This window comes from Leptodactylus fuscus, chromosome 7 (genome assembly GCF_031893055.1).
Source record: "Leptodactylus fuscus isolate aLepFus1 chromosome 7, aLepFus1.hap2, whole genome shotgun sequence".
Classification (NCBI taxonomy): domain Eukaryota; kingdom Metazoa; phylum Chordata; class Amphibia; order Anura; family Leptodactylidae; genus Leptodactylus; species Leptodactylus fuscus.
In genome coordinates this window covers 85,723,266-85,795,354 of record NC_134271.1, presented here as the reverse complement: position 1 = coordinate 85,795,354, position 72,089 = coordinate 85,723,266, and the positions used below count along the sequence as shown (strand labels likewise).

General features: G+C 43.1%; 2 protein-coding genes across 2 annotated transcripts; one reads left to right on the top strand and one right to left on the bottom strand.

Moving 5' to 3' along the window:
- Positions 1–15,208: 15,208 nt before the first annotated feature.
- ASB2 (ankyrin repeat and SOCS box containing 2) lies at positions 15,209–61,423 on the top strand. Its single transcript, XM_075282426.1, has 10 exons — positions 15,209–15,363; positions 20,250–20,508; positions 25,503–25,601; positions 46,103–46,269; positions 46,967–47,122; positions 47,309–47,554; positions 49,566–49,740; positions 51,531–52,092; positions 55,920–56,073; positions 56,919–61,423. The coding sequence occupies exons 2-10, from the start codon at positions 20,252–20,254 to the stop codon at positions 57,059–57,061; spliced, it is 1,959 nt and encodes a 652-aa protein (XP_075138527.1). The 5' UTR covers positions 15,209–15,363; positions 20,250–20,251; the 3' UTR covers positions 57,062–61,423.
- Positions 61,424–65,154: 3,731 nt separating this feature from the next.
- Positions 65,155–67,005, bottom strand: FAM181A (family with sequence similarity 181 member A). The gene is made up of 2 exons (XM_075282427.1): positions 66,941–67,005; positions 65,155–66,081 (listed from the first exon to the last, which is right to left on the bottom strand). Exon 2 carries the CDS (start codon positions 66,013–66,015, stop codon positions 65,155–65,157), a length of 861 nt encoding a protein of 286 aa, XP_075138528.1. The 5' UTR covers positions 66,016–66,081; positions 66,941–67,005.
- Positions 67,006–72,089: the final 5,084 nt, after the last annotated feature.

Genomic DNA, 72,089 nt, shown 5'->3' with positions numbered 1-72,089 from the left:
CAGGCACAGTCTTGTAGACTAGAATGGAATTCTACATCAGTCAGGAACTGCTGTAAACTTTTTTTAAGCCAGAGTCCCACGTAACGTAAACGATGCAGGGTGTTTTACAGTACCAGCAAAGTGGAATGGATTCTGGCTAATCCTGGCTGTTATGTGTCGGGTGCAGCAGCCTCCTCCGTCCGCGAAGTCTGTAGCTGGCCTGGGATAGCTGCGGTACCAGGGCCATGTGGGCTGCCGCCATCTTGCTCACTGTGTCCCTGCTGAATCGGCACGCCCACCTTCAGCCCCCAACCTATGGTGCCACAGCCCTGGCTCCAGAGCCCAACCACAGCCTGTCATGCACCAATAGGAGGTGCGTGCACAGACCAGTGCTGGCGGAATGCCAGCTGCTACAGCCGTGCCGGAGGGTTGTTTGGAGGGTCACGGTGGCGATTTGGGGTGAGTGACCCACATTTAAAGTAGCCTATTACCTTTTCCTGGGAAGTGTGTGTGTGTGTGTGTGTGTGTGTGTGTGTGTGTGTGTGTGTGAAATTTCCCCAAAATCCATTCAGCCGTTTGGCTGTGATTGAGGAACAAACATCCAAACACACAAACCCACAAACATCCAAAATCACAAACTTTCACCTTTATAATATTAATAGTAGTTTCCGATATGAACATTTTCATTATCTGCTACCATTAGTATTATTATTACTAGTAGTAGCAGTTGTTATTGTTGTTGTATTACATCCTCTTGTAGTGACCTTCTAAGCCTTGTGCTGAGTAACCGTGACATGGAAGGTCAGATACAATAGAAAAGATGGATCTATATTTAGCAGGTTGGAGGCTTCTGTTTAATATAACTTTTATAACAGACATATATTTGGCCATGTGATATCTGACATTCCCTCATGCTAAACTTAGATACTGTTGCTGACATGGAAGCATCTGAAATGTCATATCTGTGGAGCTGAGCCTTGTAGATTGTACATTTTGTAAACCTGACATTGGGTATTTTGGTCACTTTGCCACATCTACTATCAGGATGTACATAGTGGAGAAAGCACCCAAAGATGAAGACATGGCCTCCTAATGCTTGGTCTTATTTATTGATCATAAGACGGGAGAGCCTGGTTCTCAGGGGTACAGGTATACGGTGTGCAGAGTAAGAAACCACACTGAGGCCCAAAGACCCTTCTGCCTCATAAGAATACATGAGTATTTTAAACAGCAATTAGTAAGTGAGTAATGGGGGCGTGGGTCTGATACAGATTTTGCCCTGGGGCCCATACCTATACTCCTTTGCTTTGTTTGTTCATCCCTCAATATGTCTCGGAAAGAATAGATTGAGGTTGCCTCAGCTCATCACTTCAGCTCCACTTAAGCCTGTGTTGTAGTACCAGTGAATGACTGTCCTTAACCATATATCATCCATGGGGATGCACTCTTCATCGCTATAGAAGATACTCTGTCTGTTGTTTTGCTACTACTAAGTCTGGCCATCCAAGGAGAATTACTGGGAAGCAGTAATGTCTACAGCAGTTTTTTTTGAAAGTTTACATCTGTTTGTTCAGACAGGGGATGACATGCTATAGACCCAGGTAGAGTAGTATATACCTGTAGTGGATCTTCTCCAGTGGAGAAACGTAAAGTCCTGGACCCAGCACTTTTAAACTGTGCTGCTGATGGATTTTCCAGAAGGTAAGAGTTATTTTGACTCTTCCTGCCTTCATGTAAAGAACTGCATTGCTCACTGTTGAACTTGACCTCTGGTTGTAGCTCTTATAGGATTAAGGAATGCTGTCCAGTGTCTTCTTACACCACCACATTCTGGACTGACCCTGCAGCAAATCCTGAACAGTCCACATAATTACCTTAATATGGTGCCATATAGTCCACAAGAGCCAACATTGCATTGAGTTCACGTTATGCTCCAAATCATGAGGCACATTAATCTAGTGACTATATAAGAAGTGATACAAGATTAGTACATAAAGTAACTAAATGTCACAAATAAAATATTTTTTTATCTCCTCTCTCCCTCTCTCTCTCACTTGTATTTATCAGGGGTTGAAACCTTATGTAATCTTCTCCACTTGTAGTATCCTCAGACTGTTACTATGGGTTAATGTTGCACAAGTTATGTTACTACTACCTACATATGTGCAGCTTTATATTGTTTGTATTACCCAGTACTGTGTATGGTGTATTGCCGAATTGTACTGTATCTATACCCGTTATGCAGGTGTAACTCATCACCAATGCTGGTGGAGGACACAGTGTGCAAAGTTTCCAGGGGTAAATTCAACCAAGGGTGTATCGAGCTTGACAGTTGGTGTGCAGATGGCAAGGACAGCAGTAGAGAAGCTTCACCTAGAAGGCCAATCTTGATAGACTAACCCAGCATTAACATGATCAAGATTCAGCCATGAGGACTGGTGTCACTTCACTGGCAGAAACCAAGAATACTCTGAATAAGGAAATAACATTTGCCAAGTGTGGGCTTCTAAAATTATAATTATCCATGATGTTAGGAGTCTTTGCCTCTCAGCAACATACTGACCCATACTATAATCGGTATGGAACATTATGTCGCTTGGAACAGGGACTCCTAGCAGCCTAAATAACTATAATTCTAGAAGTCCCTCTCCCAGGACACACTGTGTAGGACTGTACATCCGGCCAACACAAAGATTCCATGTTTGATTTGTTGCTGATGCCCTGGGATGGGCCCAATATTTTTTCATGCTCGATCTGGCTAACAGCCACTGGCAGGTGTACATTGCTGCACAGGATCAAGTGAAGACTGATGGGGCTGTATTATTTATTTATTATGCTTACTTATATAGCGCCATCATTCCGCAGCGCTTTACAGATATTGTCAGTCAGTGTCCCATTTAGGGCTCACAATCTACATTCCCTATCAGTATGTCTTTGGTGTTTGGGAGGATACCGGAGTACCCGGAGGAAAACCACACAAACACGGGGAGAACATACAAACTCCTTGCAGATGTTGCCCTTGGCAGGATTTGAACCGAGGACTCCAGTGCTGCAAGACTGCAGTGCTGACCACTGAGCCACCGTGCTGCCCCTGTATGAGCTCATGCAGTTGTCGGCCAGTCTGAACATTGTGCTGGCCATGTTCCATAGGTTAATGAACCTTAGCTTGTGGTTTCTGAACCAAAAATGCTTGGTTATTTATCAGGCATCATTATTTTCTGTACCCCATGGAGAGACGGGACAGGGTACTGTCTGGCTGTAGGAGCATAAGTTGAAATTGAAACCTTGGAAATGCCACTTCCACGAAGGCATTGAGTATCTGGGATATGTGATGTTGAAAGAGGGTGTGAGATCATCCAACGGTGACATGCGCCCTGTGGTCCGAATGAGCTCTGCTTATTCCTAGGGCTGATAAACTACTACAGGCTCTTTATCAAGGACAAAATTGCAACCCCACTATACGATTTATTGACCATAATGACTTCTGGGGAGATCAAGAAGAAGACTTTGGCCTAGATGGAGGAAGAGGGTAACACTTTCAGATAGCTGAACTGTTCACCAGTGCTGCAATACTGGTTTAGATGAACTTGATCAAGCCTTTGTACTCTGGCAGACAGGAAGCTAAAAGGCTTTGTGATGACTTAGATTCAAAATGGGCAAGAGAGGGTAATAGCGTATACTTGCTGGGGCCTCCATGAGAAGCAGAAAAACCTTGATAACTGCAGCTTGTTCAAGCTGAACCTGCTGCTATTGGTATAGGTGGTGACCAAGAGATTTATAAACATCAGGCACTCTCTGGTACATCTCAAAGCTGCCAAGCTACAGTGGTGGTGGTGGGGGGGGGAGCAATGCTGGAGATTCCAACTGATAATCCTGCTGTGAGAGAGGGACACACTGAATAAGACTGCTACTCCACAGGTTGGACTGTGTGCTACCAGACATGTTCTGTTTTATAAAACTGTGTTACTCTGTAAGGAATAAAACCATCTAGAATTGTGCCTTTTGGAACATGTATCACTGCTAAGCCTGTGTCCTTTTCGAGAAAAAGCTTGTAACCACCACGCTAATTGCCTCATGTGAGATTGTTGTAGCCACTTAGCCTGTTGCCTCTTAAAAGAGCCATGTTGGTATATAATAGTGGGCACTGTGGGTATCATGTACGGGTTATATTACAGGTATTGTTAGCTACAATACATAGAAACTTTAGACGTGCTTGTACATGCCCTGCCCTGACACTCCAGCTTTGCAAGGCACTGTCAGTACTGTTGATACTCTGTAGTGGCATTACTAGCACAAAAGAGAGTATGCCGAGGTAGCATTATTGTTATTGGGGCACTACGCTTACGGGCATGCTGGACGAGCATTACTAATATGTGGGACATTATTATTGGATCATTATTGGGGGAATTATAACTAATGGGGCACACTCTGGGTACAACTTTACAGTTGGGGCACTCTAGGGGAGAATTATTACAATGTAGGCACTGTTACCATCATAGACACTATTTGCTGGGGATGTTTACTTCTGAGGGCCCATTCACACTACGGATATGCTGACTGATTCTGAACGTTAAAACACGTTCAGAATCAGCGCGTATAAAGCCGATCCCATTCATTTCAATGGGAGCCGGCATACGAGCGCTTCCCATTTAAATGAATGGGCTTCTTTTTTCTCTACGAGCGCTCCCATTGAAGTGAATGGGAAGTGCTCGCATGTACAGCTCGGGATGAGCCAAGTGAGCCGTTCACTTCAATGGGAGCGCTCGTAGAGAAAAAAAGCAGCCCATTCATTTCAATGGGGAGCGCTCGTATGCTGGCTCCCATTGAAATTAATGGGATCGGCTTTATACATGCTGATTCTGAACGTGTTTTAACGTTCAGAATCAGTCAGGGTATCTGTAGTGTGAATGGGCCCTCGGGAATTTTTATGTTACAGTAGTTACTATAGACGGCACCATTGGTATGGTACTAGTATTTGCAGGGGGCTGTCTGCCATAAGTCAGTATTCTGCAGCACACTATTTCTGGGACACTGAGCAGCACAGCATGCACAGTAATAGAAATTGCATTGTTGCAGAACTAGGATGGAGGCAATGATGGAAAATGAGGAACCTTAAATGTTTTTGTGCCAAACTGCAGAGCTGGAAGAAGCATTAGTCTGGGGCAAATTGAGAAAATGAGGATAGTTTTGATTGGCTGAACAATGAGCCAATCGCATTCAGGTTAGACGGAAGAAGTTCCCTCTAGCTTGGTGACAATTTTTGAATGATTTCTGGGGCTTAATAGAGGCTGACTTTATGTCCAAGCAACCATCATTTTATTGGTTAAGAGGGATGGGGGGGTCAATTATCCTTTAAATATCCAAGTAGCACTGGGGTCTTGGTTAGTTAGGAAGCTGTGCTGTGATATCCTATCTCAGAAGACAACAAAAAGAGAGGAAAAAGACACCGAGCGCTCTAAGCGTAGTAGATCTGTTAAAATGGTGGTAGACAATATTCATTAATATTAATTCAGACCAGTTGGCCTCTCACCTGAAGGGTTGTGGGATATCACAACCCCAATGTGGATTTAAGTTAGTAAACAATCCAGGTGAGAGTGGCAGCAGAATCCACGATGTACCGGAATCCCGGAGAGAAGACAGTGGAAGGCAAGAACCAGAGGTTCAAGATGAAGTGGAAAAACTGCGCTCCCTGGTTGTTGATAGATAGTGACACAAAGACCAATTGTCCACGTATGGATTTATTAAGAAACAAAAGCACGACGCGTTTCGGACCTTCAAGGGTCCTTCTTCAAGTGCAAGAACAAAGCTAAAAGAGAATACATACATATACACAAGTAAAACCTCATGGAGAGGGATGCATCTTGCCTAGTTAGCTAAAAAAGTATGAAATACTGAACATATAATATAGTTCAAATAAAAAAACATATAGCATTGAAATAAATAAACAATAGCAGGAAGAATTACAGTTTAAAAAATAGTGAGTCAAGCTCAAAGCAATACTTCCGATTAAAAAATAGGAGAGACTCAATCCTTCATCATAAGTATTGTGACCCCCTTGGGTGAACATACCTTAGCAGAAGCTCATTTAATATACAGCCTTAAGCTTCAGGCATAGTCATAAAAATATATTGGTATAGATGTAAAATACACTTCCAAGATAACATATTGAGGGGTCAAGACCTCTAGAGATAGAACTATATCGCTATTGGGGAGATGTTATGGCGATATCGGGGTACTCTATGTCAAAAATACACTTTCGGTTTGCCTCTTTGAATTGCCTGTCCCTTTAAAATTAAAGACCATCAAAAACAGACCTCAAAAACAGATATAAAAGAGCCAATGGCTCTTTACTGCTGGGAGAGAAAGTTCTCTCATCTACATATTCGTAGAGCATTACCATAAATAAACATAAATGATGTCTTACCTTGACACGTCAGGCTAGATGCATAGCTGTCTGGATCGTGTCACTGTCTTATAAAGCCGGGTATTTCCCGCACGCGCCCTTTTGCTTATGGAGCCGCATGGAGCTCCAGTGGCGTCCCGGAGGTTGTGGTGCGCATGCGTCAAACTAAAAAGGTGCGCATGCGCACCAGCTGCGGGATCGGACTATGCAATTCTGGTGTATATCCACCCCGAGTAACGGGGAAGCACCGCTTCAATATCAGACACATGGAGCATGTCTGTCTCCCATGTGACGCTCTCATGTGCTTCATTGAAAAGGAAACTGATATATTACAACAGACAAACATCAACCATATGTAAAGGTTCAATATCAATATCTGAAAAGAAACTGTTGCAAGTTGATCACTTGATAAGTCAAAACAATGAATTAAAGAGTACATTGTGATGATTGAATGAAAGAATGGAGTGGCTGTGTTAATGTGAGAGGTTATAACAGGTCATGGCTTGTGCATATCCAATGAACCCTTATAGGAAGAGAAATCTAAATAAATAGTAGACGGAAGAGGACTGTATAACTGATGTTGAAAGTGTAGTAGATAAACTGGGGGAAAAAAATGACATATGGAGAATAGAGGGGGAGGAGGGGAAAAGGGAAAAACAGGGTACTGTGGAAAAAGTGTGTAGAACCTAATTTTTGGTCACATCCTCGGATGCTATATTTAGACCAGCTGGTTGGAGGGTGTTGAGTCTAAACATCCAAAACATTTCTTTCCTATTGAGAGTGTGTAATCTATCTTTTACTGATGGAGGTACTGTATCTATTGGTGTGACTCGAAAATTAGAAAAATCTTTCTGGTGATATTGAGTGGCATGACGTGAAACACTATGTTTGGTGAAGCCGTTAGTGACATTGCATCTATGCTGGCTGATGCGTTGTCTGAGAGGTCTGGTTGTCCTGCCCACGTATTGGAGGCCACACGGGCACTCCAATACGTAGATGACCCATGAGGATGAACAGTCCAAACGATGCTGTAGTTCAAAAGTGTCGCCTGTGGTGAAGCTTTGAACATGGACTAATCCATGTTGGATGGAGACACAACACTTGCACCGTCGCCCTCCGCAGGAAAAACTACCCCTGGAGGGCTTACTATCTATAGTGTTGCTGTTATCATATGGTTTGAGGCGGCTAGGTGCTAGTACATTTTTGAGTGACCTCGCTCTCCTGTAAGTTATTCCCGGTAATACGGGCAGAATACCCTTCAGGAATGGGTCATTTAGGACCACGTGCCAATGTTTATTGAGAATATCTCGAATATGATTATGCATTGAACTGTATGTAGTTATGAAATTGCAATGAAAATCTTTTTCTTCAGGCTTGGATTTGGGTTTTAAACAATCTACCTGAGACAGTGTGCCTGCTTTTTGTTGTGCAGCCTGTATAATTTGTGAAGGATAACCTTTCTCCAAAAAGCGGTTCGTAAGAGTAACGCTTTGGGCATTATAATCAGCATCCCTCGAGCAGTTCCGACGAATCCGGCGGAACTGTCTAAAGGGAACGTTTTGCTTCCACTTATTGTAATGTAAGCTATCAAAATGTAGCAAACTATTACAGTCTACCGTTTTAAAGTAGGTTTTGGTGTAAATATGATTATTCTCGGAGGTCAAAAGGAGGTCAAGGTACTCAATATATTTTGCATCAGATTTACCTGACAATTTAATCCCAAAGTTATTCTCATTCAAAAACGTGCAGTAAGAGTTGAATGACTCCTCCGTTCCTTCCCATATAAATATGAGATCATCAATGTATCTCTTATAATACTTGATGCAACCTGACCAGGGATGGTTGGACTGTATGAGTGATTTTTCGAAAATGCCCATAAAACGGTTAGCGTAGCTGGGGGCCATACGGGTCCCCATTGCTGTGCCTTTTTTTCTGTAAATAAATCTGGGAATTAAACTCAAAAGTGTTGTGATGTAAAATAAATGAAATAGCTTTAAGTAAAAATTTAAGTTGTTTAGTGGGAAGCAAAGGGTCTTGTTTCAAGAATTGTTCGACAGCATTGATAACCAAGTCATGTATGATGTTGCTATATAAGGCATTCACATCAAGGGTAGCCCATCTACACTCACCAGCCACTTTATTAGGTACACCTGTCCAACTGCTCGTTAACACTTAATTTCTAATCAGCCAATCACATGGCGGCAACTCAGTGCATTTAGGCATGTAGACATGGTCAAGACAATCTCCTGCAGTTCAAACCGAGCATCAGTATGGGGAAGAAAGGTGATTTGAGTGCCTTTGAACGTGGCATGGTTGTTGGTGCCAGAAGGGCTGGTCTGAGTATTTCAGAAACTGCTGATCTACTGGGATTTTCACGCACAACCATCTCTAGGGTTTACAGAGAATGGTCCGAAAAAGAAAAAACATCCAGTGAGTGGCAGTTCTGTGGGCGGAAATGCGTTGTTGATGCCAGAGGTCAGAGGAGAATGGCCAGACTGGTTCGAGCTGATAGAAAGGCAACAGTGACTCAAATAGCCACCCGTTACAACCAAGGTAGCCAGAAGAGCATCTCTGAACGCACAGTACGTCGAACTTTGAGGCAGATGGGCTACAGCAGCAGAAGACCACACCGGGTGCCACTCCTTTCAGCTAAGAACAGAAAACTGAGGCTACAATTTGCACAAGCTCATCGAAATTGGACAATTGAAGATTGGAAAAACGTTGCCTGGTCTGATGAGTCTCGATTTCTGCTGCGACATTCGGATGGTAGGGTCAGAATTTGGCGTCAACAACATGAAAGCATGGATCCATCCTGCCTTGTATCAACGGTTCAGGCTGGTGGTGGTGGTGTCATGGTGTGGGGAATATTTTCTTGGCACTCTTTGGGCCCCTTGGTACCAATTGAGCATCGTTGCAACGCCAAAGCCTACCTGAGTATTGTTGCTGACCATGTCCATCCCTTTATGACCACAATGTACCCAACATCTGATGGCTACTTTCAGCAGGATAATGCGCCATGTCATAAAGCTGGAATCATCTCAGACTGGTTTCTTGAACATGACAATGAGTTCACTGTACTCCAATGGCCTCCACAGTCACCAGATCTCAATCCAATAGAGCATCTTTGGGATGTGGTGGAACGGGAGATTCGCATCATGGATGTGCAGCCGACAAATCTGCGGCAACTGTGTGATGCCATCATGTCAATATGGACCAAAATCTCTGAGGAATGCTTCCAGCACCTTGTTGAATCTATGCCACGAAGAATTGAGGCAGTTCTGAAGGCAAAAGGGGGTCCAACCCGTTACTAGCATGGTGTACCTAATAAAGTGGCCGGTGAGTGTATATCCAGGCTCCCAAGTAAATGGCAGAAGGTCCTCAATTAAACTAGTGGAATCTCGAAGGTAGGATGGTAACTTTGTGACGTATTTTTGCAATATAATATCAACATATTGTGACAAATTCCTTGTAATAGAATTAAGACCAGAGATTATGGGTCTTCCAGGGGGTTGGACAGATCTTTATGTAGTTTTGGTAAATGGTAGAATATTGCCATAGTTGGATCTTTAATGTTGAGGAATGCATATTCCTTTTCTGATAGGATGCCATCAATATGGGCATCTGTAATTAGAGTCTTATATTCCTCCAGATGTTCCTTAGAGGGATCTGTATTAAGGGTAACATAATATTCCTTGTCAGATAAAATGCGTAGCGCTTCATTAATATAGGTTTGACGGTCTTGAACCACCACTCCCTCCCCCTTATCCGCGTTCCTTATTACAATATTCCTGTTGTCTCTAAGGCTTTTTAGCGCATTCCTTTCATTGGTTGTGAGATTATGATGCCCCTCAAGTTGATGACTGTTCAGGTGTATAAGGTCAGAAGCTACCAAGGAATAAAAAGTCTCAACATTGCTGCCACGATGATGGGTAGGGTAAAAGTTAGATTTCGGCTTAAGTGTAGTTTTGATTGGTGGAATCTCAATGTGAGATGGTAAGGGATCAGTCGAAACAATATTAGTAGTGGGGATTGTTGATGTGTCAATATTATTACAGGAATTGTAAGAGGGAAACGAGGGTTCAGGTGCCTCCATAGGGCTGCTTCTGTTTTTATTTGAAGGTATCTCACCCATTATTGCAAAATGCCTTTTTAGAGTGAGGCGTCTAATAAAGGTGTTTAAGTCAACGAATAAGTCAATTTGGTTGGGCTTCTGCGAGGGACATAAAGATAGCCCTCTTGACAGGACCCCAATCTGTGCAGCATTTAATTTGTACTGGGACAGATTGTAGACACAGTTGGCTCCTCTCTGTTCTTTGTTTTCTTTCTGTTTGGACTTGTTACTAGTACTAGATTTGGTCCTTCTTCCTCCTCTACAGCCTCTAACATGTTTTTTTGTATTTCGGGGTGAGAGGGGTTTTCCAATCTCCGTTTCCGGGAGATGGGAACGAAGTAGTCCGTGATTTTGTGGAGGAGGGGGGCTTCTTGAGTGTGGAGAGTAGCAGGGGGAGATTTCGGTTTTATGATTGTAGAAGTTCCTATTAGTCCTTGGGGTAGGGCTAAAAAAGATACCGTAGCATTGGCATTGAATGAGCACTGTGGTATGTTTTCCGCAATGGCTAGGGAATAATTGATCTGTGTATTTGACAGAGGTGAATTGGTACTGGTGCCTTCTGAGCAGCCATTAAGGAGTCTTCCCATTCATCTACTAGGGAATCGTCGTTGAAAACGGGATGTATTGTTATATTGAGATCATCTTCCGGTATGGTATGTCTAATGACCGGTGTGTGGTGGGACTTAATTGTGGTCCCAGGAGACATTCCAGAAGCTGTTGTAGGAGTGATGGTGGGTAGCCCTGAGGGAAAGGTTGTAGTGGGTAATTGTAATGAAGTGGATTCTCTGGCATTGGGATATTTGGTTCTCAACGAATCTACTGGGTCTACTTGTTTGGAATTGATGGACGGATTCGTAAATGTAGTCTTTTTGTTGAGTGGTACAACCCTTGTGACATTTGGAGAATTGAGTTTGGTAGACGGGATTCTGGATCTAATCCAGGTAGTTCTACTGTTTTGAGTTTCAGGTTTTGGGTTTTTTGGATTGGTAATTTTGATCTGGGGTCCGGGGGTACTGGCTAGACTATTATTGGCCTGGACCCTAGATCTATTCCAAGTGAATCTATCACACTGAGCGTGATTTGAAGGAGTTTTAGGTTTGGTTCGTGGTCTAGAAGTGGTGATTGAACTAATTGAAGTAATATGGCCCCCTTGATGAGAATACGAACTAACGTTTGGGGGTTGTCTAACCCATTTCTGTGGATAGTTAGTCAAAGTGGATTTTTGGACCAATCCAGGTGAGGGGTTGGATACTTTATTACTGTTTTTATTTTTATTTTTGCGTGTCCAGAATCTAATGTTGTTATTTTCATAATCTAATCTATCTCTATTAAGTTTACGCGCCTTTAGTTCTATCATGTTTTTCTCAATATCCACAAGGCGAGAGTTTAGAAAATTATTCATACGAGTATAGTTAGGATGTCTGGTATGTGACTCGACAACGGCTGTGAGTTCCGAAATTTGAGTGTCCAGCGTAGTGGCCAATTGTTGGCGTTTGGCAACCAACAATCTCAGTAGCATTCTGCTGCATTCGTCTAGTTGGTCATCCCATTCTTTTACAAAAACCGGATCATTATCAAAAGGTGGATCCAACTTCACTCGTAAGCCCCTTGGGACCAGGTCTTCTTTCAAATAAATGGAGAGAAACTGGTGATCCAAGGAATGTCTAGTTTCATCCGTTAGTAGTTTCTCTAACCTCCAAAACATACCACTGAGGTCGACTTTCTCGGGGATCAGATGAGTTGAATTGCTAAGGATGTCCTCCTTAGGGTCTGTGGTTGGTTTCGATTTCGTGTAGCTTGATATCAAGCTTTCTCTTTTCTCATTTCTTTGCTTGATAAATTCCATAGTTGGAACTAATGTAGGCAGCTTCTAGGTGTCGATACAGAAGACAACAAAAGTCATTGAACCTATAAAACCAGTTGAGTACTCTGTGCCACAGTATTGTTAACATGTTATGAGTCATGTTAACCTTTGCTACATCTGTACGTATTGGGACCCAAACCCCAGATCTTTTAAGATCCTAGCAACACCCACTACCCTATTTCTACCTGTTGCATCTTACTCTTTTCTCAAATGATCTAATCCATTGCGGATGGCTCATATATCAGATATTACCTATACCATCATTCAGGGATAAATATAGAAATAAGGGCTACTGGATGGGTACCCCAAACTGCTCTCCTAGGCTGGGGCCCCACCCCGCAGAAAAAAAATGCAGCTTTTTGCAGTCACTACAAAGTGGATGGGACTCTAGCGAATCCCAGTGGACACTGCAGAAAAATAAGCGTAGCGGACACGCTGTGATTTCCAAAACTGTTGCATGTTAATTAAATCTACGGAAACGCTGTTGGTTTCCCTATAGGTATAATACAAGAAGAAAGTCCACAGAGTAAATCTGTGCAGACTTTCTTTGAAAAGCACTGCAGGAAAAACTGCAAGGTGTTGCCACCGTGTTTTTTTCCAAAGCACTTTTTTTGCTGCATGGGGCCTTAGCTTTAACAAGTACCAGGCTTGTAGACTACTGACCTAGTTTATATTCATAACCTTTTCTACAAGGACAATGTATTTCCTACCACTTCCAACTATAAAACACTCCACCATTCCTTTGTTATATTTGGTTACATTGCGTTAAACAATGTGTGGTGTTTCCGGCATTGGCTCTTTGTGTCTCCAGGAGCAGCTGCCATAGATCATCTGTCCACACAGGAATCAGGTTGCTCAAACAATAGATATTATCACTGGTACAGAATGATGTTTAGCAGCCAGGACTAATACACACAATAATAGACCCAAGTTTTAATTACCCTGAATGATAATGTCTGTATTATAAAGTAGAGAAGAATATAAGGGCTATAATACTGTCCTTATTTATAAGAATATATACCTATTAAATTTCAGGAATATAACTGCTATATAAAAGTATATTCAAACATAGGAACTTGGCGCTAATTTTAATGCCGATTCTGTCTGTTTATTGGGAAGCAGAGGTCGAAGGCGGATGCTGAAAAGTTAGCACCCTCCTCAAATAGAACCTGCAGTGTGCAAGACTTAGCTGATCTACTAGAATTCCTACTCTTACAGTACTGAGCAAAAGTTTTAAACGGGTGTAGAAAAACTGCTGTAAAGTAAGGAGAAGTGTTGATAGTTTATTTTTCGTCAATTAACAAAATACAAAGTGAATGAACAAAAGAAAAATCTAATACCAGGTTTACAACTGCATCAGGCGTTCCATTGTCCAGACACCGGACAACCGCGGACCCCAATGGTATCTGTGGAGTTTCTGTTATTTTTATGCTGAAACCCGCAACGATAAAAGTCCTCCGTGCAGGACTTTTCTCTCTGCCAATTTTCAGAGGACTCTGTATCGTAGTTGGAGACTCCGACACAGATGTGAACCTAGCCTTATTCATAGCAATATCTGCTGTGACCTGCCGTTGTCTTTAAAACATCATCAATTCTTCAAGGTACACTTGCACACAGATTTTGAAGGCACTTGGCAAAGAGGTTGTTCCAAAAATTTTCAAGAATATAATAACACTCCCACACCAGTGTCATTTATTATAATTCAGCCCCTCTATATACAATGAAACTAAACCAGTCTTAGGCCGGGGCCCCACGGGCCGGAAACGCCGCGATTTGCCTGCAGCGGAGATGCTGCGGGAAAAATCGCGGCATTGTACAGTGCTAGCAAAGTGGATGGGATTCATGCGAATCCCATCCCCACTTTGCGGAAAAGATCGCAGCGCGGTCTCGCTTCGATTTGCAAAGCCGTTGCGGCTTTGTAAATTGCAGCATGTCAATTATATCTACGGAAACGCCAGCGGCTTTCCCGTAGATATAATTTTAAGAGAAAGTCCACAGAGGAAAACTACGTGAGCTTAATGTTAAAAGCGCTGCGGAAAGAACCGCAATGCGATCAAGCAGCGGTTCTTCTCACAGCGCTTTATCACTGCGTTTACGGCTCGTGGGGCCTTAGCCTTAAGTTGGGGCCCCACGTGGTGTAAATGAAAAAAAAAGTGGTGTTTTACAGTCACTGCAAGGTGGATGGGATTCTAGCGAATCCCATTCACACCTTGCATAAAAATACACGCAGTGGACGCACTGCAATTTCCAAAACCACTGCGTTTTTCAAAATCGTAGCATGTCAATTATATGTATGGAAACACCAGCAGTTTCCCTATACAGTAGGCATAATAGAAGCATAAAATCCACAGAGGAAACCTCTACAGACTGTCTGTGAAAAGCTTGACAGGAAAAAACATGATGCGTTGCCGCCATGATTTTTGCCACAGGGCTTTTTTTGCTGCGTCTCACTATGTGGGGCTTTGGCCTTAATAAAGGCATAGATTGGTGCAGGTTTTATATTGTGCCCTAGATCCTTTTGTGGTGATTTATCTGTTATTAGAATTGGTGGGAATGTTTGCGCAGAGTTTTGTTTTTGGTAATGACATCTTCCTCCAGGTTTCTGTATTTGGGGAATACACCGGGTTATTAGTTCTACTTTCCTAGTAACTTGTCCATATAAGGGCTCCTTCTCAGGGCGGATAAACAATGATGCAATTGCAGGTTTAACCCCTGTGCCAGTCTGTGGAGCTGCATGCCTGCCGACCTCTCTCTACAAACTGATGTAACAAGCGCAGATATGACCGGTAATCGCCACTCTGGAAATCTGAGATACAGGGCTGAGTAACTCTTTGGCTTGTCACTTGTGATCATGTGCTGCTCCAGAAATACACTGAAACTTCCAGACACAGGTTCCTAAGAGTCACACAGAAGACCTGCAGAAGTGGGATCTGGAGGGGTGCACTGCGTGGGAAGTTTATGAACCCCAGAGTTAGATCACTCCTTGTACAATTTTGACAGATTAAGGTAATGCATGGATAGATTTTTAGAATATTGTAACTATAAATCATGTATAACAGATACTACATAACAACAATGGGATTATTTACTGATACAGAGCATGGATGCTGTAACCCATAGTAACATTAATACAATTGATGAATGCTGATAGATTGCACATAGTCTCTGCACTCCTGTTTCTGAGTCACTGATATTGATCTTGTTATCTTGATTTATTATTGACAATATTATGTGTTGTCTGACAATCCATTTTGGGGTAAATTAATGCAAGATGGTAACATTGTTACTGATAATAATCACAAATTGTATCTTCTTTACTGTTGTCATATTTTCTGTATCTTACCATAATTTAGTGCACAGCATTCTTCTACCAACCCATAGCTTTGTTCATCCTGAGCCTCCTGGTTCATGAATATAAAGTTGGAATTACAGAGCTGTTACATAAAAATGGAGATTTAAATGTCAGTCTGTAAAGCTGGGTGACAGCCCATATGAAAACAAGGTCATAGGAGGAGGAGGAACACAGTCTTTTTCACTTAGAGGTGTGGGTGCATGATTTCTTTGGAAGAAGCTGTCCAAGACATAAACAAATGCCAGTGCAGTGTTGTATGTGGGTAAATGTGGGTATGATGAGGTCAAGATAACCAGATGGCGACGCTTATGTTGTGTCGGGGATTTATTAATGTGTTGATATTTCACAAGTGTTTCCTTCATATGTCAGGCTGACCCATGATTGATTGGGGCGTCCGGTGAAGCAGATGGGATGGCAGAGTAGAAGGGGGGGGGGGGGCTGTTTATGTAGAGAGATGTGCTGCTAGATTGGGAATCATGATGCTTGGATATAAAATTATCTGACCTATGAGGAGTGCTGCTGATCCAGAAACAGATTAACCTGCTAGGGCTAGGCTGATAGTCAATGGGTGAAAATTAGGGAAATAGAAGAGCTGGATGAGTGCTCCAAGACTATGCTCGCACATCACTATTACCTTCAGGATATATGTCTGCAGCAAAAATCTTTGAGTATATTCACACAGTGCAGTTTGACCTAGATAAAATTGTATTAAACCAAATGCACACCGGCTTTAGGCTAAGGCCAATGTTGAGGAAATGCAGCTTTTTTTGTTGCAGTTTTTGAGCCAAAGCCAGGAGAGGATTGAGCAGAAGGTAGAAATATACGTACTTTATATATACAGTACAGTACCATTCCTCTTGTAGCCATACTTGGCTTTGGCTCAAAAAAACTCAACAAAACCTGCAACAAAAAAAGCTGGGTTTCCGCAACGTGGGGCCTCAGCCTAAGGGTCCATTCACACGGAGTTTTGTGGCGCTGATTCGGCCACAAAACTTATGTAAAAAAGAAGAGCTGTAAAACTGAATCCCTTTGAGTTCAATGGGTTCGGTGTTACGCGCGCTGCCCATTGAACTCAATGGTAAGCTTATTTAACAAGAATCATATGTGGGGCCCTTAGCTGTCAATAGCTCATTATAAATTGGAAATATATGTGAGGTAGAATATACAGTCATGGTTGGAAGCATTAGCACCCCTGATATTCTTCCAGAAAACACATGTTTGTTTCCTTTATGTTTACTGGAACAACACAAAAAAATTGAGAAAAAAAAATGCAAATTGCACATAATTTCACAAAATTGTTTTAAAAAATTTTGTTTCAAGCATGTGATGCTCATTCAAACTCACCTGTGGCAAGTAACAGGTGTGGGCAATATAAAAATCACTCCTGAAATCAGATAAAAAGGAGAAAAATTGACTCAATTTCTGCATAGATAACAGAAAGAGGAGAAAAGATCTGTCTGAGGACTTACGACCAAAATTGTGGAAAAATATCAATAAATCCTTCTCCAGAGATGTTGTTGTTCCTTTGTCCACAGTGCGCAACATAATCCAGAAGTTTACAATCCATGGTGCTGTAGCTAATCTCCCTGGACATGGACAGAAGAAAAAATTGATGTAAATTTGCAATGCAGGATAGTCCGGATGGTGAATAAGCAGCCCCAATCAAATTCCCAAGAAATTCAAGCTGTCCTGGGCTCAGGGTGCATCTGTGTCAGTGCCAACCATCTATTAACATTTGAATGAAATGAAACACTATGGCAGAAGAGCCAGGAGGACCCCACTGCTGACACAGAGACATAAAAAAGCTGGACTGCAGTTTTCCAAAATGAACGTGAGTAAACCAAAATCCTTCTGGGAAGACATCTTGTGAAGAGCTAGAGCTTTTTGGTAGAGCACATCATTCTACTGTCTACTGAAAATGGAACGAGGTCTACAAAGAAAAGAGCACAATGCCAACAATCAAATATGGTGGAGGTTCAAAGATGTTTTGGGGTTGTTTTGCCTCTGGCACTGGGTTCCTTCACTTTGCGCAAGGTTTCATAAAATCTGAAGATTACCAAAGAATTTTGGGTCTCAATGTATGGCTCAGTGTCAGAAAGCTGGGTTTGCGTCTTAGGTCATGGGTCTTCCAACAAGACAATGACCCCAAACATACTTCCAAAAGCACCCAGAAGTAGGGGCAACACGGTGTCTCAGTGGTTAGCACTGCAGCCTTTCAGCGCTGGAGTCCTGGGTTTGAATCCCACCATGAACAACATCTACAAGGAGTTTGTATGTTTTCCCCATGTTTGCGTGGATTTCCTCCCATTCTACAAACACATACTTAAATGAAAAAAAAAAAGTACAATGGGATCCCTAGATGGGGCTCACAATCTACATAAAAAAGCACCTAGAAGTGGGTGGAAATAAAGTGCTTGAGTGTATGAAATTATATAGTTTTTGGCGCTTTTTTTTCCCTTTGTTTTTCTGTGTTGTTCCAATAAACCTGCAGAAATAAATATGTATATAGCAAAATGTGTGATTGCAATAATTTTGTGGTAGAAATACTTCATTTTATGGAAAAAAATTCAAGGATGCCAACACTTATGGCCATGACTATAAATACATTAGCTCATGCAAGAAGGATGCTGCTTGCTGTTTCATGCTGAGGGTGGACACTTACCAACTGGTCCCTCATTTGCACCAATGATATGTACTTCCCAAGCCAGAATGCATCCATTTTCACCTTCTAGAAGGCTAACTTAAATGTCTTTACCGTATAAAGGTCAATGAATCACAGGTGCAGGTGAGTTAAAGGGGTTGTCCAGGCAAAAATGGACTAATAGTTTATTTTCTAAATCAGCCGGGGCCAATGAAAAATAAAAAAAATCATACTCACCCTTCCACTGTGCTCCAGTGCCTCCCAGTGCAATCTGGTCCTCTCGATCCATTGTTATCTTCCAGCACAAATCCCAGCCACACGTGACCGCCATTCAGTAGATTCGGTGGAAGGGATCCTGGACATCACAGTCACTGAGTAGTTTCACTTTGAGAAGATGCCAGAGCAGAAGGACCGGATCGTGCTGGGAGGACTTTGGAGCATTGGGGACAAATAAGTATGATTTTTCAAAAAAAATGTTATACCTCCCCGGCCTTTGAAAAGTATAAAACTGTGCCTGGACAACCTCTTTAATGGCACAGACTGCTATTCAAAATGGGTGCCACATGGTGTTTCCAGCCACAGGAAAATTGTACTGTAAGAGCAAAATCATGTGGCAAATGAGAAATAGCCCATAACTAAGTAGTATATCACTCACTTACAAGTGGACACGCAACCCCAGCTATGGTGTAACTGAGAACACCATGTGGCGACATCCTTAACGTGTTTACTGGTAAACAACAGTATCATTGGGTACAGATGGTAGTGTACACAACCTTCTCCACAGATACACAACAAAACCTTCTCCGCAGATAGACACAATTCTTTAATAGTCATGACCCTTGATCTGAGGGGTCACTCCACCAATTTACAACAGCTCAGTCTGTCCACGGGGACTACCTTATAATATAAATGAATGTTACTTTCTATGCTAAATACAAATCCTATACAGAATGATGTCATGAAATACAAGGCCATGTGACTGCCAGCCTCTGGGGCCCAGAGACAATCTGGAATAGATATTATGTGTTAACTACATTTGCTCAAAGTCTTTTCCTTCAAATCAATGTTGTTTCTCTACTTACAAAACTACTGAGTCTTGAGATACATGGAAGTTGTCACACAGCACCCCCTAGTGACCTGCCTGTCATTGATCCTACACATCATGCCTAGAGGTCCTGACAGTGTGGAATGAAAACTGTGCAAGGATGGCAGCAATGAGTAACAATCTGCCATGTGATAGCACTTAGGAAACCAGTTCAGTGGGGCGAGGGCTTCTAATATCTGTGTTTATAGTATTATAATTCTCCACATTCCACTGACTGCATGGAAAATTTGATTCTTGCTGTCAAATGTGCTCTGCGTGGCGTGCTACTTATGTCAACAATAATAGTAACATAAGCTGAAGGATCTGCTCCCACCCACTCACTGCCAATGGCCAGGGCCACTTCTAAGTACTGGGACATTACTTATTAACATAACAAGAAAGACTTAATACGGGATTAGGCTAGGGTACACAGTGATTTTGCCTGCAACTCCCGTTGCGCGGCCAAAGATCACCGGGTCACATTGTGAATCCTTCATTTATGTTAGTGAATGGAGTTGCATTGTGACCATGAGAGTGCCACGACCATGACTTCAAGTTGAATTTTGCTCAACTTTTTTGCAACATGAAATTGCACTTGCAGCATACTCAGGGTTGCAATTGAACTCCATTCAGTAACATCAGTGAAGGAGTTGCAAGGCAAAATTTGCAGTGTAGCCTTGGACTGAACAATGACTATGCTCCTTTCCCTATGTAACTTCATGTCTTTCCACTCATCCCCAAACGCTCCTCCCCTACTATGTCTGCACTCTGAAAATATTTTGACTTTTATAATATTTCTCTCCCTCTACTTTCAGACATGGCGATGCAGGTTTCCACCACAAGGCCTCCTCAGCGCACCTTAGGCTCTGAGGAATACAGCCTTTACAGCAGCATGAGTGAAGAAGAACTCATACAAATGGCCATTGAACAGAGTCTCGCAGACAACAATACCGACCAGCCAAATACCCAGCACCATCAAAAGCAACGCCAATGCAACAGTGTCAATTCCGATCCCACAGGTGTCTCTAACAGGGTTGCCAGGCCTTCTCATCGGCCGCCACAGCCCAACAACAGGTGGGAGACAACAAAAAAAAACTAGACCATAAAAAATTAGACTATAAAAATATTAGGCAAAAAACACATATGCGGCTTTATTTATTTATTTTACTTACTTAAGTAGTGCCATTATATTCTGCAGTACCTTACAGATATTGTATGTATTGTATGTAGCCCTAGGCTTAAAGGGATTGGCTACTTTCAGACCAATATTTGAAAGGGCTCTATCAGCAAAATCATGCTGATAGAGCCCCACATATGCGTGCATAGCCTTTAAAAAGGCTATTCAGGCACCGTAAATGTTATATTAAACTACCCCCCAGTTTTAAAATAATACCCTAAAAAGAATGTGATCTACTTACGCATCGTGCACGGTGGGCGGGCATTCAGGGTGCGCCGTCTTCTTCATCCACGCCTCTCCTTCCTCCGATGTCCTCGGGTCCCGTCCTCCTCCGGCGCTCGCGAACTGACATTGATAAAAAAAATGCCCTGGGCGCATGCACAGTAGCATGCGGCTTCTACTACGGCTACTGCGCATGCACCCAGGCCATTTTTTTTATAAATGTCAGTTCGCGAGCGCCGGAGGAAGACGGGACCCGAGGACATCGGTGGAAGAGGCGGCGTTGATGAAGTAGAAGACACACCCTGAATGCCCGCCCACCGTGCACGATGCGTAAGTAGATCACATTCTTTTTTAGGGTTTTATTTTAAAACGGGGGGGGGATAGTTTAATATAACATTTACGGTGCCTGAATAGCCTTTTTAAAGGCTATGCACGCATATGTGGGGCTCTATCAGCATGATTTTGCTGATAGAGCCCCTTTAAGGAGTTGTCCAGGATAACCTTTGCTTAGTCCCTTGTCCTTTGTTGAGGCTGCTGATTGGCCTCAGTGGTCACATGTGGTGGGGTCTTCTACTGGAAGAAAACACTGAAGCTGCAGGACCTGACCATGCTGGGAGACATTGGAGCCCTGGGTGAGTATAGTATAATTTTTTTTTTATTATTTTCACCTTCCCTGGCCTCATATAAAAAATGTTATCGTGGACAACCCCTTTAAGTGACAAATGTTATTGTTTGTATAATAAAAAGTGGTACAATTTTCCAACATACTTTCTGCATCAATTTCTCATGGTTTTCTAGATCTCTGTTTTCTGTCATTCATTCTGCTTAATACCAGTGGATAAAAATCAGTCCATGGTCATGTGATATACATTGAAAGCAATAGGGGAAAAAAGCAGCCCATTCATTTCTATGGGGAGCACACGTATGCCGGCTCCCATAGAAAGCAATGGGATCTGTTTTAACGCCACTGATTCGGAACGTGTTACACGTTCAGAATCAGCGAGTGTATACTCCGTGTGAAGGGGCTCTTAGGGAGCCTTCACACGGAGTTACACTCTGCTCATTCTGAACGTAAAACTCGTTCAGAATGAGCGCGTAAAAACCAGCTCCCATTGACTTGAATGGGTGCCGGCATACGAGCGCTTCCCATTGAAATCAATGGGAGGCTTTTTTCCCTATTGCTTTCAATGTTGCATGAAAATAGTGGATTGGCCATTTACTGTAAGTAGTTGAATGGTTTAGTTACATCATATTATGTTAGATGAACTAGTGCACATAGCATTTATCAACCTATGCACAGCATTTCTCTAGCATAGATAGGTATTAATGTTGTACATGTTTGATGCACAGCTATTTTTTGAGACATGCCTTGTAGCAGTTGGGAACTATATTAAGCCTGGCATAGGAAATCCCATTGACTGTATGTAATAATTATGCCTCAGCAAAAACATTGGAACCTGAGACAGCCGTGACACTTAATCATGTATATAGAAATGTATCAGTGTGCAGTGGTCTCTCCTACAGTCCTGGACCGTGCAGTCTATCGCCTCCTGCTGCTGGACGCTGTGATGCCTTTAGCCTCCCAGGTTTATTATAATATACCTAGAAGAAAAACAATAGTGCAGGTCTCTCATGATTTATTCATGGGCCTCCACATTTATCATTATGCATGTAATTTTTACGATGAGAAATTGCACAATGGCTGCCTTATACAGAGAATCCCCCAAAGGAAAACTCCCTTTAAAATTTGATGACCCCATTATAGTCTATGGGGATCCATGTGCTTTTACTGCACAGCACCTGCAATTGCGTTTTATTCCATTCGGGGGAGTCCCCATGCGGACTCCCCCGGATGGAATACCAACGCAGATGTGAACCAACCCTAAGGACGGGACCCCACAGGACGTAAACGCTGCGATTTGCCCGCAGCGGAAACGCTGCGGGAAAAATTGTGGCGTTGTACAGTGCAGGCAAAGTGGATGGGATTCATGCGAATCCCATCCCCACTTTGCGGAAAAGATCGCAGCATGTCAATTATATCTACGGAAACGCCGTCGGCCTTCCTGCAGATATAATGGGAAGAGAAAAGAAAAGGAAAGAACCGCAATGCGATCACGCAGAGGTTCTTCCTGCAGCACTTTATCACTGCGATTACATCCCATGGGACCACTGCCTAAAACAGCTTTTATTGTTGCCGATTTTGCTGTGTTTTTTGAACCAAAGCCATGAATTGGCTTAATTTTTGCAGATACTCCTGGGTTTGGCTTAAAAAAAAAAAAAGAAACACAGCAAAATCTATAGTAGCAGCAAAGTAGGTAGTGAAGGATTATAAATCTACTGCATGTCAATTGTACTCTAAAAACTTGTTGGCAAGGATTTCGGCTTTTGTAACACAATGGACAAAGTCTACACACTTGGCACACTGGGGAACTCCATGTGACACACTTGGTAGGTTTTATTCTGCTGTAGATTTTTTGCTGCAGAAATTCTGCTGCTGAATTTGCAGTCCTGTGAGAACATAGCCTAAGTTTTTATTTACACATCAGTATTTGTAAGTGTTTCTTATCAGTTTTTAAAAACTAAAACCAGGAGTAGAGACTACTTAGAGATAAGGTATAGTAGATAGATTTGTGTCTGTTCTGTATTTTCTCTTACAAACACTGACTCAAAACAGTTATATATGACACTAGGGGACGCACATAGTAAACACACTGATGAATTTCCTTCAGGAATATGTTCCCCTGAAAACTGCATTGGCAAAACCTCCACAATCTATGAAATAATGGATACGAACAATTGTTTTTACATATCAGGAACAACGGGTCACTATGCAGCCTTTGGCAGATTTTTCCCACTCAGTGCAGTGACAGTAGACTGCAATGGATGCACCTACCTAGTTGAGCATCTCACCACATGATGACATAATCACATCCTGCATTAGTATGAGTGAAGGCTGCCAGTGTCTTTGTCCATACACCCCACCCCCAATCCTAATACAAGAAGATGGCTTATTACATATGCTATTAGATTATACAGACAGAACCCAACCCTTCCCTCCCCCATCTCCTCAATCCACCCTGATAACAATGTCTTCTACACCATATAAGAGAGTCGACAATGGATTCATCGGTCATTGTCCCTTGGATCTTCCCAGCAATGCCATTAGTTTACCTGGAGAAACATGAAGGAATATAATGTTAATACAGATGTATGTGGATGGTCAGTGTAAGGATGAGTTATCTGATGTTCATGTTAAATATTACATCAGAGACAGTAGATGATTGCTTTTCTGGCTTGTCATGTTAGATACTATTTTGTGTATCTAATTCAATCATATACTATACAACTGATGTATCTAAGACTACTATACACATCATAACATTCAGTATAGGAAATGACCAGTAATACACATGTATGACCAATTCATTACCAACATGGGATGACATGCTACAGAAATTGATATGATGAAGACAGATAGATTGTAAGCCCTCGCGGGCAGGGCCCTCTACCCCACTGTGCCAGTCAATCATTGTTAGTATTATATCTACCTGTATATTTTGTGTACTGTATGTAACCCCCAAATGTAAAGCACCATGGAATTAATGGTGCTATATAAATAAACAACAACAATAATAATAATAATAATAATAATTCCAAACTTGAAATCCCACTTTATCAGAATTTCATAGGCTGCAGTGCAAAGAATGGGGGGTTTAATTCTGTTTTTAATGGATATGTCATATATCCTCACACCTATAGTCTAATGTATATGTACATCAGTATAGCTAGTAAAGAGTGAAAAATAAGGTATATTTCCATGCATACATGGATACATTATCTGACATAACTCTGAGAACCATCACATGACCATGGACTGATTTTTATCCATTAAGCAGAGATCTAGAAAACCGTGAGGAAATGATCCAGTAAGCTGTACAACTTTTCATTATACAAACAATAGCCTTTGTCTGAAAATGGACAAAAATACAACATGTCTCTAGACCATTGGTCTGTGGAAAAAAATGGAGGTCTACACAAATGGATGTGTGAATAAGGCCTAGCAATTTGAGCATTTTCCGCCAGGTGTAATGACACCTGCTAACTGGCGGCCGGTCTGTCGTCCATGGTTGATCCGTTATTCATGTCCATGAAAACAGATTAACTTTTTAAAAATAATTTCATACACTTTACAATGTCTGTGGGTCTTTGAAAAGCAGGCAGCACATGGATGGCATCCATGATGTTCACGGATCTATTAGTCGGACATGTATAGAACTATTATACTGTGCTCAGTGACACTCTTCCAGCAGGGGGAGGGGGTAAATCTCAGTGACGTCCAGTGCCACATGTGCTGGAGGTGAACCCCGGCCCTTGGACCTATAGATCCTGAGAGTGTGAGTGCTGTTTTTATTTCATTGTTGTCTTATATGGTCATTCAAATCCCTTGACGTTTCCTCCCAGGGCCAAAAATAATCAAGAGCTCTTAGCAGCTGATTCCAGAGCCCGCACCATCTGCTTCCATTCAGCCTGCAGGAGGTTTTATCTGTCACAGCCTCCTTCTCCCCTCTGTGTGAGGCTTTTCTCTCTCCTCACAAGGTGTAGTGGATATGATTTGCTTCTCCTACTCAGAGTATTTCTCATTGTTTCACACATGTCGCCACAAATCCAGGTCCCTCCAGGGTGCAGCACAGACCTCAAACCCAGACTTCGGCACAGGAATCTTGAGGAAGAGATACGATGGGAGCTATTTTCGCATCCCCAAGTCTGTGTAAGTGACATCTATTATCTATTGTCTGCAGGGGCTGCACATGAATGAATGTGATGAGGAAATTCTATTATCTGAGAGGTTTGGAGCTGCTATACAGAATTACGCATATTACCTGCTAAAATGTTAAATTTTTCATATTTGCCCTGGTTTGTTTGTGACCTTCTAATATTCCATTAAGTTGTTTCAGTTGTCATGGTACCTAGTATAGGTTACAGATGTTGGGTGACTTACAATAGCCACATTGACTGTAAGTTGTAATTATGCATTTAAGGGAACCGAAATTAAATTGAAATCTAACATGCTATGATGAGTGACAACCACGTAGAAATCTGTGGTCCTGCCTGTGTGTCAGTCTTCACTGTAGTTCTTGTTTTACATTCATAAATAAAGAAGCTGTGGAAAAATGGAGTGATAGGTCCTCTTCCATGGGGACCCTTTATACAAGTTATCCGTCTGAACCCCCCATCCTTCCTGTGACTTAGACTGGGTAATACATGGACCCATGAAACTCGGTCACGTGCAGCTAGCCTATTGCACAGCAGAGAATACGGAGATAACCTCTGCAGAGTGTAATTGTTGTCCGGCTTGTCTCTGGATTGTTGTTGTGCCACCGTAATCTATAGATCAGGGGTAGGGAACCTTCGGCTCTCCAGCTGCTGTGAAACTACAACTCCCAGCATGCTCCATTCACTTCCATGGGAGTTCCAAGAACAGCAGAGCAAGTATGCATGCTGGGAGTTGTAGTTTTGCAACAGCTGGAGAGCCGTACGTTCCCTACCCCTGTTATAGATGATGTCTCAACCCTGCCGGCTGTTTGGGCCAGAATGCTGTGATCTGTAGTAAACATTCTCATTAGCCAATCAACAGTGACCAGTGCTGAATACTGTCATGTGATTGGTTACGGGGAGGTACAACCTTGTGATAAATGTAGCAGTTGTTATATAGAAAAACCTGACGTGTTTTTCTTCCTTTCAGTTTATGGGTCTCTTACAGTGTGCGAATATAAATATCCATTCCTGGCCAATTTGTCATGTAAAAATGACCAGTGATCGAACAACAAGCGATAAGTGATCTATCATTGATCATTTATTTTACAATGACATAAAATTCATTTTGTCAGTAGCACATTCTCTCATGTGAACAAGTGATAAAGGATGCTGTATGGACAAAATGATTGAACAAGAAAAACCTTGTGCTCAAGGACATAGCTAAAGGTTCATGGGCCCTGACACAAGAGTTCAGCTTGGGCTCCCCTCATCTTTACTGCACCCCAATGCCCACCTGCCTCACCCTGCTCAATGACAAAGCAGTCAGTGACCTCTGCACACAGTAAAATGTTTCATAGTGGCCCCTCCACAAAGTATAATGAACCACAGTGGCCCCTTCACACAGAATTATATCCGATCGTGGCCCCTAAGGTGTTCTTTAGAGATATTGCAAAAAATTTTTAGTTCAGCAGAACGTAAAATTTTTGGGGTACACCACACAAAAACTATTATTATACCCTGGGGTCTTTTGTGGCAGTGGTTTCACCTACGTGACATCACTATAGAGGCCTGAAGACAGCAGGGATTCCTGCTGGAACCCAGGAGAGGTAAGTAACAGTGTTTTTTTATGTTACGTTTTTAATGTCCCGGGCCCTACTATGGCTGCTACGGCCGTTGTTGCGCCACTAACCTAGAGCAGCGTTATTAAACATGGGAGCTCCTCTGGGTAATCCAGTCTTCATGGATTAGAGACAAGAAGATATATTACTAGGATTGAATAACTTCCCACTTATATACACTTATTATAGTCTGTACTTCTGTACTGTAGCTGAGTAATAACAGACAGAAGACATAGTGGAAACAAGCAGATGAGAGCAGGCAGGGCTCTACTCATTCTCCACCTTCACATGTAGGTTAGAGCTACTTATTGACCTCTATGAAGGTTGATCAAGTTAGTAAATAGCACATAGCTCCCCCTTCTCCCCCCAGCAAGTGGTGAGAGGACTTTCTACTGAGCTTTCCGTTACACAATACATAATATTCTCAATAAGCAGGGCTGAAGGGCAAATCATAAGGAACACACATAGCGGCAAACTCAGGCTGGCCATACACTTTAGGCAGTGGCACCCATTTGTAAATTGTTTCTGCCCTGGGGTCCTGTCAGTTGCCTGTTTTTTGCCTTGAAGTAGAGCCCTCTTTGATCTATGAGCGAGGGCAGCAGAAAGACTCTGTAAGATGATTGATGACTGTGAAGATGGAGCCAACGGAGGAAGAATATTGGTTGGTCTGACTCTTCTCCTAATTGTTATTTCATTATCCCCAATGTGTCTACAGCATATAACAATAAACCGGGTAGTTTGTTTCACAATCTATCCAGTATATCATACCATTGCATAGCCTGGTTGGGATGCATATGAGTAGGTGTATTATTATTATTACGCTTACTTATATAGCGCCATCACATTCCGCAGCGCTTTACAGATATTGTCGGTCACTGTCCCATATAGGGCTCACAATCTACTTTCACTATCAGTATGTCTTTGGTGTGTGGGAGGAAGCCGGAGTACCCGGAGGAAACCCACGCAAACACGGGGAGAACATACAAACTCCTTGCAGATGTTGCCCTTGGCAACCACTGAACCACAATGAAGCACAATGAGTGTACTGTGCCACGCTGGGGTAAACTGGGGACCCACCTGACTCAGAAGCCCACTGTGGATTCACCTGTGGGTCAGTCTGAGACTGAGTGTATGCTTCTCAGAAGTATAGAGTGAGCGGACCTGTTGATTCTAATGGTTGGCCACTGGTTAGAGGATACCTAGACTCATGCTGGACAGGACTTTCAGGACTTTGCACTCGGTAGTTTATTTCCCATGGAAAAGTTTGATTAAGTGAATGCAAGAATGAAGGTCAGAGGTCATTTTCTTCAAAGCGAGTGTATTCTATACGTTTGATCGCAGAGAGGAGTCTTCCTGTGTGATATACATTATAACAAGTTTATGTCAGACCCTGACTGAACTTTCTCAGCATACATATATAATTGAGCTATATACTATTGTCCATGTATTGAAGTATGTTATTATGAAATGTTATGTTCCCAGCAGCAATCAACCCCACATATTATTATTGGGTTGTCATTCATCTTTCCCACAGTCCTGAATTGCAAATTTGCTTAGTCACGTAGAGATAGGGGGGTATAGGAAATTTTCTGTGCAGATTTACGTCTCTGGATACATTCCATAGGCCAGATACTGTGTAAACTAAGAAAGCTGTACAACAACCCCTATCATTGAGGCCATATGGATGCTACCCACTTTATTCAGGCTCCTGAGTAACAAATATGCCTCTCATTGCAATTATATGACTCATGTTCCCAAGTTACTACTTAATGTAAAAGGTTAGCAATTCAGGACTATGAAAGCTTGGTGAAAAAAACATCTAGGAGCAGAGGCGTATCTTGAAGTCCTGGGCCTCAACTAATCTGTAATAGGCCCCTTACTTCCCATTATGTGATATTTACAGTAGTGGCAAATTGTATTTTACAGAGGGAACTTTGGGGTCCCTTCACGATCCAGGCAATGATAGCGGCTGTGAGTTCTGCGCCCCCCGTCTAGGAGCTGCAATTACTACATCATTGAGTCATTTAGGGCTAGGAAAGTTAGGCAACCCCATAGGCAACTATAATGATATCCATACTGGTTGTCTCCCAACCTTCCCATAAACAGATCTATCTAACAAACATATGAATAAAGCAACTTGACAAAAAGTGAAGACTCTGATCTATTTATTCACTGCTGATGCTCTTTACGGGAGTTTGGGGGATTGTTATAAATTCTATTACCCAAGACAGTGTACAAATTATTCCCAAAAGGGACCCACATTGCACCCCTAGGTCAGTAATTCAGCCCAGTTTGGAATTAAGTGAAATAAGTAAAAGCAGATTATGAGCCCGCCTAAATGGGTCAAACAGGCAGGTAGATTGAATGGTGCTTTGAAGTAAAGTATAAACATGTGATCTTCTTGCTGACGGAGATATATTTCCACAGATCTTCCACCTGAAGGTAAATAATAGCTATTATATTATATAATGTTACAGACAACACCCCCAAGGCACAAAAGATATGTGATGTAATACATTTTTACAGCTCACAGTCCAGGGAGGACCCCAAGTGAAACATTATGAGGGTCTTCTGAGGATGGCTCAATAAAGAAATGTGACAAAGAGAAATCAAATTGACTTTACTAATAAAATACAGACAGTAGCAAAACCACAGTAATCCTTCATAAATACTACTCCGTCACATAGTAACCACATAATAGAATCATATGATAATATTACCATGCAATGTCTAGCTGAGAACATTAATAATACCCTACAGATTGCAAACAATAGCATGCACTACTACCACCATACAGAACAGTATCTGAAGGATACCACTAATATGCATAAATAATACTGCCATATAGAGGCAAAATAATCACTGCAGTGAGTGTTCACACTGTTTCCACCATATATAGTAATATTAAATGGTCCCATACAGTAGCTAAATAATACAAACATATAGAGCTCAAATAATAATCCTACTAATATTAGAAAGGTAAAAGTTTGTGTGTTTGTAAGTTTGTGGGTTTGTGTGTTTGTGTTTGTTCCTCAATCACAGCCAAATGGCTGAATGGATTTTGTTGAAATTTCACACACACCAACATATTGCCCAGGAAGGAAGAATAGGCTACTCTAAATGTGGGTCACTCACCCCAAATGACCACTGCGACCCTCGAAAGTTTACTCCGGCTCTGCTGTAGGAGCTGGCATTATGCCAGCCCAGGTCTTTCCACGCACCTCCTATTGGTGCATGGCAGGGTGTGTGCGGGCTATGGAGTCAGCGCTGCGGCACCATACGTTGCCGGCAAAGTGTGGACGGGGCGATTGACCGGGGAGACGGTAGTCAACATGGCGGCAGCCCGCATTTTCCGGCCACCGCTGCTATCCCAGGCCACCTACACACTGCTGGCATGCCAGCTGGCTACACAGGACCGCTCATGCCGGCAGATGTTGCGGCCTAGACAGCATGCACAAGGTGAGTCCAGCTGGGTGGGGGGTGTCCAGAACGATCGTCCCCATTAACCCTAACGGCGCCTCAGGGCCGGCGTCACGTTGCTATGGCAGCCGGGAGCCTTACGCAGGGTCCCCGGCCTGTCGGTCTTTCGCTTCTACTGCAGCCTATGCTACGTAGCCTGCAATAGAAGTGCTGGTATACCATAGCAGAAAACCGGCGCTTCTACTGCAGGCTACGTAGCATAGGCTGCAGTAGGAGCGAAAGACCGACAGGCCGGGGACCCTGCACAAGGCTCCCAGCTGCCATAGCAAACTGACGCTGGCCCGGAGTTTGGGCCGGGTGCTGGCGCGGAGAAGGTCATAGCAGCGCCCACGCGCCAGCAGAGGAAATGCCGCCTTGGTCAGCTGTCACTGAAGTGCTGGAAGGGTTAATGTGGACGATCATTGCGCCCACCGACCGGTATTATGCAAAGCATAGTATAAAACCCACGGTTCTATTGCAGTCTATGCATTGCATAAAACCAGAGCGTCTATTGCAGCCTATGCTACGTAGCCTGCAATCGAGGCGCCGGTATTATACAATGCATTGCATAATACTGGCGCTTCTATTGTACCCTATGCTACGTGGCCTGCAATCGAAGCACCAGTTTTGTTCTGTCCCCACATGAAGGCGATTGAAGGTATAACTAATAGGGCTGTGTGACTTTCCTACTTTCGTATCCAAGCAGTGGAGCAGACCGGACCAGCAGGAGCTCAGGGTAGATGGATTCAAATGTAGACACGATGATATGATGAATCAACGTGTGTTTATTTGACCCAAGAACAGCGACAAGCCATAATACATTACTGGAATAGCCTTGGTAGTAGTGGTATTGATGCAGTCCTGTTGGTGTCTTTCCTGAGGCTAACTGCTGGTCAAACACTGATGCCTTCACAAGCCCAAGTATAAGCAAGTCCTGTCACACAGCTATGAAAAACTAAAATGGCTGCAGGGAGTGACATAGACCAGAGCTTTGTCTAAAACCACACCCAGAGAGAAAAAACTTTATTAACAAGAACAAGGGCGTGCAGCATACAAATTCTGGCCAGCTGATGGCAGCAACAACAATGCATAGAAATAACATGAAAGGGAAATAGTAATACAGGACATTTAACTAATAAATATGAGGAGAACAGCACAAGTATTATGCAATGCATTACCATTGTAATGCATTGCATTACTAATCACCCACCCTGGGGTTTGAGACCCAGAGAGATTGCAATAAATGCACAAACAAAATTTACAAACAAATCACCAAAAATAAAAGCCAAAAAAAACCGCCACTTTCCCTACAACACATTAAAAACTCATTACATACTGTGAAACACATACATCTTAGGTAGGAACTAAGGGTGGCGCAGACGAAGTCACGAGTAATGCTAGTTCCATATAATAAGATTTATTCATTCATTATTCATTAAGGAATGTCTGAACTAATACTATAACACATTGTACAAATAAGTACTATTCACTATAAAGTACCCAACTAATGCTACCATGAGATGTTCAAGAACCACATTTATATTAGCATCATACAGTGCTTATATTATGCAGTGCCCAGATAAATAACCATACTGTGCCCAGATAACACTATCATACATTACTAAATTATACCATCATAAAATGTGCAGATAATACCACCATACATTGTGCAGAAATACAATGGCCATTTAATACCACCATAAAATGAGCATATGATACCATCATATAGTGTCCAGAAAATACCGCCTTGCGATATGAGATAACATGTAATGCCCAGGTGAAGTCACTATACCAGGGGTAGGGAACGTACGGCTCTCCAGCTGTTGCAAAACTACAACTCCCAGCATGCTTACTTGCTCTGATGTTCTTGGAACTCCCATTGACGTGAATGGAGCATGATGGGAGTTGTAGTTTCACAGCAGCTGGAGAGCCGAAAGTTCCCTACCCCTGCACTATACCGTGCCTAAACAACTGGGTTCCCTGGTCAGGTAACGCTCATAAACCAGATACTTGTAGTCAGCCCTCTGGTGAATTGTCCTGAGAGGGGAACTGTCATATTGTGAGAACTTTGTGTCTTTCCTTTCTTTCGTCCTTCCTGTATAATGGGGCCTCTGCTCTAGTAATATGGATTGCTGCTTTGCGCTAAACATGTGTAGCTGGAAAAAGAGATGTTTGGTTAGCAATTTTTTTACATTTCCAAATTTAAAGGAGTAGCAACATTTTTATACATGACCCCACCCCTTGGGTTTTCTAATGCTGAGCCGCACAGCTGTCATTGCCTTTCACATTGCAGAGGAAGGGAGGACATTGAAGCAGACCCTCAGTCCTTAGGGTCTTAAAATATAAACAGCCGTGCAGGGTGGGTGATGCAGGGGCTGCACATTTAATTGCCTTAAGACACTTGCCTTTCTCTCTAAACGGGTTCCCCTGATCTTGTACAGCTGCCATGACAGCTGAAATGGTCTCCATTCATCTAAGAGCACAGTTGCGTTCAGTTCAGTTATTCTATGAAGTACAAGAACTGCCCCGGGATTTTTACATGTTCCTAACATGTTTCATATGTGCTCCTATGAAATTAACACAGCGTGACATGCGAAACTGTGGATGGATTTCAGGGGGTCCACATGGGTTTATGATATTCTGCAGATCTACTGAGAATTACCTAATACAGTAAAATTCCTTCAGTTCGGCTTTGAAAATTCTACAATGTAGTTTTGCTCTAGAAAAGTGCCAGATTATCAATTTCTGGATTATTAGGCATAGGATTCAAAACTTAGGCCACATGTAGCAAATAAAAAATGCTGCATGTGTAAACGCAGTGGGAAAAAAACAAAGCAAAATTAAATGCGTTTGTCGCTGCTTTTCTGCTGTGTTCTAAATGTTTGTTTCCCCTTCCATATAAATCTTATTGGAAAATGCAGCGTTTTCACAGCAAAGGCTTAGTTCGCAGTATAATGGGGACTGCTGGGTTTCCGCCTGTAAAGGGTAAAAAATACAGAGAGATATACACTTCATGCAGCACTTTTCTCTCCACATTTTTCAAGAGGATTGGGGAACGGAATCCCCCAGCATAGAGCAGGCACAGGAGTCAAACTAGCCTTATACATACTGTATATTAGAGATGAGCGAACAGCATACCTCCCAACCGTCCCGATTTCCGCGGGACAGTCCCGATTTGGGTGACATGTCCCGCGGTCCCGGTTGGAGGGAGGTATGTCCCGATTTCAACTCAGATCTGCGTCCAGAGGACGCAGATCTGAGTTGAACACACATGCGGCTGAAGGAAGGAGCTGACACAGGTCAGCTCCTCGCTTCGCCGCTGCCCGCCTCTCTCCCTGACACACGCGGCTGAAGCTGCTCGCGTGCTCGCTTCGCCACTGCGTCTCTCTCTCTCGCTGACACATGCGGCTGAAGCGAGGAGCTGACCTGTGTCAGCTCCTCGCTTCGCTGCTGCCGCCGGCTCCTGGCTTGTAGACGCGATGTACACGCCAGGAGCCGGCGGCAGCAGCGAAGCGAGGAGCTGACACAGGTCAGCTCCTCGCTTCAGCCGCATGTGTCAGCGAGAGAGAGAGACGCACGCGAGCAGCTTCAGCCGCGTGTGTCAGGGAGAGACGCGGGCAGCGGCGAAGCGAGGAGCTGACCTGTGTCAGCTCCTTCCTTCAGCCGCATGTGTCAGCGAGAGAGGCGGCGAGGGAGCGGAGGAGAAGGTAAGTTTAATGTAGCAATGGTAAATAAAAAACTTTCCAGCGCCAAAAAATATTTAAATAAAACTTGACTTTTACTTCATACAACTAAAATTGTAAATACAATGGATCCATATGAAATACAAATAAGAGTAGCTTACGCGTTTCGGGGCTACGAAACATGCCCCTTACTCATAGCCTACTACTCAAAAAATGAAAGCATCTTAAATAGTTAGATAGCTCCACCCACATGTGGGCTGAATTCCAACCAACATATACTAAAAGGATACAAAAACCCAAGTATTGCCATACCACAAGTAAAGCATTTTAGACAAGGCATTGATTAATAATGAACAAGCAATGATCCATAAAAAGGAAATATATTAGACTTACCCGAAATATGCGGAAAAATGTGTGTAGCATGAAACTAGACATTCGGATATAAAGATGCACATTCAGTGTAACTACGTGCCTACGTCATGTGGTGCGTACTGAAGATCACGTGATGGCAAATCACATGACGAATCATATGATGTGTCTCGGCACGGACTCCCATGTAGACTCAAATGGATTCGAGCCAGATCCAATGCAACATGAGACATATGTTAATAAATTAAAGCCAAATCCTGTTTAATGTTTAAACCTACAGGTACCCTGGTATTCAGCTTCCAGATCCAGAAGGCTTCCTGTTTAAGTAGAAGCCTTCTTCGATCACCACCTCTCTTCGGCGCTGAAATATGTTGAATTGCATAGAAAGCGAAAGATGAGGTGTCCCCCTTATGGTGAGAAATGAAATGACGTGATACATTTGACATATTGTCAGATTGTGATTTTGAACAATCCGCCAGATGTTCAGATATTCTAGTTTTAACTTGGCGGATTGTGCACCCAACATAAATAAGATCACAAATGGTGCACTCAATCACATAAATCACATAAGTACTATTGCAGTTTAAGAAGGTCCTGATATTAAATAAAGATTTATTAGCTGAAGGTCCAAATGTCGTTGTCTTCTTACAAAATTTACAAACCGCACATCTAATAGATGCACATTTGTAGAAACCCACGGTTCCCAACCACGTGGGTTCCTGTTTATTCTGCGAGCTATACAGACTAGGTGATAAATGATCCGCTAGTGACCTACCCCTACTTGGGACAAATCTAACACCTGTCTGCAGAATATGTTTAACAATAGGATCGGTTTCTAAAATAGGTAAGTTCCTTTTTATAATTTGAATGACTTGATTATATTGAGGGCTATATGGTGTTGAGAAATGTAAAAGAGATTTATTATCACTATTCCTCATTGCAGAAGACTTACCCTCTAAAAGAGAATTACGATCCTTGGTAGAAACTATCTGTTCAGCCCTTTTAAGGGTCCATATGGGATATTGGCGATCCCTCAGCCTATTTAATGTGATCTGCGATTGTTCTTTAAAAATCGCATTATCTGAACAAGCTCGTTTGGTACGAGTCAATTCCCCTACCGGTACAGATTTAATAGTATGCGGTGGGTGGCAACTAGAAGCCAATAATGTGGTGTTACCGGAGGTGGACTTACGGTATAACGAAGTTTGGATTTTGGCGGTGGCGGCATTACCAAAAAATTCTAAATCAAGAAAACAAATTTTGTTAAGATGAGAATTAAGAGTGAACGTTTAATGTGGAGGTGGAACGTGAATCTGGGGGCAGATGAAGGAGAGGACGGCATGACATTGGGGCAGAGATGGGGGACATGAATCTGGGGGCAGAGATGGAGAGGACATGAATCTGAGGGCAGAGATGGGGGACATGAATTTGGGGGCAGAGATGGGGGACATGAATCTGGGGGCAGAGATGGAGAGGACATGAATTTGGGGCAGAGATGGAGGGACATGAATCTGGGGGCAGAGATGGAGGGACATGAATCTGGGGGCAGAGATGTGGGACATGAATCTGGGGGCAGAGATGGAGAGGACATGAATCTGGGGGCAGAGATGGAGGGACATGAATCTGGGGGCAGAGATGGAGGGACAGGAATCTGGGGGCAGAGATGTGGGGACATGAATCTGGGGGCAGAGATGGAGAGGACATGAATCTGGGGGCAGAGATGGAGGGACATGAATCTGGGGGCAGAGATGTGGGACATGAATCTGGAGGCAGAGATGGAGAGGACATGAATCTGGGGGCAGAGATGTGGGACATGAATCTGGGGGCAGAGATGGAGAGGACATGAATCTGGGGGCAGAGATGGGGGGACATGAAACTGGGGGCAGAGATGTGGGACATGAATCTGGGGGCAGAGATGGAGGGACAGGAATCTGGGGGTAGAGATGGGGGACATGAATCTGGGGGCAGAGATGTGGGGACATGAATCTGGGGGCAGAGATGGAGAGGACATGAATCTGGGGGCAGAGATGGAGAGGACATGAATCTGGGGGCAGAGATGGAGGGACATGAATCTGGGGGCAGAGATGGAGGGGACATGAATCTGGGGGCAGAGATGGAGGGACATGAATCTGGGGGCAGAGATGGAAGAGGGACATGAAACTGGGGGCAGATGAAGGGTGTATATGAAACTGGGGGAGAGATAGAGGGGGGACATATAATTTACGGGTGACTGTAGGAGGATTATACTGTGTGCGGGCACATGAAAAATTAACGAGTGGGCGGAGTCAACAAAAGTGGGCGGGGTTAAATTTGCCGCGGCGCGCTTAGCGCGCCGCACGTTTTGTCCCTCTTTCGGTTCTTCAAAAGTTGGGAGGTATGGAACAGTGTTCTATCGAACTCATGTTCGATCGGATATTAAGCTGTTCGGCATGTTCGAATCGAATCAAACACCGCGTGGTAAAGTGCGCCATTACTCGATTCCCCTCCCACCTTCCCTGGCGCCTTTTTTGCTCCAATAACAGCGCAGGGTAGGTGGGACAGGAACTACGACACCGGTGACGTTGAAAAAAGTAGGCAAAACCCATTGGCTGCCGAAAACATGTGACCTCTAATTTAAAAGAACAGCGACGCCCAGCTTCGCGTCATTCTGAGCTTGCAATTCACCGAGGACGGAGGTTTCCGTCCAGTTAGCTAGGGCTTAGATTCTGGGTAGGCAGGGACAGGCTAGGATAGGAAGGAGAAGACAACCAACAGCTCTTATAAGAGCTAAATTCCAGGGAGAAGCTTGTCAGTGTAACGTGGCACTGACTGGCTCAATCGCCGCAACCCAGCTTTCCCAGGATCCTGAATGGAATACACTGTCAGTGTATTCCCGTATACCCTATATATACCCCCGATCCCCGTTCCAACGGTGTGCCCCCCCACCTTCACCCCAGAAATACACTGCAAGTCCCCTAGCAATAGAATTGGGGCTATATACACCCACTATTTTTGCTACTGCCATATAGTGCCATTGTCTGACTGGGAATTCAAAGAATATATTGGGGTTACATATCACTTCAATTCCAGGGAGAAGCTTATCAGTGTAACGTGGCACTGACGGGCTCAATCGCCGCAACCCAGCTTTCCCAAGATCCTGAATGGAATACACTGACAGTGTATTCCCGTATACCCCATATATACACCCCAAATCCCCGTTCCAACGGTGTGCCCCCCCCACCTTCACCTCAGAAATACCCTGCAAGTCCCCTAGCAATAGAATTGGGGCTATATACACCCACAATTTTTGCTACTGGTATATAGTGCCATTGTCTGACTGGGAATTCAAAGAATATATTGGGGTTACGTGCACCCACAATTTTTGCATATAGTGCCATTGTCTCACTGGGAATTCAAAGAATATATAGGGGTTATGTGCACCCACAATTTTTGCTACTGGTATATAGTGCCAGTTTCTGACTGGGAATTCAAAGAATATATTGGGGTTACGTGCACCCACAATTTTTGCTACTGGTATATAGTGCCAGTTTCTGACTGGGAATTCAAAGAATATATTGGGGTTACGTGCACCCACAATTTTTGCTACTGGTATATAGTGCCATTGTCTGACTGGGAATTCAAAGAATATATTGGGGTTATGTGCACCCACAATTTTTGCTACTGGTATATAGTGCCATTGTCTCACTGGGAATTCAAAGAATATATGGGGGTTACGTGCACCCACAATTTTTGCTACTGGTATATAGTGCCATTGTCTGACTGGGAATTCAAAGAATATATGGGGGTTACGTGCACCCACAATTTTTGCTACTGGTATATAGTGCCATTGTCTGACTGGGAATTCAAAGAATATATTGGGGTTATGTGCACCCACAATTTTTGCTACTGCTATATAGTGCCATTGTCTGACTGGGAATTCAAAGAATATATTGGGGTTACGTGCACCCACAATTTTTGCTACTGGTATATAGTGCCATTGTCTGACTGGGAATTCAAAGAATATATTGGGGTTATGTGCACCCACAATTTTTGCTACTGGTATATAGTGCCATTGTCTCACTGGGAATTCAAAGAATATATTGGGGTTATGTGCACCCACAATTTTTGCTACTGCTATATAGTGCCAGTTTCTGACTGGTAATTCAAAGAATATATTGGGGTTACGTGCACCCACAATTTTTGCTACTGGTATATAGTGCCATTGTCTGACTGGGAATTCAAAGAATATATTGGGGTTACGTGCACCCACAATTTTTGCTACTGCTATATAGTGCCATTGTCTCACTGGGAATTCAAAGAATATATTGGGGTTATGTGCACCCACAATTTTTGCTACTTCTATATAGTGCCAGTTTCTGACTGGTAATTCAAAGAATATATTGGGGTTACGTGCACCCACAATTTTTGCTACTGGTATATAGTGCCAGTTTCTGAGTGGAAATTCCCCAAATAATTTGGGGATTCATTCACCCTACATCTCAGGCTCTTGCCATATTCACCCAGGTTGTCAGTGCTGCACCAGCTCGTTCCCAGACAGCTCGGCCCGAAAAACACGTTACCTATATAGAGGATTTGGACAATGAAGACAACATGTTCTAAATCTAATGTCTGCACCTTCTCCAGAATTAAAATAAAGGCAGCGTTTAACTTTCAAATAGCATGGCACAAAGGAAGATCTTATCAGCTTGTCTCATGACATGCTACGGAAAAGTGTCATTTGTGTATCTTAATGTAAATATAGTTGTATAAGCTTTTTGGGTTTTAGGCACTGCCAAGTTATTTATTACCACCCGCTCCCTTATAATGATGATGACGCCAAAGTCACTGTGGGTGTTCAGAGCTCACAGCTTTGGTTGACATTTGTCTTGCTCTCTGTCGGTACCAGCTGTCTTTTTGGATACCGTAAAGTTATGTTGACTTTATTAACAGCTATAGAAGCTTTAGCCAGGTTGTGACGGTGTGTAACCCTAACAACACTAAGTGGGATACACATTAATAGTCAGTCTATGTACGCTAAACGTATCACTGAAGTAATTTTTTTTCCCTCTCCCCTAATATAAGAAAGGAACAGACATTAGACCTAGACCGGGGTTCGAGGCTTGTAAAAATCCAGTATTTGTTCTTCATGATGTGAAATATGTGTTGAAAAGCAACCCAAGATGAAGTCAGCCATGTGTGCCAGTGTGTTACTTGGCATGCCTTTGCTTGCCCCAACTGTAAGGGTCACTCTCCATTTCCTCCATTTTCCACTCCCCTTCACACCATTTGTGGTGAAGCAATGGGATGCACTGAAGTGCACCCTCTAGCCTCGTGTGGGACAGGGACATCAGATGCCACTCCAACCCCCTCGTCTTCCTCCGCCAGCCAACAGTGCGAAGATGAGAGGAGTGTGCTCTGAATGTTTTCTGCCTAGCAGAGGCTAGTTCTCACTTACGAAAATGGCCCCACTTTGACCTGTATATCAGGCACAATGGTGTAGGTTTCAAAGAAACATGGCACCAACAAGTTGGAAAACGTGGGCCATGCGTGGACCGTGTTTGAGTCTGGCAAGCTCCAGATCTGCTACCAGGTTCCAGCCATTATCACAGGCGCAAAAATGCCAGGCCCCAGGTGTAGCAGGGAAAAAAAAATGCCATCTCAGCCAGGATGGCATCCCTGACCTCGGAGGCACTGTGCTGTCTGTCTCCCAAGCTGATCAGTTTCAGCACGGCCTGCTGACATCTCCCCACGCCAGTGTTACAGTGTTTTCCGCTAGTAGCTGGGGTGGAGGTTGCAGCATCGTAGGGTTTCAGTCTACTCCTGCCATGAATTTTGGCCTGGGAGAGGAGATAGGGTACCTCAGTTTGCACCGGGGACCAGACTCCACCACATTCACCCTGCCTGTCCTTAAAGATAAGCAGCATCCCTGACCACAGGCGCTTGTCCAAGTGTCGGTGGTCAAGTGGACCTTGCAGCAAAGCGCGGAACTAAGGGCCCACCTGATGTTGAGTGACACGTGCTGGTGCAAGGCGGGGACGCCACACTGGGAGAAGTTGTGACGGCTAGGGACGGCATAGTGAGGTGCCACAGTTGCCATCAGGTCCGGGAAGGCGGGAGTTTCAACAAGCCGGAACGCCAACCTCTCCTGGGCCAGCAGTTTAGCGATGTTGGCGTTCTAGGCTTGCGTGGGTGGGTGGTTAGCGGTGTATTTCTGCCGGCGCTCCAATGTCTGAGAGATGGTGGGTTGTTGTAAAGAAGCGCCTGATGGTGCCTTTGATGGTGCAGGAGAAGGAGATAAGACAGAAACAGGGGAGGATGAGGGAGAAGTCAACAAAGTGGCGGAGGCAGATGAAGTGATGTCCTGGCTCGTCCTCTGGAGTGCATCGCCAGCACTGTGAGCAGAGGCAGTGGCATGAACGGCGGGCGACGTTTGTCCTGCCGTTGCTGCCTGCCACTGATTCCATTGCTTGGATTCCAAATGACGGTGCATTGAAGTGGTGGACAGGTTGCTCTTCTCAGGGCCCCTACTTGATTTCGAGAGGCAAATTGTGTAGACGACACTATATCTGTCCTCGGCGCATTCCTTGAAAAAACTCTACACCTTCAAGAAACGTGCCCTCGATGGGGGAGTTTTTCTGGGCTGGGTACAAAAGGGAACATCTTCGGACATTCCGGGTCTGGCCTGGCTTCGGCAAAGCAGCTGACCTCTGCCTCTGGACATGTCTCTGCCTCTAGCTACCCTTTTTGGTGCTGCACCTGCCTCAACATCCACACTACTTTCCCAGCTTGACATCCGCCTTGTCCAGGTGGGGTCGGTGTCCTCGTCGTCCACCACCTCCTCTTCCAACTCCTGTCTCGCCTCCTCCTCCTGCACAATGCGCATGTCAACTGGCTGCCCTGACAGCAACTGCGTCTCATCGTTGTCGATGAGGGTGGGTTGCTGGTCATCCGCCACCAAATCGACCGGAGATGGAATGGAGGAGACTCTAGTGTTTGAGCATCTGGACACAGATACTCGTCTGTTAGGTCCGTGGAATCGCGAAATGGAGGGGCAGGTTGCGGTACAGTCAAAGGAAGGGAGAACAGCTCTGGGGAGCAGGGACAGTTGGGGTTATTGTTCTGGGAAGATTGGGAATTTTGGGTGGAAGGAGGACAAGACTGTTGGGTAAGAGGAGGTAGAGGCTGACTGGCTGGTGGACAATGTGCTTTAAGCGTTATCCGACAGCCATTGCAAGACCTGTTCCTGGTTCTCGGGCCTACTAATCTTTGTACCATTCAGCCTAGTTAATGTGGAACTTTTGTGCAAAGCGCAGAACTTAGGGCCCGCCTGATGTTAAGGGACACACGCTGGTACAAGGCTCAACTTACCCTAAGTGCCAAAAACACTGCTGGTGCAAGGCTCTACTCATGCCAAGGGCCTCAATCTCTGCTGGTAGCTCAGCTTAAGGTCCTGTAACTTTGTTTGGAAGGGCTCATGTTAAGTGCTAGAAAAGTGAATTTTGGAAGGTCTTACCACATCACACACACACACACACACACACTCAAAATGACAGTTAAGGGTGAGGGCTTTTGGAATTCCCATTGCCTATTCCATTTGTGGTTGTCATGGGGAACGTGATTTAAAGGGGTGGTTGTTACTGTTTGTTGAGCTTAAATTGGGGTTTGTGTCCATCCATTTTGGGAGTAAAGAAGGTTTCCAGGTATTTTCCCACTTTGATAGAGGTTTTTTTGAGTGTGTAAAGTGTGTAGTTGTTAGGCTGTGATGTTGGGGTAATAGAGGGTCTTTGGTGTGTTAGATGCCCCCAGACATGCTTCCCCTGCTGTCCCAGTGTCATTCCAGAGGTGTTGGCATCATTTCCTGGGGTGTCATAGTGGACTTGGTGACCCTCCAGATACGGATTTGGGTTTCCCCCTTAACGAGTATCTGTTCCCCATAGACTATAATGGGGTTCGAAACCCGTTCGAACACACGAACAGTGAGCGGCTGTTCGAATCGAATTTCGAACCTCGAACATTTTAGTGTTCGCTCATCTCTACTGTAGATCTGTTGGAGCTCCTGTTGCAATGTCTGCCTGAAATTGGCAGACGTACCATTTTTGCAGGTTATTAAGGGTGCATTCACATTGAGTCTACGCTCAGCTGATTCTGAACATAAAACACGTTCGGAATGAGCGCGTACAAAGCAGATCCCATTATTTTCTATGGGAGCCGGCATACGTGTGCTCCCCATTGAAATGAATGGGCTGCTTTTTTTTTCCCTATTGCTTTCAATGTATTACGCGCGTATCACATTGAAAGCAATAGGGGAAAAAAGCCTCCCATTCATTTCAATGGGGAGCGCACGTATGCCGGCTCCCATAGAAATTAATGGGATCTGCTTTGTACACGCTCATTCCGAACGTGTTTTACGTTCAGAATCAGCTGAGCGTAGACTCAGTGTGAATGCACCCTAAGGCCCCACGTTGCTGAAATGCAGATTTTTGTTGTCTTTTTTTGAGTTAAAGCCAAGAGTGACTACAAAAGCAAAGCTAAATATATAGGAAGTTCTTATACTTCTCCTTTCTGCTCAATCCACTTCTGGCTTTGACTCAAAAAACCCTCAGCAAAATCTGCAACAAAAAAAGCTGTGTTTCCTCTACCGGTTTCAGTTTTAAAATGTCAGACACCTGACAGAACCCATTATAGACAATGGGCCCATAACACCAGATAGGCAAATTCTAGTCTGAACCTAGCATCAAATTAATATGCTGTATTTTTCAGTGGTTATTTTTCAGCAGTATGGTGATAAGATTAAATAACCTATCGTTCACTTTGCCGGGACTATAAAACACAGAGTTTTCTTTCCACTGTTTTTCTGCAACAATGTTGGAACAGACAAAAAAGTGCTGCAAGCTAGACTATATTTATGTCAGTTAAAAAAAATGGACAAGTAGTGGACCCCATTATAGTCAAAGGGATCCCCTGGGCCCGTTTCATGTCTGTCATTGCTGGGATACATTTTTGTCCATTTTTCTGTTATCCTGGTCCTGCAACGGACCAGAGGAACGGAAATCAAAGTGCAGATGTGAATGTTACGTGAACTAGTAAATAATATTTAACAACAAAGTGTAAAAAGTCCCAAAAGGTGGCACTCATGGTTAGTATAAATTGTGTCTTCTTTATTGAATGCTCCTTTGCAGGATTGAAGCTGAAAGAAGCGGAAGGCTGAGAATCGTCCATTGACCTGTCGCTTGCATTGCCTGTATGTTCTCATATAGCAAATGCCAAAAGAAAGGTGTCACTTCAAACTGCTTTATCTCAGGTTTTATTCCACCTAGGAAAGTGCTTCTGGTGTCTGGTGGAGACACTTAAACTGATCCTTATAAACCTGGGGATTAGAGTCCCAAATCGCCTTGTTGTAAAGTCATCCGCGCTCACAGTTAATAAAATAACTAAATATACCTTTATACTTATCTAGAGATGAGTCTGATGAGCTTCATTGGACCCATCTCTGGTGCTCCCGATGCCTGTGCAGTTCTTCAGTGAAGCTGAGGACATACACCCTGGCTTCACTGCGTAAGTGCTGGAGGTACGGGGCAAGCACACTGAAGCCAAGATGTGCACCTCTTGCTTTATTGAAGAACTGTGCAGGAAGTACATTGGCAGGGTAAGTATAAAGCTATTTTTATTTTTATTGCAGACACGGATGACTTTATACTGTACTTACATCTGGGGCCAGCCCATATGTTAGCACTGTGGCTGGCATATTGATAAGGGGGTGGGGTATATGATTGGCAATTACAGTATGGTACTGTACTTTTGTTATGGGGACATGTGTAGTTAGCACTTTTGGCAATGTTTTGGCTACTACTTTTTTATGGGGTCATCTCTGACTAGCACATGTTGGCACATGGACTAGTACATTATTATTAAGGCACCTGTGGCTGGCACTTCTAGAAGCACTGTGGCTATTACTTTATTATTGGGTACAGCTGGCTAGCAGTTATGATAGCACTGTGGCTGATAAGATATTGTGGTAACATCTCTGGCTAGTACTTATGGTGTACATGTGGTTGCTACATTGTTGTAGGAGCATGTGTTCCTGGTGTTCGTGGTTGCAATGTGACTATTATGATGTTTTGGTGGTGCACATATAATGGCATTATTTGGCGGCACATTGTTATAAGAGCATGTGTTGCTGGAACTCATGGTGGCAATGTGTCTATTAAGTTGTTTTGGGAGTGAACTTATGGTATCATTGTATATCTACTTTGTTATTGGAGTATCTCTAACTAGTACTGCTGATACATTGTTATGGGGGTATCTCTGACTATGACTTATTGTGGCACTGTGGTTGATTTTGCGGCATTACTATGGGGCATCAGTGCTTCTTTTGATAAGAAATAACTTTAGGGTCACTCATAAAGTGAAATCTGAGGTGTTTGTGTGTCTCTCTGAAGTTGTTGCCTTTCAGCATCCCTGGAGGTTAAAAATAATGCTTTTCAGAATGCTAGTTATTGAGTAATCCTATTACCCAATAAATGGTCTGGAGAACCATAGTAGATGTGGACACAGATTGTTGTACTCCCAGCCAAATGATGATCTCAGCATCTGTAGAGATTTACTGCTGATGTTTGTCTTGGCGCTGACTTTACTCTTAGGATCCGCACAACAAGCGGGGTAATTATCCTACAAAATGAAAGAATTCCTCCTGTGTTCATGTCCTACTCGAGGTTCCTGCTCCTCTAATTGTTGTGTATTAGCTCATCAGTAATCCAAATGACGACCCTTATAAGATTTGACAGGAAGGAGACGGCTGAGAAGATTTTAATCCAAGAGGAAGGGAGCGATGTGCTTTGGCATCTTCCCTCCTATCGCACTAGTTGTGATAAGTCAGCGCTACAGAAGATGGGCATTTACCTATCACAACAAAGTATTCTGATTGGTTGCTAAGGGCGAATTGCGCTATTAATATTAAGTGTTACCACCTAGCTTTCCTAGAAACCTGAATGTAAAATCTATTAAGTGTAGACCAGTGGTTCTTAACCGGGGTCCGATCGAACCCTAGGCCATATGCACGGTTCATTTTGTGTACCAGTAAAAAAACATATACCTATGTCTTGAATATGGAAAAATATCATATTTGATTTATCACTAATGAAGGGTTTGGTGAATGTGCAAATGAAACTGGTGGGTTCGGTACCTCAAACAAGGTTACGAACCACTGGTGTAGACGCATACTTACATGCCAACGCTCATGATTTTTCTGTGAGGATACTGAAAACTTAGGAGACCTCTAGAATTCATGTAAGAATTGACAATCTCCCGGGTAATTTTTGTATCCTTAGGAAATGTGGAGAGAGAGCAAAATGGCTGCCTCTTCTTGCTGGAAGTCTTTTCTAATATTGTCCTTTTTCCTCTAACAGGGAACTAAACCCCGTCGAAGAGATGATCAAAAATGGTGATGATGAAGCCCTGAACAATCTCATAAAATCCGGAAAAAGACTGTGCGAGCCCAACAAAGATGGCTGGCTGCCGATGCATGAAGCGGCCTATTATGGCTCCCTACGATGTCTGAAGGTTTTACTTAAAGGTTAGAGCCTTGAATTTAGTTGGTTCACAGTGAGGAAAAGTTGCCTATCGCTGTGTGTCTGTCACTTTGTATGACTTCTTGTCTCTGTATAGCTAGCTACCAGTAACAATAGTAATTCCTCTAACTGTACAGCTTCTGGTCACTGTACGGCTGCCTGTCACTTTATGGGCCGCCACCGGTTATTGTGTAGTTGCCTGTCTTCATATGGCGGAAGGTCTCTTGATATTCTAACACTTGTCACTGTATGGATGCCTGTCACCTTATGGGTCACTACCGGTTATTGTGTAGTTGCCTGTCATCATATGGCGGAAGGTCTCTTGATATTCTAACACTTGTCACTGTATGGCTGCCTGTCACTTTATGGGCCGCCACCGGTTATTGTGTAGTTGCCTGTCTTCATATGGCGGAAGGTCTCTTGATATTCTAACACTTGTCACTGTATGGATGCCTGTCACTTTATGGGTCACTACCGGTTATTGTGTAGTTGCCTGTCATCATATGGCAGCAGGTCTCTTTATATGCTAACAGCTGTCACTGTGTGGCTGCCTGTCACTTTATGGAATAACAGCTGTCACTGCATGGCTGACTGTCACGATAGGGCACCTGCTAGCATTGTAGTAATAATGTAATCATGAAGTACATTGAGCTACAAAAGCCATAACTGTATATTAAATTGGGAGATATGTACTTTGTGCAGCATATCCCTTGATGATTGACCAGCGGACCCTGCAAGAGGAAACAGCGCTGCAACACGCTACTGTAAAGGGGCATCTGGATTGTATACAATTTCTTTTGGAGTCTGGAGCTGAACCGGACATAGTGAACAAGAACAGGGAAACCCCCCTGTATAAAGGTAAAACCATGTACATATCATCTCTATATACAATTCAGCACACAGAATGGTACACCATACAGGCTTAGATACATCATCGTCAGTGAACATTATTGCACATGATTAAACAGTATCACACATAATACATTTAGATACACCAACTCATCTTACTGTATAATTCACATTATATTCCCTTGTATTTTGCAGCATGCGAGAAGAATAACATCAAGGCTGTCCAGTTGCTGGTTGAGTACAGGGCTGATGTAAATCATCGATGCAACCAGGGTTGGACAGCTCTGCATGAGGCAGTGGCGAGGAACGAACTTGATATCATTGATATTTTAGTACATGGAGGAGCAAAGATTGAAGCAAAGAACTGTTACGGCATCTCACCCCTTTTTGTAGCAGCGCAGAGTGGACAACTGGAGGCGCTGCGGTACATTGTCAAATGCGGTAGGTGCTTAACCTGAAGTTAGTAACATAGTGATTGCAAAAGATGTGTTTAATGGGGTATTCCTAACTTAACCTGTTCATAGGTTAGGGGAAAATTTGTACATCAGTAGGGGTCTGCCCACTTAAACCAGGAGAACTGGAAAGTTAAAGGGGTTGTGCTGTTAAGGATCCTTCTCCCCCTTCCACAGGACAGGGAATAATCGCCGCTCCACTCACTGCTATGAAATGGGGCTGCAGTGGAGACCCAAGAGCTATGGCAGCTGTTCAGCTCCTGAGCGGCTGCCGTATTTAAATACCCCAAATCCGCCATAATAGTACGGCAGATGCGGGAAACGGTTAGTAAATCCAATATGTTAATTAGGCTTTCTACTGTCAGCTAGACGTTTTTTTCTTCTGCAGTCAAGGCTCTCCCACCTGACAGAGAGCCAAATGAGCATATTGGGTGCTGAAACAAACAGCACTGATTGCTTGGGAATGTAGGGGCTAGAGAAAAAAATCCTACTACGCCAGTGGAGCAGAACCTATTGAAGGCCTTATTAACACGTCTGCATTTCACATATATTTGCTGTTTGCATTTTCATGGTTGGCATACGTAACCATTTATTTCAGTGTATTCAATCTGTTGGTTTGTGAAAAAAATGGAAACAGGTTTATTTCTTTTCACTGATGCAAATACATCACTGTGTCAATACACGTCTATGGGTTTTCAGGGTAAAAAATATGCAAATCTATTCTCCTGGATGGAATTAGGAGAACAGAGTGCACTCTGTACACCACCCTATAGAGGGCAGCATCCTTAACATCATGAACATCATGTAGGCAAACACTCTCCCTAATATGGACGAGTGCCCCCATACCCTGGTCTATAGTCTCTCACTCTGCTAAATCAGTATCCCTACGCTATCCTGAGGATGGCCCAATAGGCCAAAACAGCGCTGTCCATAGCTGGGAATCTGTTCCTTTTGGGACAGAAATACTGATTCAGCAATTAAATCCACATTATGATTAAAAGACTTTATAACTGAGTCGTTCATGATGTTAAGGATGCTGCCCTCTATAGGATGGTGTACAGAGTGCACTCTGTTCTCCTAATTCCATCCAGGAGAATAGATTTGCATATTTTTTACCCATAATCCCTAGCGGAGCAGGAATGACTTGTAAGTCTCCGTACTGCCTATGTAGGCAAACACTCTCCCTAATGTGGACGAGTGCCCCCATACTATGGGTTTTCAGACATGTTAAAAACAGATCATCCACAGACAGCACACCACTGGGGTGACTAGGGTGTTTTCCATGACTATCACAGATATCACACATCCAAAAAAAATGTGGACTTGTAAATACAGTGTAAATCTACAATTTATATAGTGACAAATGTCCTAGTCCAATAGGCAAGTAACTAGGCAGCTCTGATTCAGGGCTCAAGGAAAGATGACAGCTATAATGGTTGCCATACTGGTTGTCCCCCAGCTTTCTCAGAAATAGATATCAGTAACTGGAAAGGGCAATTGGGCAATACATAACTGAAGATCCAGCCTGTCCAAGGTATTGTTAGGCCGGGTTCAGACAGGGTTTTTTGATCCGGAATTTGACAGGGAGGCCGCCTCAGATTCCAGACCAAATAACGGGTAACCACGACACTCTGCTCCGGATTAAGCCCAAATGAATGGGCCTAGTCGGGAGGGAGTGTCTTCAGGTGGACATCCAGCTGCGGAATCCGCCTGAAGAAAGAGCATGATTCTTCTTTTTTCCGCGAATGGGAACAAACGGTTCACGGAAAAAATAAATGACTGGCTCCCATTGATTTCAATTGTAGGTGTTTTTTTGGTCAGGATTTTGACGTGGATTCTGCGTCAAAATCGAGACCAATAAACCCCATCTGAACTCAGCCTCAGGGAGCACCTGCCTATCAACCATTCTGTTTCTGATTATTTAGGTATTCTGTGTTTACATGGATAATTCCTTTGTAAATTATTATTATTTAATAATTATTAATTATTTACTTAACCAGGAGCTGATATAAACACCCAGGCCAATGACAGTGCCACTGCTCTCTATGAAGCCTGCAAGAATGGCCATGATGAAATTGTTGAGTTCCTCCTATCACAAGGAGCTGATGCCAACAGACAAAATAAAGATGGATTTCTGCCCATTCACGTTGCAGCCAAGAAACGTGACAATGACGAGTAAGTTATGTCTTCCACATATACCCCTCTCACCCCTGAACTCTGCCTCTCAAAAAACATTTTGCATGCTTCTAACATGAGAAAAACGAGATTAAACTGACAGGTCCTGTACACGCTGAGTAATACATCTGGCACTGGTAATACTAACAAGAGCACTGGTGCTGAATATGAGGGGGGTCTGATGTCACCAGTCAGGAATCTGGAACGTTATTGCTTAAATATGTAAGTGCATCCATATTACATGTCACATCAAGCAACACATGGAGAATGGACACCAGGGTCACAGGGATGGCCCACTGCTGTTTACGTTAGGCTATGTTCACATTTGTGCTGGAGACTCCGTTGCAGTGTCCGCCAAAATTTAGCGGAGAAAAAAGTCCTACAAATCCCATCGACACCTTGCGGAAAAATATGCGCAGTGGACATGTTGTGATTTCCAAAACTGTTGTTGAGTTTTCTGGGACTTTTTAAAGGGATCCTATCATTCAGATGGCATTTTTTGTCCCTAACACCTAGGAATAGCCTTAAGAAAGGCTATTCGTCTCCTACCTTTAGATGTCTTCTTTGCCCCGCCGTTCGGTTAAAATTCTGTTTTCTGTCGGTATGCAAATGAGTTCTCCTGCAGCACTGGGGGCGGGCCCCAGCGCTCAAACAGCACTGGGGGCGTCCTCAAGGCTTGAGACTTGTAGGCCTCGGGCAGAGCTGACTGCGCATGAACACAGGCCACAAGAAAATGGCCACTTACTTACTGTGTAAGCGGCCATTTTTCTTGTGGCCGCGGGCATGCGCAGTCGGCTCTTCCTGAGGCCTATAGGTCTCAAGCCAACCCTGGAAGAAGACAAATGAAGTGCATGTTGCAGATGAAGATGGAGGCGGCGCTGGAGAGAGTTCTCTCGCAGCATTGGGGATGCCTCCAGTGCTGTTTGAGTGCTGAGTACCGCCCCCAGTGCTGCAAGAGAACTTATTTGTGTACAGAAGAAAACCGGGATTTCTACGGAACTGCGGCCCGGAGAAGATATCTAAAGGTAGGAGACGAATAGCCTTTCTTAAGGCTATTCCAACGTGTTAGGGACAAAAAATTAAAATTAATTAATTGATGAACTATCCTTAGGATAGTTTCCCTACTGGGGGAAAGTCCTCATGCACTTTAGATGGCCGGTCCCACTGAAATAAGTGGGTTTGTCTGACATACATGGAATGTGTATGGTCAACTTTTGCCTCACATCTTATTTTTAGAGATATGTTATTGTGCGTATCATAACTTATTATCTGAAAGGCATAGCACAGTATGCTGACATAATATCTCAGGCTTGCAAAGGGCCAGAATCAGAAAAACATGTTGCCTTTTTTTCCAGAAATCTCACCACACCTTGTACAACTTGTATGTGTTATTGCACCTCAATCTTATTATCTTTAGGGGAGCTGTGCTGCAATACCAGATACAGCCTATGGACAGGTGTGGCACAATTTCTGGAATAAAGCAGCTATGTTTATCTAATTCTTGACAACCTTTGAATTATTATATCAGAACTAATACTATTCTAATCCTAAATAGATGGACATTTTAACCCTTGATCTTGTTCTGGTAGATATGGATCAAATGCATATAATTATAAATGCCCATTTTGTAGCCCTGGAAATTCAGGCCTGCTGAAATCATTGAATTGTTATCTCAATGCTATGTGTCATACTCATTTAATAGCAAATATGCATTTCCATATTTTTATAAACTATTCATACAAAAAAACAAACAGTTAATGTCACTTAATCATATATTCTGTATACGTTAGCATAGTCTCAATGTTGATCCCAGTAACAAGCCGTGTGCGGGTGAAGAGAAGTGGGATAAGTCCCTTGCACATAGCAGCGGAGCGTAATAATGATGACATTTTGGAAGAGCTCATCAATGCTGGCTATGATGTGAACTTCACCCTATCTTTTGACCGGGCCAGACTGTACGAGGATAAACGCAGTACTGCACTTTACTTTTCTGTGATGAACAACAATATTAATGCAACTAAAATGCTGCTGGAAGCCGGAGCCAACCCCAATGTTGATATTATCAATCCGCTGCTGATCTCCATTCGTCATGGTTGTGTGACCACCATGAAGATGCTCTTAGATCATGGGGCAAATATAAACGCTTATATCTCCACCCATCCCACCTCCTTCCCAGCCACTATCATGTTCTCCATGAAGTATCTGAGCCTGCTGAAGTTTATCATGGATCTTGGGTGCGATGCAGAATCCTGTTTTACTTGTGAATATGGAAATGGTCCTCATCCTCCAGTTAAGGATCACAGACGACAGGATGATACATCCCAAGAACGCAAACAGCCTAAAATTGTCCAGGTACATCCCATTCATGATTCTAATATGTTTATACAAGATATTTACTAAGCAGCAGTGAATTAAGATATTCATGTTTACATTTAGTAGGTGGAAACTTTGTACAGACTTGTTTGTATAGTCCTGCTTATACTGCTGATGCTAGGATCACATGTGCGCTGGGCTAGGTTCACATCTGCGACCGTGTCACAAAACAGCAGTTAGTGGCGGACACTGGCGGTCCCCACAGACTAAAATGCCAAGTGTCCATTGGGTGTCCACCGTTTTTATACTGAACCTGGCAGAGAGAAAAGTCCTCCTTGCTGGAATTTCCTCTCCACCAATTTCTGCGGTAGAGTTTCTAGCAGAGAACCTAGCCTGACGGTGTTATGTAATTTATGCACTAGAGATTAACACCATCAACATCACAATTGTCATCCATTCTCCATAAAAACATTTCTATATAAAAGTATATTATAAAAACAATCTTAGGTCTTGGAAATTGTTTAAAAAAACCTGAAAAGTTAAGGCCTCATGCACCTGAATGTAGAAAAAAAAAACAAATGTTGAAATAAGCAACAAAGGCGTTTTTTTTTCTTTTAGGCAGTTTGATAAATTTCCTTCTAAGGCTGGTCTTACACGACCGTAGTGGTGTTTGTGGTCCGCAATTTGCTGATCAGGAACACTTTATTACACTCCAAAAAGTAATTCCGCAGACATCCGTGTCCAGCCGCACGCGCCCAGGGCCGCCGATAGGGCAGCACTACTGGTACTGGCGTCAGGGGCCCGGCCAAATTGAAAAATGGGGGGGGCCCGGTTTTGGCCCGCCACCGTGTGCCGGCCCCCTGGCGCCCGTAGCAGTCATTGTGTATGTCCTATTTCAACTCAGATCTGCATCCAGAGGACGCAGATCTGAGTTGAAGACATACGCGGCTGAAGCAAGGAGCTGACACAGGTCAGCTTCTCGCTTCGCCGCTGCACGCCTCTCTCCCTGACACATATGCGGCTAAAGCGAGGAGCTGACATGTGTCAGCTCCTCGCTTCGCCGCCGCTGCTACTGGCTTGTAGATGCGATGTGATCACATTGCGTCTAAAAGCCAGTAGCCGGCGGCAGCGGTGAAGCGAGGAGCTGACACAGGTCAGCTCCTCGCTTCAGCCATCGCGTCTACAAGCCAGTAGCCAGCGGAGAAGCGAGGAGCTGACACAGGTCAGCTCCTTGCTTCTCCGCTGCGCGCCTCTCTCGCTGTCACATATGCGGCTGAAGCGAGGAGCTGACCTGTGTCAGCTCCTCGCTTCGCCGCCTCCGCTACTGGCTTGTAGACGCGATGTGATGACGTCACATCGCGTCTATAACTGTGCGCCAGTGAGAGAGAGGCGCGCAGAGAGCTGCGAGGGAACGAAGGAGAAGGTAAGTCAGTCAGTGTAATGTGGAACGTGAAACTGGGGGCAGAGAGAGGACGGCATGACACTGGGGGCAGAAATGGAGAGGACATGAATATGGGGGCAGAGATGGAGAGGACGACATGACAATGGGGGCAGAGATGGAGGGGACATGAATATGGGGGCAGAGATGGAGGGGACATGAATATGGGGGCAGAGATGGAGGGGACATGAATATGGGGGCAGAGATGGAGAGGACGACATGACAATGGGGGCAGAGATGGAGGGGACATGAATATGGGGGCAGAGATGGAGAGGACGACATGACAATGGGGGCAGAGATGGAGGGACATGAATATGGGGCAGAGACGGAGGGGACATGAATATGGGGGCAGAGATGGAGAGGACGGCATGACAATGGGGGCAGAGATGGAGGGACATGAATATGGGGGCAGAGATGGAGGGGACATGAATATGGGGGCAGAGATGGAGGGGACATGAATATGGGGACAGAGATGGAGGGCATGAATCTTGGGGTAGAGATGGAGGGGACATGAAACTGGGGGCAGAGATGGAGGGGGGGAACATGAAACTAGGGGCAGAAATGGATGGGCGGACATGAATCTGGGGGCAGAGATTGGGTGGGAGACATGAAACTGGGTGCAGATGAAGGGTGTATATGAAGCTGGGGGAGAGATAGAGGGGGGACATATAATGTACGGGTGACTGTAGGAGGATTATACTGTGTGCGGGCACATGAAAAATTAATGAGAATGGGTGGAGTCAACATAACGGTGGGTGGGGCTAAATTTGCCGCGCCGCACATTTTGTCCCTCTTTTGGTTCTTCAAAAGTTGGGAGGTATGGGTACAGGGGGGCAGTGGAAAGATGTTAGAAGGTGGACGGGGGGTGGGGGGGGGAAGGGGGATTGTTGGGGCATCAGGTGTGCGGCACTGCGGAGAGGGAACTGGGGCAATAATATATAATATATAAGTTTTTAGCTGGAGAACTACAAAGCACACAAGACCTCCAAAGGTGTGTGTGCTTTGTATTAATAATGATGTAGGCTGATATGTTACTAGCATAGCAGCCTGTTTGGGGGTGGGACTTTCACTTTAAAGGAGTATTCACGTTGCGTTGTTGGCCTCCCTTGCCGGGATACATTGGTAACCAGTCACAATTAGCTCCCCACTTATCCCTGCACAGAGAACTGCAGGCCCCCCTTTTTTTTTTAATGGCCAGTTCTTCGTGCAGGGATAAGTTGACAGCTGATTCTGACTGGTTACCAACGTATCCCGGCAAGGGAGGCCAAAAACGTAATGTGAATAAGCCCTGAGGATTTAAATAGGAGGGCTCTTATAGATGGTGTTGGCTCTCTATAGGCGCTGTCACACGTAGCAGATTGTACCTGCAAATAGAATCTGATGAAGCCTTGTAATGCTGCTAAATAAAGGGAAATGTAATACAGAATTGGTATGTCGCAAAATAAAGTAGTTTTAAAATGGCGGCAGCCGAGGGGGGGGGGGGGGGCCCAGACACTTAGGCTGTATGGGGCCCCAAAATTCCTGATGGCGGCCCTGCACGCGCCCATAGAGTTCTATGGGACAGTGCGTGCCGTGCTGTGAATTCACAGCCTTTGCAGACCTGCAGTATTCAGTTCGGACCTTGGTCACGGCACAGCACATCACGGATAAAATATCTGGTGGTGTAAGAGGCTGTACTGAAAACAATGTGTCCGCAATTGAGAACCCACAATTGCAGACCAACTGCAGACTAAACTTACTGTCGTGTAAGACCAGCCTAAGTATATTAGAACGTTGTAGAACCATTATACAATGAATTATACTGCCCTCTTGTGCAAGTTTATAACTACTACAATCCTTTTTCCCATGTACAAGAATAACTACTATAATATTGCTCATATATGAAAATAGAACTACAATTCTGCCGCTCCCTAACTACTGTTATGCTTCCCCATGTACAATAATACCACCCCCATAACTAAAAATATAATTAATATAATACAAAATATACATAAATATAAGACTTTCTATATTACTGTAGTACTGCCCCTATGTACAGGAATACAATGACTGTAATACTGTCATCTCTGTACAGCAATATAACGATAATATACCTGTGTACTTCCCCTATTTACCAGAAAATACTTACTATAATGTTAAGGCCATGTTCACATTTGTATTGGAGTCTAGTCTGTTTTAGAAATGTATGGGGTGACCTATATGGGGTGGAGAAGGTAAAATGAGAAAGGCAGCAGAAAAGCATTGAAAACAATGGATGGATTTTTTTCCCACTGCGTTCTCAGTGTGTCTTTATCTGCAGCATAGAACGAAGAGGAACAGTTGTAATATTTTTAGGATGGTTCTCTCCACATCTTTCAAGCATCCTGTCCTCTACTGACAACATCTCTTTCTAATAGTCATTGACAACCATTTATTCTCATTCCTCCAGTTCTGTGAGATGGTTTCCACTCCCGAGTTAAATCGCTGGGCTGGGCCAATTATTGACGTCCTCCTGGATTATGTTGGAAATGTGCGGCTCTGTTCCCGTTTACAGGAACATCTAGACAGCTACTCTGAATGGGAGTGCATTAAGACAAAAGCAGGTACTTTACACATACTATACACATATTATGCATCCTTTACGCATATGCTTTATTGATTTAAATGGTTACTAACTTTTCAGACAACTTAGTATCATTTAATACAGCATGTGATCCTGTGGTTTGGTCTTTTCACATGATGAATGAAGAGGGGAGGGACTGTTATCGCTTCACAGCCTGTATATGTCTGTACTCAGCTTTCTCTGTATGCTTCATTGAGAGGATTCTAAAGTATCTCACTACAATAAAGTACTATATACTTCTGTGCAACAAGACTGTAACTACATTGCATGATCAATATAACACAGGCAATGTAGACAGTGAATGGGACACTGCTTGCAAGTGCGCCAGGTAGGGCCAACTCCAGATATGTGAAGGTCTTTGGGTGACAGAGCCTCAGTGGGCCCCTTTTGGAATAACTCATGCACACCGTAGCCAAAATTGGGTGTTTTTTTTCTAAGTCAGACCTACTGGAGTGGACTGTAATACAATCAATTCCATACAAGTAGATACAACTTGTTCAGATATTGGAAAATAAAGATGAATTTTAGGCGGCTATCTGCCTCGGATTATTTTCTTGAGGATGGGCCCTTGTGAGTGAGGAAATAATCGCAGTCTCCCACCTAAGACCATACGTGTGGAGGGAAGTAGCTTTATTGGCTTTACAGACCTCCAGATCCTCATGGTATAGTCTAGTATTCCTGTTGTCCCTAGCAAATAGTTGTTACCATGAATGGAAGTCGGTTGTCTTTGGCAGAGGATTTTACTGACCCCTGTTATGTTGAGAACAGCATTTAAATTGAAGCATTGACCCATTTCCTAAACGTGCACCTTTTTTCCTCCTGTAGAACCTCCAAGAACTCTTACCCACTTATGCCGATTGAAGGTGCGCAGTACGTTGGAAAGAAATCGCCTGAAATTGTTGGACACGTTGCCGCTTCCTGGCAGACTTATCCGATACTTGAGTTATGACACTTCTAATGATTGTTAGCGGTGGGATAAAGGGTCTGTGCTAAAATACTGAGGAGCTGAGACCGGGCTGTGGAGTTAGCAGCATGCCTGCCCATGCTTACAAGTGCCTTCTTATGGTACATTATTCAGGTTCCTTACAGGTTCCTGTCAAGAAGAAACACGCAAGTTTCAAAGAGACAATGAAAGCATAAAGTTACTGAAGGCATGGTAGATGGTGGTCATGTAAGTGTCTCGTAAAGTGCACACTGACAGGCTATGTATGGACTCTGCCTTCAGAACTGCTGCAAAGTGTTAGTAGCAGGTTCACTTGAAAAGGAAGCTCACTACTCTGCTGTATGAGCTATTGTGGCATTGTATTTAGCAGTTGTGCATGGAAATTCACTGTTTGACAGTTTGTTCTGATAACAAATTCTAGTTTTATTAACAATTTTAGGTTTTTAAAGGGGCAGAGAACCAATCTACTTTCCATCTGCTGTACACTTGAACCTATTGCTCTCTGCTCGCAATTTCCGGCTGGCAAGAGGGAATTTTCTTCAGGTATTATTCTTCAATCGGATGAGTAGAAGGCAGTGCAAAAATCTTCCTGCCTCAATGACCGTTACTTTATGTTTTACAAGTGTGAGTTACATTAACAGGCTCTTATTAACCCTTTAGCTGCAGACCTTTACATAATATGGAGTTCTTGTGTGGGTTACAATAACATTTATTGTATTCAGAGTGTTAATATGCAAATGACATTACTGCATGTAATTACTAGAAACTGGATGAACCCTTTAATGGTTTATTGATTAAGTTACTACTGCCCTCTAGTGGTGGCCATAGTATATGCAGAGAAACTGATACGTCCTTCCCAGACATACAGTATAAGACTGAATATGTTGCAATAGATCTTCCTGACATCTTACCAAGATTCTTCCAAAATTTTCTCAATTGTTCTGAAAATGAAGAAGCCTTCAGCTAGTCAGAAGCAGTAAAAGGTAATGTTTTCATGTTAATGTTATTGTCTGATTTGTTATAAAGCCCTCGGTACTGGACTTGGCTATCTCTGGTGCTTCCATTTAAGTAAATGGGAGCATGGGTGTGTCTCTGTCCACCAGGGGTTCAGCTGCCTTCATCATGGAGCTAAAACAACCCCCTTCTCAGAATTATTAGTGTGTGTGTGTGGGGGGGGGGTCTCCGTGGTCAGACTCAGACCCCCAACGATCAGTAATTTATCCTTTATCCATAAAATAAAGAAGATAAATACTTTTTAGGGCATAATCCCTGTAGGCCTGGTGCAGACGACCATGTGCTTCCGGACGGCCATGAAATAAAGGTACGGGTGGCGCACAGGGGATACAAGTGCTTCCCCGGCCCCTTTCACTAAATGAATAGGAACCATGGATGCAGGGCTGCAAAATAGGACAGGAATAGGACCTGTTCTATATTTTGCGGCCCAGACTGTGGGCCTGCACAAGCGACTGTGTAATTCACAGTGATGTGTATGGACTAGAGATGAGCGAGTACTGTTCGGATCAGCCGTTCCGAACAGCACGCTCCCATAGAAATGAATGGAAGCACCTGGCATGTACACTTTGCTGGCGGCCAGTCGCCGTGCCAGGTGCTTCCATTCATTTCTATGAGAGCGTGCTGTTCGGAACGGCTGATCCGAACAGTGTTCGCTCATCTCTAGTATGGACCCATAGAAATTAATGGGTCAGTGTGCTACTCGGGAAAAACACGGATAGCACACTGATTTCAGCCACAATGTCCGCAAGAGGCCTTAAGCTGAGAACATACCATAGTATTATGGCATATAGATTTGACAGAGGGAAGTCTTCCAGCTTTCCCTAAGGCGGGCACCATGTGAATCCACCTAGTCATTAGGAATCGTAGTAGTATTATTCTCTGTATTGAGTAGCCTATTCCCAGCTAAGAGACTAAATTCTCTTCCTTGTAGCTTTGCCCTTTGACTTTCCTGAGCTATTTTTAACGGCGTGTAATCAGAGCCAGGACAAGCTGCATTTTCCAAAAAATGTCAACTCTAGAAGAAGGGTGGTCAGTGAGGACATGAGCCTTAAGTCTATTCTCATCATCTTGAGAGGAGAAAAACCTACCTTAGGGTGCATTCACACTACGTAACGCCAGAGTGTATCACAGCCGTACACGCCGGCGCTACAGCAGGGCTGCCGAACACTTCCCATTCATTTCTATGGGAGCCGGCATGTGATCGCTCCCCATAGAAATGAATGGAAAAAAGCAGTCCATTCATTTCTATGGGGAGCGCTCGCATACCGGCTGCCATAAAAATGAATGGGAAGTGTTCGGCAGCCCTGCTGTAGCGCCAGCGTGTACGGCTGTGATACACGTTGGCGTTACGTAGCGTGAATGCATCCTTAAACAGTATAAGTATTGTACATGATGGCGATAGGAGGTTGTGCACCTACTGCATTCACCTGTTTATCAGTGATATATCTGCCATACTAACCATGCAATTGCTATAGGGCCTTATGTAACTAGTGTAGCCTGTACAAAACTGCTTCACTTGGTCCCTGGCACAAATTTACCTGCACCCACCACTAGGGGAAACTTCTTGCATTAAAGCTGTGAATGAGTTCAAAGCTGTAAACTGGTTATAGAGGCATCTTCAGAAATCCCGGATTATATCATTCAATATGACTGTGTGAAGGGAAGCAGCAGCCCTGTGTAAAAATATGAGCTCCAATCCCAATAAAGACATGTTACAAAATTGCAGCTGTCATAAACTTTAGTTAAAAGTAGTACATTTGTCAGTGGTTTCACTGGGGACTAGTGATCTGAATACAGGGGCGTAACTAGAAAAGGTGGGGCCCCATAGCAAGCTTTTGACTGGGGCCCCACATAATATAATGAGCCCTTTACTGTTTTCCCCCACACCATATATTGCTCCTTTTTTGGCCCCCATACAATCTATAATCTCCTTTGTTGCCCCCCCCTTACAGTATACTATCTTCATTACAAGCTCACATACATTAAGGTCCCTCATTACAGGTCCTCATACAGTAAATGCTCCCGTTGCAAGACCCATACAGTAAATATAGTGCCCTCCCATAGAGGTCCCCACAGAGGCACTTTAAGTCATTACCTACTGGATTACTCCAAGAGGTAACAGATGATCTTTGCTTACCTTTCCCCGCGTCTGTCCATGGTTGCCTTCACTTATGCCTGCAAGGGACTGCTGCAGCTTAGGCCTAAGCAAAGGCATCCGTGTACAGGAGCAGAAATTGGTAATTGTAAATGGCTGTAATCTGCTGGAGAGATTGCCTGGTTTTTCCAGTCAAATATGGATACATCTCCTATCTATTTAGGTCCATTTTCTTGTCCACAGTAGGTAGTATTATAATAGTCATATTCTACTGTGTAGGGAGCAGTATTATATAGACATATTCTTGTCCATAGGGGCAGTATTATAAGAGTCATAGTCTTGTTTTTAGTATTTGTATTCTTGTTTATAGAAGTATTCTAGTAGTATTATTCCTGTATTTAAGGGTTAGTATTATAGGCTTGCACATTGGGGGCAGTATTATAGTACAATAGTTATATTCTCCCAAGATGAGGGCAGTTACAGTATTTGGTGCTAGCATAATATGCAGATATTCAATAATCGCCACTCTTAGTAGCTCATAAAGAGCATGTCACTCTGTAGCGGGTGACAACAAGCACAGGAGAAGGCTCTTCCCTAGGTAAACAAAACATGTTCCACCTTAATTTCTTTGCTAAAGGGTTTTTTATTTCTTTTTGAATAAAATGACAGTTCTATAACCAGTGTCTGGCATTGCCCTTTAAGCAGGACTCACCTTTTGTAACTGTTGTGTCTCAAACTAAGGGGACATATTTCTTAGGGAACAGAGGAGATCTTTTACCTATTAGGAACCTGATTCTTTACTGGATCAAATTTCCTATAATATTCTCCATGCTGTAGCTGTCTGAGTGCCAAAATTGTGGTATCAACGTTGTAAATAGACTGCTGCCACTGAGTGGTAGGGGAAGGAATTGCAGCACATAAATATAAGCCAACAGACTGAGGTTTTATTATGGTTGCTGCCACCATTTTGGGCAGTTTTTATTACACTTTCCTTATTTGATGCAGTTGAATTGTGTTTGATTTTATTTACATATTTATGTGTATTTTAATTTGCAACAAGCAAAATTATCTAAATGCGGCCGGGATTGAATGAGTTAAAGTATTTCTAATATAAAACGTGCAATTCACTTGTTTTTTTTTTTTTTCACCAGCACTTTTTTTTTTTGTGTGTGAGATTATTTAGGATTTGTATAATTTGTTTCCTTTTTTACCAGTTTGTTTTTGTACTTTCTGTTTGTTTACAAATCAAATTTGGAATAAATGTTTATAATGTTACAAGAGTTGTGCAGATCTGTCACATGACCGGGTCACCCCTCAGGAAAAGCAACACAACAAGGGAAACAACTGGAAAATATGTCAAGTGTAAACGTCAAAGCATCAAAGGAAAGTTTCCGATCTGCTCTGCATTAATTACTGTGTCCTTAATCCATCCAGCAAAAACCCAAGGGAACAGGTTCAAAGGAGGCTTATGGTTCTACAGAACACTGCAAATTTAGAAACTACCCCACCCCTAAAAATGTTTTTGGATCAAATTGGGTCAGTTCTGAACAATTTTGTCTCTCATCATCCTCTGCTTCTTCAAAACAAGCAACAACCACTCCATCTATGTTTTACCTTAAAGTGAATCTACCACCTCTCCCAAGCATATTTAACCATCACCACCATGTTACAGAACACATTACAGTAATAAAGAACATACCTTCGTTATGAATGTCACTTTGAGAATTGGAGAAAAATAACTTATGCAAATTAGACAGTTGGTGCACTGGGGGTGGGCCTTCAGCTCTATGGAGCACTACTTTTGCCACTCAGACTCATACTATCTTCTGCCTCCACTACCCTATGCAGTGGGAGTTGATCCTCCATCTGCTATGATATCATCATCCTACTTGAGCAGCAAGCCCGCCCCCAGTGCACTAATTGCCTTATTTTCATAATACATCACATTTTTTTTTCCAAAGCTGTTTAGCACTGTAATGTGCTTTGTAGAGATATGGTAACAGTTGAATATGGTTGTAGGGGGTGATAGATCCCCCTTTAAAGAAGATCAGATTACTATTCAGTTGTCTTTTATGTCAAGGAGGTTGTCTATTCCAACCTTTCTTATGAGCCCATCATTGTCATAAATAATAGACAATACAGTGGTTCTCATGAACGCTTCATCAAAACATAACATGGAAGAAACATTGATAAACCAATAAAGTAATTGGGGTATTACCGTATTTTACGGACTATAAGGCGCACTGGACTATAAGCCGCATTGCCCATGAGCGCCTTATAGTCCGTCTCGGTTCATATATAAGGCGCACCGGACTATAAGCCGCAGTCCGGTGCGCATTATATGTTATTGAAAGCGGCGGCAGGCAGACTTTGCCAGTGGCCGCTTAACCCCCCGCGTGCCAGCCGCTTCTATTGGAAGCGCTCAGCAGGCGAGGAGGGGCTCTATCAGCAAAATCATGCTGATAGAGCCCAACCGTAATGTTGTGAAACTTACCGAGCGGTGCAGGGTGGGCGGGCATTCAGACCTCCTCTTCCTCCGATGTTCCGTCCTCCTCCTCCACCGCTCACTGATAATGGCCTGGGCGCATGCACAGTAGTAGAAGCATTATGATATTGCACATGCGCACAGGCCATTAGTTCGCGAGCACCGGAGGAAGTGATCAGGACATCGGAGGAAGAGGAGGCCTGAGTGCCCGCCCGCCCTGCACCGCTCGGTAAGTTTCACGTTCTGTTTCAGCGTGACAGCAGGGCTGCCGGACACTTCCTATTCATTTCTATGGGAGCCGGCATGCGAGTGCTCCCCATAGAAATGAATGGACTGCTTTTTTCCATTCATTTCTATAGGGAGCGCTCGCATGCCGGCTCCCATAGAAATGAATAGGAAGTGTCCGGCAGCCCTGCTGTAACGCCGGCGTGTACTGCTGTGATACACGCCAGCGTTCCGTAGTGTGAATGCACCCTTACGGTGCCTTTTATGTATGTATGGAAGCGGCACGCAGACTTTGCCGCCGCTTCCATCCATATATAAGGCGCACCGGACTATAAGCCGCACTTACGATTTCTGAGGAAATCGTAGGTTTTTATGTGCGCCTTATAGTCCGGAAAATACGGTGTAAAGGTGGAGTCAACCTTTAAGTATAGTCAAGAAGACTAGTGATAAAAACATTGTGGATGGAATTCTCTTGGAGATAATATCTGGATGTGGATGCGACAAAGTAACCTAAATAAAATTCTGAACAGACACATGAATTGGTTTCCCAGGAAGGTGACCATCACATCTCAGCACATCAGTAGCGGTCACCATGTGTTATATGGATTGTTGCTATGCAACAACCTGCAGTTATTCTAGGTATATATTGTTATAAAAACTATTCTAACGTAAAAATGACAGTGCTTTTCATTCATTAAAGTGTGGTTGCGAAACCATATGTAAACACACATATATAAAACATGACTTTATCTGTGTAACAAGAAAGATATGTAGCAGAGCTGAATTTGTCATTTGATTGAAAGCTAAGTGAATTATTATACCTGTGTATCTACATGACACTGCTCTGCATCATGATGTACATAAGGACTAGTTCCCTATTGAATTAAACCATAATATATCTATATATAGGCACCACCGCAGCAGAGCTGAGTTTTTCAATCTTCATTCTTGGTGATGGTGTGATGTGTTACCTGAGGTTTTCAATGGGATGGCAGGAAAACCTACAGAATTATAATAACAAAACAATCAATGCAGCCACAAATAGTGAAATGACAGATCCAGCTCTGCACTATTGTAGTAGAATGTATGCAAATATTTGCAGACCGAAAAAATGTAAATGGTCTGAGAGAAGGACCTCCTGTATTGTCTATTTTAGTGGGGGTTACTGCAGCATAAAATGCCCTTAGCAGGGTGTCTGTGATATCAAAGAGGAAGATTTGCAGGTCTGAAGTCTAAATGAGGAGCCAGGGCATCATTCACCCATTTTTTATAAGTATTCTTCCTAGAATGTATTACAACGCAGGTTTACCATGCAGGACCGTAGGTAGGTTGGGTGACAACCCCTGCAGGAACAGTAGTGATAACCACAATGGCTGTCAACTAGCTTTCCCTGAAACATATGAAGCTAAGAAATGGTCAAATTGAATTCATGCATTTATATTTACTGGGGATCTGAAATAACCTAAAATCATCAATATCCAGCAGCACAAATCTTAGCCAAAAGATAATCAAAAAATATCCAAAACCATCTTAAACATTCCTTAAGTCACGTATGCAAAATGCAACTGTATAATGAATACCAATACAAACGTATGTTACATTTATTACAAAATTTACATTGTGATACATTTGGGTTCCATATACATTTCTATGGTTCAGTCTGAAGCAGAATATATACATAAAGAAATGTTTTTTTTACAATATTTTTATTCGGCACTTTCCATGGCTAATATGCAAATTACTAAAAAAAATGTTCAATCCATCGAGTTATCTATAATATTTCCACCAACAGAGCAGGTGAACCAATGTGAAAATTGCCTTCTGTGCAAACTATAAAAATTGGAATGAAATATCTGCTTACAAGAACGGTGCTATCTGGGAAAACACTGAGCACAAGCTGCCCCTGCTCCATTGTATGGAGCAAGGAGACTGTATCCATAATGGGGCACATATACTAGCGATATAAAACAACTCGTTCTGCCACTTCTTGGTAGCCTAAATTGCAGCAAGACCACCTTGGCCTACAATACCATTTCTCCAATGGAACATAAACGTTGTGGATTTGGTTGCATTTCGATGACAAAATGTCACACTGAATGGACTAAAGTTCCAAAACCTTCACCTTCATAAGTCCCTCTAAACTATGACATGTTTAAATATACATAAGAGATGAGTAAAAACATTTAGTGGAGACCTTCAGGATCTAAAATTTTATTTTGAAGGTACTCTTAACCATTGCTTCTCAGCTCTTTCTACACATAATAATCCATAATAAATAGTGGTTGGATCCAAACTAAAGTCAAATGTATCCAAAAACATTAAAAATAGAAGGTGGCACAGCTGGCTTGGTTGGTATAGGTTTGAGAACCACATGTCTATATAGTCTCTGCCCTGAGTCTTTACACAAGTGCTGAATTTCCACAGTGGGCACAGTTGTGTTTTTACTCCATAGTGCCAAGGTAGTAAATGGATTGAGGTGGTGGTGAACCCCATGGCTGTGCTGGTACAAAACCTGCTGTCCATGGTACTGAAGAGGGCAACAACTGCAAACACCAACTCGTTCAGTGAAGGATGATATAGGTGGCACCTTCCCAGTCTCCTTATCTCCTGGAGGATGTGCACAAAAGGCATGGGATTTGTCTGGGATTAGTATATTTTTCATTTTTTTACTTTCATAAGCAGGATATGAAATCTCTGTTCTGTCTTTGCATATGATGCCTAGTCTGGTAGGACAGGGCACATCTAGGAGGTTGCTGGAAGATCTAGGCTCCTCCCAAAATGATGCTGGCAGCTGTCTTTTCCGCATAGGAACTTGATCCTGCCGTCCAGCATCTATACTGTTCTCTTGAAAGCACATGTCTCCTATAATGCCATCCTCTTGTTCCAATGCACCCACCATCTTTTCAGTCAGCCCTTTACTATGATTGGTAGTGCTCAGTCTCTCCACCAGTCCCTTTCTCAAGTCCACAGTTCTGTTGGAGGACTGGCATCTGGGCAATCTGGAATACTTCTGGGAAAACCTTTTCAGCTGCTTCTGCAGATATTTCCTGTGATCCACGGATCTCCTACATGGAGCAGACTTGTCTAGAGCTGCCTTGATGTCACATGATGCCAAGTTGACAAAATTCAGCAAAGTCTTGACTTCATTGTCTGATGCCATGATTTACCAAGTGGCAAATTTCCATTAAAACTGTAAAAGAACTAATTTTGAAACTTGAGGGCCAACCTAGGAAAAAAAATGTAAAGATATAAAAAAAATGCAATTTTTAATGGCAATAAATACAATTATTCACCATTTGGTGATGGTAATAAAGATGATTGAAGGGCTAGTAGCGATGGTGATGGTGGAGGTGGTTTAGATTATTCTGATGGCAGTGGTGGAGATGATAATATAGCACTGGGGCTGTTGATAATGGAGAAGGTAGTAGTAATAATAATAATTAATGGAATTGTCAATTATGAAGGTGGTGATATTGTAGGTGTAGATGTATTGTAAGATGTGGTCAAAGCACTGATGGCAGGACAGATGTGGTGGTGATGGTAATGATAGAGGTGGTAGTAGTGATGATGATAGAAATTGTGGTATAAATAATTATTGTGGTAACAGTGATGGAGGTGGAAACATTAAAAATGGAAGTGGTAGGAATGATTATTATTACTAATATTTTTATGCCATACAAATTTAAAATTTACAAAGAAAAATGAACTGTACAGATGAGTGACTGTCAGCCAATTTACTGTTTTTCAACTAGCCTCACAAGCCCAAGGGATGAAATTGTCCAGTACTGACGAACAATTAAATCAATTCTCCCCAAAGCAGACGGATACATTTACTATTACAAAAACGTACAATATACAATAATCTGCTACAATGTTACAATTAAAGAACCAAGAAAAAAATTATGCAAAACTTCCCCCTTTTACATATAGGTGACATCAGAGAACAATAACCCACTACAAGCAGTTACCAGAGGAAACAATTACTGAGAGTAATTAAAAGTTGCTCCCTGTTTCCTCAATGATCCATTCACAGAATGCACACACTCAGACACACGTCCCCCCATCCCCACCCTGCAAGTACTTACTGTAGACACGAATGTCCCCAATCCTCCTGTTTTCTGTATCAGAGCTGCGCGGGATAATCTTGTTATACTACAAACCTGTACACTGCAGTAAGGATGATGCCAGCCAGACCTTTGGAAGTAATGTGAATGAATCCTTGTAGTTAGGGGAGACTTCATCAACCAATCAGATTCCACTGTCCTAATACAAAGCGCTTCAATTAGGCATTAGTCTGCCCGTTCCCACATTTTTCCCCATCTCAAATTGTCACCATGGGGACAGCCACAAAAAAGGCCACATATAAATACCATGATTTCTGCGCTGGTTCTTCTGGTGTCCTCCTTAGTCCTCTCCCCTCCGCACAATATGTCATGTAAGGCTGATGGGTGAGAAGGGCTAGTTGGACACCCTCTTACCTCCCCCCACCCGTAACTTTAAAAAAAAAATAAAGTGAATCCGTCTGGGAGGCTGGAGGCGACCATAGTTGAATGACACCGGACAATAGTAGAATTACTGAGAAGCCAAGCCTACCCTTCACTGACCAGAGTTCTCCTCTGCCCCCTTTTTTCTTTTAGTTTTTGTGTTTTTTTGGATGAAGGGTGATGTCAGCAAGGTAAGAATGAAACAAATCCCTAAAGAGATGCTCGCATAGCCATGGAAAGGAGGTTTAAGAGCTGAAGAATCTTGTCTTTATGTTTGCCCCCACAATTGAGCCACACAAAAGCTGAATTACCCATTCAAACCAGCCGGACAAAGGCCCTAAGCTGGAAAGCGCTCTTACATTTGTCCTCAAACAGTGGAGACTTAAATCGAGTCGTCATGATGGAGAATGACTTAGACAAAGCCCATAGAATTACCATCAGCAAACATTTTCCTCTGTCATATTACCGTGTCTCCATAGCACCCCAAAGGCCTCGACACAATACCCACAAGTTTGCACACTCGAGTACTGTCACCCTGCCAACGATGGCATTGACTGAAGACGGGACAATCTACTTAACCCTGGAAATGCCAGCGGTCTATTTGCACTATATATTGGAGGGTGGACACATTGACAGATGGGGAAAGGGCTACTGGAGTGACAATGTCCAAGTGTGGAGAAACGAGGGGTAAAGAGGCGTTCATTACACTGACGCCTCCATTGAGGGCAGGTCTCCAACTTTGCATGGATAAGGGGATGGAACGTGGAGGTGGGAAGTCTAACCACTATGACAAATATCTACTTGGCCTCTTGATTTTTTATGCAAACAAAATTCGCGTCGGAGATCAGGGTAGACAAATCCCATTCATAGAAGCAAATTACCATCTATTATAGAGAAATTTCCATAGAATATTGGGAAATTATCTATATATACACGCCACTGCTTATAAAATTGGTTCTAATAATGTCTAGAAATAGCTAGGGCACAATGAATGATTAATTGTATCATATAGGTAAAAGAAGAATATTTGGTTTAGATTTATTGCTTATTAGGAAAAAAAAATACTTTAACAATTACCATAAAAAAGTTTTTTGTTTTTTTTTAAATTGTGGGATTATTGTTAAGCTTCATTAAATGTGCTAAATCAATTTCTAGAAAATATAAACTTTAAAAAATCTAGTGACAATTGTGGAGCCTGATTGTAGCTATTGGGGGAAAAAATGGTTTATTATTATTGTTATTAAGATTTAATAAACCAAACAGACTAATTGAAGAAACTAAACATTTTAAAATCAGATCAGCTTTTTTTTTTAAATCTATCTACCTATCGATCTTATATCAATCTTTCTCTATCTATCTATCTATCTATCTATCTTTCACTTTCTTTATCTTCTATCTATCTTTCTATCTGTCTGTGCATTTTATATCAATCTTTCTCTTTCAGTATCATCTATCTATTTTATAGGTGGGTCTTAAATCTATGAATAGTGCAGTTTTCACTTACAGTAATGTTCTTCTTAGACATGATATTAGGGAGTGCATGAACTCGTAGGGTCAGGGATGGAACAAGTGTCTTCTGAGAAGCAGTGAATTCTTATTGTTCCTCTTCACTCAGACCATGTTTCTTCTAATGGAAATGTGAATGGGACAATTAACAAAAGCCGTCCGCCCCCCTTCATGAGCCTCTGCAGCATTTTAATGACAGCACATGGCTTTCCTGGGATCACAAATCCTGATGCTCTAGAATTGTCTTTTTGATGGGTTAAAAGAAAATCTTTATACAATATACAACATCACTCTGTTGTCCAGGAAATTCACATGAAACACACATGATAAACTAAAATACACCTGGTTAGCAGACAATATCACATATTATAATCTTAGATACAACAAATGAAGTCATACCTGACAGGTTTAAGGCTTAATCAGGTTACATTTTTAGTCTGAGTTTGACATTTACACTGGGAAAAAAAAGCACTTGACATATATCACTGATGAAAGCCTGCAATGTATCCTATGGTACTACATTATAGGCATACAATTACATATGCTGCTGATAGGCTTCTAATAAAAATGTATACCATAAGTAGTTTAACATACTGGTTAGGTACTGAAGCTCAGCGGACAGCATCACGAATGCTAAGCTTAGATACAGTGAATCAGTATAAAAGAGCAACAGCATCACAAACGCTAAGCTTAGATACAGTAAATCAGTATAAAGGAGCAGCCATGAGTGACAGGATTAAATATACAGGTACAGAAAACAGCATCACGCATGCTAGGATTAGATGCTCCACAGTTAATGGCACTCTTACACATCATCCACTAGGAATATATATAGTGGTTCAGCAGGAAGTATCACACATCATAGGATTACATACATCATCTCAGCAGACAGAATAATATATCATGAGCTTAGATACAGGCGCTCTGCATACAGTATCACATATGATACACTTAGATATAGCAGCTCCACATCTCAGCTTTAAATATACAGATGGGTCAGACAGAATCATGCATAATATGCTTAGATACATCATCTGAAGATAGTATGATACTGTCAGGATTTCTTAGTCCAGCAGATAACTGGTTAAGAATGCGCCATTCACATTGGCGACGATCTTGTCTGGTCCTGAGAAGCAACAGAGCCTGGGAAGTTGTTAGGAGCCGGGAGATGGGAGTGCAGGAGATCGGTATTTGAGAGAAGAGCACCACCATTCACACAGATGGCAGAATCAGCTCCCTGAATAGACAGTGTCAACCACATAGAGGGAAGCTAACAATTCAAGGCTGCGCTGCCTTGTGTGCTGATTGTCATTCTATAGCTGGCTGGCTGCACAATAACGCTGCTGCCTCTTTAACTGCTCACATGCTGGGACTCAGCACACAAAGCTCTGGCCATTAGCAGTCACATTACAATAATCTGTTACACAGCAGCGGATAACAAAATCTATACCAGACTATGAGTGGAGGTGTAGAAGAATTTACCATCACAGTAGTGTTACACTATAGCATACTTATCACATTCTGGAAAATGTTTGCGAGGAAAGGAGGGCTAGTGGTGGGTGCAGGGCCATTTACAGGTAACATCCTATATTTACAGGTCAAAGATATTGTGGTAAAATAGTGCAGCATTCTGCTTTATTTTGCATGGTAAAATATCAGGCACTCTATGCTACACCCCTCTGTATTTTATACTGCACTGCTCTCCACACCTCCCTATTTTATTAATCGCTCCAATACCTACACATGTCCCATCTGGCCGCACCCACACACTTTTTATTTCCATGCAGTAATAGTGCCCTTCCTTTTGAAATACAGAGTGTAAGGCCTGACATTGTCATGCATCTTAGCGACCTCCACACAGTATAATACACCCTAAGTGGACTACATATAAAATAATGTCCTTTTAGTGGGTACTCTTATTGGGACAGGCCAAGATTTTCCTGATCTCCAGTGAGAGCTTCCTCTCATATTTTAGGTGGTTTGTGTGTACCAGAAACAACAGCTAGACCTCCAGATGTTGGGAATAAGCAGCAGACAAAGGTCCAGTGACTTCACTACCTGGGCTAGGCCAGTGGGAAGCAACTGGCCAAACCAGTAGGAGTGTGATGATCTGGCCAGAGTCACAGTGATGTAACAAGGGTCTTCTAGTCATCTGAAACCCATTACTGCCAAGACCCTATGTGCGGAGGAAGAGACTGTCACCAGGAGTACACTTGCTAAAGCATGCTTCAATGCCCTAGAAACAGAAGCGGATGCCAGATGTGAAAGGAGTGGGGATTGGTGAGTAAAATATAGTCCACTACCTATTGGAATAACCAAGATTTATAATAAACCATTATACTCACCTCTCCTGGACATCCAGCAGACTCCCGCCATCCTCTTCAGGCTTCTTCCAGCTGGCGTCTGACATCATGCACCCTGGAGCACTGCTGAGCCCTGTAATTGGGCCTAAGCAATCACTTTGTGCACGCTGAACTTCATGACGTTCAGGATGTGACATCAGACAGCATTCTTAGGAGGACGCTGGATACCAAGAAGATGCCCAGGAGAGGTGAGGCAAAGTGAGTATAAATGTTTGTCCATTCTCAGGCCTTTCCTTATTATGCTCTAGGGTCTGAAGAGTATAGTAGTGCTTTGTGGGTGATATACCTCCAAAGCTTTAGGTTCTAGCTGAGCCCAAAACCTTTGGAAAATTCAGGTTAAATTGTAGCAATATGCTGAGTAGGGGCCAAAAAGATGAGGGAAATATGCTGTGTGAGAGCCAGGAACAATATACTGTGGGGTTCAGGAAAGGGAGCAATTTTCTGTGAGAAGACTCTCCTGTAGTAACTCACAAATCCCAGGAGGCTTCTAACTTCTTTCACGGTAGTTGATGTGGGCCAATCTTTGACCACAGCGATTTTGTTAGGATCAGGCATAACTTCATCTGCACAGACTAACTGACCAAGATAGTGCAATTGAGGCTGCAACAGATGATATTTGGATGGCTTTACCAAAAGTACATGCTGAGTCAAAATCTGGAACACTTCAGTTAGGTATTGGAGATGTTCTTCATAAATCTTTTACGAAGAGAGGATAATAACGTCATGTAAGTACAGCAGGGCAGACTCAAAGTTTTTATGCCCTAAGCTGCACTACATCAGGTTTTGGAAAGTTCCAGGCGTGTTACAGAATCTAAGGGGCATGCTCTTGAACTCAAAAAGACCTATAGGTGTTGTGAAGGCTGTTTTCTCTCTGTCAGCTT

What these genes read in the sequence shown, in the direction of transcription:
- FAM181A (XM_075282427.1), bottom strand. Translation starts at nt 66,015, where the DNA reads ATGGCATCAGACAATGAAGTCAAGACTTTGCTGAATTTTGTCAACTTG.
- ASB2 (XM_075282426.1), top strand. Translation starts at nt 20,252, where the DNA reads ATGGCGATGCAGGTTTCCACCACAAGGCCTCCTCAGCGCACCTTAGGC. An exon ending in TTTCGCATCCCCAAGTCTGT is followed by an intron (nt 25,602 to 46,102) that starts GTAAGTGACATC and finishes TTCCTCTAACAG; the next exon opens with GGAACTAAACCCCGTCGAAG. An exon ending in GTGCATTAAGACAAAAGCAG is followed by an intron (nt 56,074 to 56,918) that starts GTACTTTACACA and finishes TTCCTCCTGTAG; the next exon opens with AACCTCCAAGAACTCTTACC.